This window comes from Myotis myotis, unplaced genomic scaffold (assembly GCF_014108235.1).
Source record: "Myotis myotis isolate mMyoMyo1 unplaced genomic scaffold, mMyoMyo1.p scaffold_m19_p_20, whole genome shotgun sequence".
NCBI classification, from domain to species: Eukaryota; Metazoa; Chordata; class Mammalia; order Chiroptera; family Vespertilionidae; genus Myotis; species Myotis myotis.
This window is the reverse complement of record NW_023416325.1, coordinates 17,112,183-17,180,093: the sequence shown is the minus strand read 5'-3', so window position 1 is coordinate 17,180,093 and position 67,911 is coordinate 17,112,183. Positions and strand designations below refer to the sequence as shown.

At 57.0% G+C, this 67,911-nt stretch overlaps 4 protein-coding genes and 1 pseudogene across 5 annotated transcripts in view; 2 read left to right on the top strand and 3 right to left on the bottom strand.

Moving 5' to 3' along the window:
• LHX5 (LIM homeobox 5) overlaps positions 1-4,828 on the top strand; it is an 8,571-nt gene extending 3,743 nt beyond the window's left edge. Inside the window, exons 4-5 of the mRNA XM_036354227.1 lie at positions 117-282; positions 3,635-4,828. Coding sequence (XP_036210120.1) covers positions 117-282; positions 3,635-4,002 — 534 coding nt within the window. The 3' untranslated portion in view covers positions 4,003-4,828. The remainder of the gene's footprint in view (positions 1-116; positions 283-3,634) is intronic.
• A 9,523-nt stretch (positions 4,829-14,351) lies between these two features.
• SDSL (serine dehydratase like) lies at positions 14,352-26,511 on the bottom strand. Of its 2 annotated transcripts, XM_036354389.1 has the most exons (9): positions 26,259-26,511; positions 21,140-21,244; positions 20,266-20,460; positions 20,104-20,143; positions 19,260-19,399; positions 17,411-17,499; positions 16,891-17,118; positions 15,659-15,783; positions 14,352-14,732 (listed from the first exon to the last, which is right to left on the bottom strand). In XM_036354389.1, the coding sequence occupies exons 2-9, from the start codon at positions 21,209-21,211 to the stop codon at positions 14,539-14,541; spliced, it is 1,083 nt and encodes a 360-aa protein (XP_036210282.1). In that variant the 5' UTR covers positions 21,212-21,244; positions 26,259-26,511; the 3' UTR covers positions 14,352-14,538. The 2 variants fall into 2 exon arrangements, with proteins under 2 accessions (XP_036210282.1, XP_036210283.1); XM_036354390.1 differs by lacking the exon at positions 21,140-21,244 and having other exon boundaries at positions 26,259-26,506.
• Positions 26,512-30,340: 3,829 nt separating this feature from the next.
• Positions 30,341-31,523, bottom strand: LOC118678637 (annotated as a pseudogene).
• A 6,899-nt stretch (positions 31,524-38,422) lies between these two features.
• Positions 38,423-44,460, top strand: SDS (serine dehydratase). The gene is made up of 7 exons (XM_036354051.1): positions 38,423-38,733; positions 39,102-39,141; positions 39,386-39,525; positions 39,624-39,715; positions 40,372-40,599; positions 42,968-43,092; positions 43,744-44,460. The coding sequence occupies exons 1-7, from the start codon at positions 38,581-38,583 to the stop codon at positions 43,932-43,934; spliced, it is 969 nt and encodes a 322-aa protein (XP_036209944.1). The 5' UTR covers positions 38,423-38,580; the 3' UTR covers positions 43,935-44,460.
• A 2,328-nt stretch (positions 44,461-46,788) lies between these two features.
• On the bottom strand, positions 46,789-63,905 carry PLBD2 (phospholipase B domain containing 2). The gene is made up of 12 exons (XM_036354006.1): positions 63,539-63,905; positions 58,169-58,262; positions 57,133-57,291; positions 55,832-55,932; positions 55,403-55,617; positions 53,164-53,261; positions 50,186-50,346; positions 49,447-49,542; positions 49,159-49,230; positions 48,426-48,578; positions 47,784-47,946; positions 46,789-47,565 (listed from the first exon to the last, which is right to left on the bottom strand). Exons 1-12 carry the CDS (start codon positions 63,826-63,828, stop codon positions 47,398-47,400), a joined length of 1,770 nt encoding a protein of 589 aa, XP_036209899.1. The 5' UTR covers positions 63,829-63,905; the 3' UTR covers positions 46,789-47,397.
• Positions 63,906-67,911: the final 4,006 nt, after the last annotated feature.

Here is a 67,911-nt window from a genome sequence, read left to right as displayed (position 1 = left end):
CCCTCCCCCTCGCCTCTGGGTAGTCTTGGAGGCAGGAGGCGCTAGGACCCCGCAGGGGCGTCCGGGCCAGGAGAGGATGCCTGCCACCAAGCTCACTGCCCCCTCCTCTGTCCCAGGTGTGGTTCCAGAACCGGCGGTCCAAAGAACGAAGGATGAAACAGCTAAGCGCACTGGGCGCCCGGAGACACGCCTTCTTTCGGAGTCCGAGGCGCATGCGTCCCCTGGGGGGCCGCTTGGACGAGTCTGAAATGTTGGGGTCCACACCATACACCTACTATGGAGGTAAGAGGCTGAGCTCAGGGCCGATACCCCAGCTCTTGGCTGCACCAGGGACTCCCCGCCCTCACCCCCCCCCCTTCTATCAAACAAGACAATAAGGGACACACTTTAACAGACACACATCAATACATGCACACTCGCCCACAGACACTTCCTGGATGCAAAATCAGGCACATGGTTCACGCACCCGTCCTGCAGCACAGATCGACACACCAGACCAGCTCGCCACACACCCACACAGGACACACTCCCTCGCACACACACTGGAGTTCAGAGACCTCGGGGACGCATGACTGCACACAGGATACTCCACCCCAGATACACGAACTGACAGACACACCTGGAGAGATCCCCTGGCTCACACACTTCCACTATCAGACCAAGTTGGACGCTTACAAATCCACATGCACCCTGCCCCACGGGATGCATAGCCTCCCCCTGCCCTTGCCCAGGCCTGGGGTACTTGGCACCAGCAGGAACCCGGGCACAGGAGGGCAGTGCGCTGGCGGTGGGGATGGAGGGATCAGGATTCATCCCGAAGCCTGCTCTCCAGCTTCCAATGTACTCACTGGGGTTCTGTGGCCGCGGGTCTGTCTGTGCACGCAGCGTCTGGCACTGGTAGCCCAGATGCAGGCAGTTGCTCGGGGCAGGACTCAGGCCCACTCTCCAGCCCCCAGCCACACCTGCGTTTAGTGGCAGCTGGGGGCTCAAGGACTGGGCCAACCCAGGTCTCAGCTCTCAGTTTTGGGGGCCTCAGGGGGGAGTAGCGTGAGTTTGCAAAGAGCAGTCCTGTGGCTGATGTTACCAGGCTCAGTGCTGGGTCAACTTTCCTCTTGGTCACCCCTCCTCCTCCTCCTTCCCTCTTTCTCTCCTCCGTTCCTTGTACTTGCTCCTGGGAGACCCATCCCAGCTCCCTGCCCACGCTTTCGGAGACTCCGGGCATTTCAGCACTTGCTCACCATCCTCCACTTCCCAAACCACCCCTGCTGTTCTGGAGTCTCTGAATTTGGGGAGCCCCCAGGAGCGCCTATGCCTAATGGGTCTGCTCTGAGTGGCCCAGCATCACAGGCCTGCGGGGGTTGGGGGGCTAGTAGCTCAGTTTGGGGAGAGGCAACTTCTCTTAGAAAAGTGGGTTTGGTGGCAATAGAGGGTGAGGGCCGGGAGCCCAGCCACGGGCAGACCCAGGAAGGACACCTTTTTGGCACATCCTCGGGCCTGGAAGGTTAGATCTTCCCATCTGGCCAGCGTCCCCAGAAATTGTGGACAAAATTCGTGGCTGTGCTTTTCGGGGAGAGACTCTGTGATGGCAGGGCCCAGGTTGGGGGAGAGGGGCTGCAGATGCCCAGGACAGCCTGGATGGGAGACCTCTCCCCCGAATTTTGCCTCCTTCCGCACAAAATCTCGGCGCTAGGAGCTGGTGGGGCGGTCCCAGTCCGGAATGTTCCCTGCCTGGTAATTAACCTAGGGTCCCCCAGGACAGTGCACCCCACCCTGCCGCCTCCTTTAACTCCAGTCTGCTGGCTGGAGTGCGGCCTGGACACCCGAGCCCCTCTTCCCCGGAATGGGGGTGCCGGACCCCCGAGCCCCAGCGAGGCAGCCCGCCTAATCCGCGCTGGGAGATCCCGGCGGCGGCGACCGGCAGCGGGCGAGAAAGGAGCCGGGCGGCGGCCGGCGGCTCCCCGTGGGAGCGCGGACAAAGCCCCAGCTGCGGCTTTTGTGCCCTTTTCAGACGGCGTTTGTCCCAATTACCGCCGGCCCGGCCGCCATATGGGCGGAGGCGGCGCGCTCCGCGCGGGGCCGTGGCCCTCGCAGGCCGGCCCGCTCGCAGCGGGGCCCCTGCCGCTCCCCATTCCTGTCCCTTAGGGACCCCAAATTCGCGCTTCCAAGCTTTCGCTTCAGTTTCGGGGAGAATAGAATGGGTGCTTCTTTAAAAAAGTAATTGGCGAGCGGTTTAGCTGTTGCGTAAACCATCGCCGAGCCGAGCCGAGCCCCCAGACACCTCCGTTTGGACTGATTTCGGGGTTTGGAGAGGGAAGGGGTGTCAGGGGGCCTCCGGAACTCGCCCGGGGACTGAGACCCCGAGACTGAGCAGGGGTGTGCAGACTCCGGCCCTGGGCTGGTTTTCCCGCCGCACAAAGCGGGTTATTGTGGCCAGGGCGGGGCTACGGGGCGCTCCTTTCTGGGGTTCCACACCCATTCCCTCAGGGGCTGGCCTGGGGGGCGGGGGCAGGCTCTGGAAGAATCAGGGAGGGGCTCTGAGAGACTTCGTGGGGCTGGGGCAGGCCTGTGACCTGGGTCCCGTGTCTCCTGACTTTGTGGGCAAAACCCACACGCGTGCCTGTTTCTGGAAAGAGAGGGCTCCCCGCTCCCACCTGCTGGCGTCCCGGCCGCCCTCCCGAGTGAGCCTGGGCGCCCACGGAGTCCTCCCCGGCTCCCCGGCTCCCCGGCGCTGGGCTCGCTTTCTGGGCTCCAGGCGGGTGGGCGCAGGGCTGGCCCCCGGAGGCGCAGAGCCGACGGGCAGGGCGCTGAGCCCGCCCTGGCTTCCGCACCCAGGTTTCCGCACCCCCGGCCCGGCCCCTGCCCTCCACCGACGCCCCAGACGCCCAGGTCCGACTCCTCCGGCGCATTGTGCGCTCCGGTCGCTGCATCCCGCCTGCGCCTCCCCGGCGCTCAGCCTCGGTCCCGGGCTTCCCCTCGGACACATCGCACCGCCTCTCGCGGTCTCTGGGCGTCTGTCTCCCGGACCTTCCGCCTCGTTCCCGGTGTCCGCGGGGCCTTTCACGCGCCTCTAGCCGCGGCCTCTCCTTCCTCCTGGACGATCGGTCTCAGCGCCCTCCCTCTCTCTCTCCCTCTCTCGGCGCGGGGCGCCATCCCGGGGTCTCTGCCTTGGGGACTCGCAGGCCCCTCTCCTGTCCCCTTTCACTCCGTCCGTCCGTCCTCTGCTGACCTCTCACGGCCCCAGTCTCTCTCTCTCTCTCTCTCTCTCTCTCTCTCTCTCTCTCTCTCTCTCTCTCTCTCTCTCCAACTCTAAGCCCCTCTCCGCCGCCTCTCCATCTGTCAGGGAACTCGGGACTGGAGTCGCGTCCCGCGCGCTGCCCTTCGCCTCCGAGTCTCTGCGGCGGCCCCTCCGTCTCTCCCCGTCGGTCCTTGTCTCTCCCCGCCTCTCCCCGCAGCCGGGCCCCTGGGTCCGCGTCGCGCCGCTTGGGGCCGCCCTCTCCCTCGGTCTCCGAAGGCCTCCCCCCGGGTCAGTGTCGCGCTGCCCGCCCCCTGTTCATGTCCCCTCCCGGCGCCCCCAAACCCCTACCCCCGACCCCGCCCGCCTCCCATCTCTCACCCGTCTCTCCGACCCCCGCAGACTACCAAGGCGACTACTACGCGCCCGGAGGCAACTACGACTTCTTCGCGCACGGCCCGCCGTCGCAGGCGCAGTCCCCCGCCGACTCCAGCTTCCTGGCCGCCTCGGGGCCCGGCTCGACGCCGCTGGGCGCGCTGGAGCCGCCGCTGGCCGGGCCGCACGCCGCCGACAACCCCCGGTTCACCGACATGATCTCGCACCCGGACACGCCGAGCCCCGAGCCGGGCCTGCCGGGCGCGCTGCACCCCCTGCCCGGCGAGGTGTTCAGCGGGGGGCCCAGCCCGCCCTTCCCCATGAGCGGCGCCGGCGGCTACAGCGGACCCCTGTCGCACCCCAACCCCGAGCTCAACGAGGCCGCCGTGTGGTAAGGCCGCCGGGACGGGCCGCCCCCCGGACGGACGCAGCGTCCCCGAAACCAAAACGCCCCTGTGGGCTCGCTCAGGGGTTCCCTCCGGGTCCGCATTCGACGCGCCGCGGCCGCCGGGCTGGGCGCGCGGTGGGGGAGCGCCCCCGCCGCCACCCGCGGGCTCCCCGGGACCCCCGCCTCCGCCCGCGCTCCCCTGGCAGCCGCGAGCGATTTCTCGGGACCCAAGTCAGCCCTGCAGGGTCAGGAGACCCGGAGCGCGCGCTGGCCCCGGCCCCACCCCCACCCCGTGGACCCCGAGAGGGCGGAGGCCAAGGGGCGGGGGCGTGTCCCTCCCGCTGCCATCCGAGTGGCAGTTTTGTCATCGGATTCCTCACTCTGCTTTCCCCGTCTTTCCAACAAGGAAGGGAGAGAGGTTGGAGGGGGAGAGGGGAAAGGGAGCGAAAGGAAGAAGAGGAGAGATGGACGGAGAGCGCGCCAGCCGGGGAGGGAAGACGGAGAGAAAGCGAGAAACGCGCTGGACTGGGGCGCCGCTGGGAGACACAGCCGCTTGCGCGTTCGCGCCCCCTGGTGGCCAGTCTTAGGGCTCAAGGTCAGCTTTTCCAGGGAGGCGGGGTGGCCGGACCGCCGCCAGCCCTGGGCCAGGCGCCCCCCTTCTTCCTGGACCGTTATGTTGAGCCCCAGGGGCCAGGCCAGACTCGACCACTCGCCCACCCTGCTCTCCCCGCGGGCGCGGCGCCAAGATTTCTGGGCTCTGGCCCACAGACCCCCTCCCTGCCCCGGGGCTGGAGGCTGGGTCGTCAGGATGTACAGTATTATACTTTTTTGGAAGTTGGACGCTTCTAGTTTCCTTATTTTGTATAAAGAAGAAACAAATAAAGTATGTTTTTGTGTTTACTGTTTATTTATTGTACTCTAGTTATCTGGGGCTGGACATTTTTATATTTTTAAGAGGAGGGTGGGCAGAGTGGGGGAGGGGAAGCAGAAAGAGGTTTACCTAAAAAACAATAAAACACAAAAAAAGAACACAAAAAATCAACTTTTCTAAAAAGAAATATTAATAAAAAATTCTTTTTTGCCCTCAGTGCGACGTGTTTTTCTTTTTCTTTCTTTTTTTCTTTATTATTATTATTTCGTCTGTCTTTATAGTCACTCCGAATAAATGGAATTATTCTTTGCTGGCTCTTGTTTCTGACATCACGCAGACTCCGTGGGTCCAAAGACCTCTCCTTGTCTGAATGGGGAGTTTTTACGGTAACTATCGGGTCATAGAAGTGGCTGCCTTTTCTGTTGTATTTTCCAGCCACTTGCACCAGGCACAGTACCTCCCGGTGCTGTATGTAATACCCCAATCTCACACAAACCCGCCGGACACAGAGTGAGCCTTAACTATATTGATGAATGAATGGATGTCTGATTTGTTTGTCCCAGTATGTCAAAAAGACTCTGGCTTCCATCCTAATTATGCCCCCATGCGATTCCAGGTGCCAAAACAAACAAACAAATAAACAAAAAATACCGGACTGGTAAGCCCGCCCTGTTATCTGCAAGGCTGTATTAGGACAGACGTCCCGTCCCCCCCACCCCCAGGCGAGGCTGTGTGCTCTGCCATTCTCACCCCGCAGGGCAGTGCCTGCTGTGTCCCCTATGGGCCTGCGGAAAAGGGGCTGGATGAGGGTGGAAGGCCTGAGGCCACGGCCTTGAGACAAGTCCCTCCTTCTTTGCCTCAGTTCCCCACTTACAAAAGGGATTGGAAAGAGCGCTCCCTACGTTCCCTGCCAACTTCAGACTCTGCAGGCGAAGGAGATAAAAATCAACGGGAGGGTGCCCTGCATGTGGACCCTTTCCGCCCGAGCTTGGGTGGGGGTCTTGCCCACTTAGAGTAGCGGGGGAGGGAAGGGGGTGGGGAGATGGGGAGAAGTGGACCCCGTGGGATGCGTGCGTGCGTGCTCAGAGCCCTACCCCTGCTTTTCTTCTCTGCGGGCTTCCCGAGAATAACGCAAGGCGGCCTGGCTTTCTCCTTCCTTCCTTCCCTCGATGCGCCTTTGTCTCTATCTGACACATGCAACTTGCTTATTGTGGGAAATTTACAAGTTTCAGGTAAACAAAAGGAAGAAAATGGAATCACCCCGGATCTCAAACACTGTGGTATGTAGCAGATGCACCTCCTCCCAGACTTTTTTTCATTTTAAAACAAGAGATTGTACGTGTACACACACACACACACACCAGGCATACACACACACACACCAGGAATACACACACACACATACACACACACACACACACACACACACGTGCGCACGGTCTGCAGGTGCCCGCCGCATGCCCACAGCATCAGTCTGAGAGAAATGGGGGTGGGGGAAGTTTCACTCTCATGTCAAGGGACACTTGAGGGGGGCATCAGGTCTCAGAGGGTGGCCCCAGAAACCAGGTTTCAGAAGGATGCTCACCTCTGGGGTCATGTACGTGGGACTAACTCCCCCTGTGAGCTCATTTCAACTTCTCAGGTGCCTCCTGGGCCCAGGGCTCAGGGAGGAGAAACCCCACCCTACCCCACGGCACCCTGTGGCGGGGCCCTGCACAGTCACAGTCACGGACACAGTCAGGCACTGAGTGTCAGGGAGGCAGCTCCCAAGGAAGGCGGAGTGGAGAAGGGGCAGCCTTGGGAAGGGACCTTTGTCCCTGGACCCACCATCACTTTCTCAAAGTGTGATCAGAGGATGATGCTTGTCCAGCGTACATACCTGGGCCCCAGGACCGCGCCCAGGGCTGGAATCCCTCTCGGGGGCCGTGCCAGGATGCTTCTCATTTGTCAAGCTCCCAGTTAATCCCGATGCCTCCTCCGAACTTGCAGGACCACTGCCCAACAGTCTTGTCCAGAGTCTGGTCCAGTCTCACAGCGCCCCTTCAGGATGAGTGTTGTTACTCCCATTTTACAGATGAGGAAACTGAGGCCCAAGAAGTGAGGTGAGCTGCCTGCGGTCACAGAGCTGGGGAGGAGCAGAGCCAGGTTTTCAATCAAGCACATCTGCTTCCAGAAGCCACGTTTTCCCTGAACCCACGACCCAGCCTGGCACTGGTAAAGCCTCATTCTGCGTCCAGTAACTACATAGATGAGTGAGTGAGTGAGTGAGTGAAATGAATGCTTCAGTCTGAAAGAAATGAGAGGGGGGAGAGACTGTTAGGAAAGGGTCTAAGGCATGTGAAGTCTCCCTGCCAGCACCCTCCCTGGGCTTTGGTCAGCACGCCGTCCTGGGTTAGCACAGCTAGCCAGAGGGCCGAGAGCTCATGGAAACTGCCAAGATCAAAAGACATGAGGACCTGCTCTTCTCTGCTTGCCTTTGTCTCTTTCTCTCCCTCCCCTTCGTCCCTTTCCTCCTCCATTCATGTATCTGTTCATCTCTTTCTATCTCTTCATCACTTGTGTTTATTATCATTTAAAAATGAAAGGTTTCTGAGGGGAGAAAAAATACCTGGGAGCTTGCAGGTAAGGAGGTTAGCCAACGCCTGGCCGCGCCCTCCGCTCTGGGGAAAGGGGACCTCGCCGCCCCCTCCCGGGCCCAGCTCGTAATTATGGGCAACACCGGACAGTGAAACCACGTGTGTTCCCACCCGTCATGCACGCTCTCCCCGGCCCCATTCCTGTCCCCCTGTCCCGAAGTAAACACCCCGCGGAGCACGAGAGCCGACCCTCTGTGCTCAGGACTAATATTTAAAATGCAGAATGGCTGTGGAGGGCCCCTGCTCCCAGCCTCGCCGTGCGGGAAAAAGATATAAACAGAATAAATTACCTCTCCAGCGCGGATTATGAGAGGACCCATCTCCTGACCGGAATTTTAAGTCCTGCCTCCCTCGTAGCGCTGCACGCGGCTGATTTATGGAAGCCCGCACGCTTCTCTGCATATTTCTTCTGTTCAGCCAAGTGGCCCAGTTTACCCTTCCTATGCCATTAGCGTTATTAACACCTGGGCAACCGATCATTGCAAATGGGCCATTTCTGTGATGGACGGGAACCTCTCCCGCCACTTCTCTCGGGCCCAGCCACCTCTGGCCTCCTCTTCCCGCATTTTGTGCCAAGACCTCCCCCCCACACCCCTGCTTCCCCAGCACCTGCCCATAGGCTCCTGGGAGCTTTGGGAGGACACCCTCACCCCAGCAGTTGCCTGTGGCTTTCTGGCTTGCACACAGAGAATGACAACTTTGCTCCTATTTCTAATTCTTTGGAGAATGTTCCAGATGGAAGGCAATGCCCGCATTGACCAGGGAAAGAACTGAGGCTCAGGGAGGGCAGGAGGCTGGCCTAAGGGGCCACAGAGGGTTTACCTCGGAGTTGGGGTCGCAATTCATGTCGTCTAGCCCCTCGATACTCAACGCGTGGTCTGAGGACCAGCAGTAAAAGGAAGCTGGCAGGCATGCAGATGCTCAGGCCCTGCCCAGCACCGGACAGCCAGATGCGCTTGGTCCCCAGGGGATGGGATCCATGGTTGGTTTGGGAGCACTGGTTTAAGAACACACCCAGCCCCAGCCGGTTTGGCTCAGTGGCTAGAGCTTCAGCCTGCAGACTGAAGGGTCCCAGGTTTGATTCCAGTCAAGGGTACATGCTTGGGTTGCAGGCTCAGTCCCCAGTAGGGGGCGTGCAGGAGGCAGCCGATCAATGATCCTCTGTCATCACTGATGTTTCTATCTCTCTCTCTCCCTCTCCCTTCCTCTCTGAAATCAATAAAAATATATTTTAAAAAATAAAAGCACAACCATCCCTTTTTTCACAGGAGGAAAACCTTATGGTGCAAATTCTCTTTGCTCAGCAGCCGCAGGCACCCAAGTCCACGGTCAAACTACATGAAGATGAAGCAGGCGGCCAAGCTGGCGACGCCCGTCCAGGCACCTGCCACACTCTGTCCACTTCTGCCCCCATCATAACATCTCAACCCACGTGGCAGCTTTGTCCCCACCCCCAGACTGTGAGCAACTGGAGACGTGCAACCTCTCTGAGCCTCAGCCTTGCCATCTGCAAAAAGGGCACAGTGATATCTAAGGGGAAGAGTCATTGTAAGGGTTAAATGAGGCCGCATGTGTCATGCTCTAAGCATTGTGCCTGGCATGGAGCAGGTGTTGAGGGATGAAATATAATAACACAGCAACGAGGGCTATATCACTGGCCATGTATTGGATGCCGTCATTACCGTTATCATTATCCTATTTTCTTCTTTGCATCATGTTTTAAACAAGGACTAAAGTCACAGCCTACTTACTACTTTCCAGAACATGCATTTAAAATCGCCATGTTGGCTAACGGAAAATCCTATGGCCTGTGAAGTTAAGAATGGGTCTGGCCTAATCCTATGTAATAAAAGCATAGTATGCAAATTGTCCCCTTGATCGGGAGTTTGTCTGGGAGTTCAACCAGGGGGCGGGGCTGGCGGGGAGAAGGGAGGGAGTACCCGGCCAGCAGCTGGCAGCCCCTAGGGACCCTACCAGTGCATGAATTCTGTGCACTGGGCCTCTAGTGAAGAATAACTTGCTGATCTGTTTAACAAGAAATGCACCGTCCGTGAAGGAGTGAATACACAGATGCAGTGCGTCTGTGCGATAGACTATTACGCAGCCCTGACTATTGCGATGGACTATTACGCAGGAGCAGGGGACTGACACGTGCTAAGATGCAGGTGAACATCAGGTTGCTGAGTGAAAGCAGCCAGTCACGAGGAAACCTCCCATTGTCTGATTCCACGTGTATGAAATGTCCCGAGTAGGTAACTCCATCGAGACAGAAAGCAGATTGGTGTTTGCAAGGGGCCAGGAGCTGGGGGTCAGGGGGAAGGAAGAGTGGACAGTCACCGCGTAAATGGGACGGGGTCCCCTTCTGGGGTGACCGGAATGTTTGGAACTGGATGAAGGAGGTAGTTGCATGAATTCTCAATGCACTCAATGCCTCTGAATGGTTCCCTTTAAAATGATTAATTTTTGTTATGTTTCACCTCACTAAAACACATACGGATTAAAACAGGAAATGCAATGTTATTAGAATCAGGGGCCTCCAAAAACAGATCCCGATGCCCAGGGGGAGCCCGTACTAATGCCGCTGCAGGTGCTCCAGCCCAGGCCCCCCACCCTCCACCCCCCGCCCGCAGGTGCTGCTGGGGGAGCTGGCCTCGCACGCTTCTGTGGGCCCCTCAAATCCGAGGCAGCATCACTGTGTGTGTGACCGAGGCAGAGAGCCCCGGGTGTGGACGGGAGGGACCCCGAGCCGCTGGTGAGCTCACAGGTGCCCATGCCTCTTCGGAGGAAGCCCCTGTTTAGTTCCCTGCTGGCTCCTTGCGGGGGAGGAGAGAGGCGCGAGAAGGTAACTAACGCACCTGCTCAGCGTCCCAGCTGCAAAGAAGCGAGGTGGGTGTGAACTTGGGTATTTAAACAGCCGGCTGGGCCGTTTCCTGCCCACCTAGCTCAGGAGGTAGGGCGCAGGCCGCGGAGCCTCGGGCGGCCTCCGTTTCCCTGTCTGTAACCTGGGACGGATGGCAGCCACCCCTCCCTGGAGTCCCGGGGTCCAGGAAATTCAATCGCCCTGTGCATGCACTCGGCACGCCACAGCTTCTACCCTGAAAGGAAGCAAAAAAGGCCCTTTCCCACCTCTTCTCTCTCTGCTGGTTCTCCCCTAATGGAGAAGCTTGAATGTTTGTTCTTCAAACGTTTATTTCATTCTTTAGGGTTCTTGGAGGGGGGGTTGTTTTGTTTTTATTGGAAAGGGGCGGATAGGTGAAGGTAATCTGTTTTCGGACTGAAGATAAAAAAAAAAAATCGCAGCGAAGGGCCGGCCTGACTCCATAATTAATGGGGCGGCTTGTGATAGGGTCCCCCTGCCGGTGGCGCTCCGGGACACGCCTTTTTACATAAGATATGGCCCGCGCCGGAGCGGCAGCCGTGATTTATGGGGTTCCCTGCTCCAGAAAACCTCTCCCGGGTCGCCCAGCCCTGGAATTTATCAGGGAGTTTGGAAGCGAGGCGAGAAACCTGCCCGTGACATTTTTGGTGGAGTTTAAACAGCACAAACACTGGGGAAGGGAGAGGCCGAGGGGACTGGGAGGGAGGGGGTGCAGGGGGGGCATCTGGGTCGGCTTTCCTGCTAGCAGAGCCTGACACGGGGATTCTTGGCTGGCGATTTCTTCAGGGAGGGCGCAGGGCAGAGGAGGAGGGGAGGGGAAACACAGGGGGCGGGGGTGGGGCTGGGGGTGGCCTCCCAGGCATCTCTGGGCCCAGTGGCTTCCATGGGCTGCACCCACCTGATACAGGGGCCCCAGCCTAGGTGAGGAGACTGCAGGGTGAAGGTTTGGGGGTACAGGTGATAAGAATCCAGGCTGGGGTCAGGGCCGAGGGAGGGGGGTGCCTGATGCTCCCTCCCCCAGGGCTCTGGCTCGGCCTCAGAATAAACAGCCCAGCCCTGGCCACACCTGAGCCCGGGCCCTTCCCCTTCGCACATGCTGTTCCCGCTGCTCTTCCCGCCGCCCGCGTGGCGGCTCCTTCACTCCCTCCGACCTCGGCTTCTCGGGCCGTCCTCCTCCAGGACCATCGACTAAGGCCTCAGAGGCAGCGCCGTCAGGGCCACGTGAATACGCTGGGTCCTGATGCGGACAAACCAGCCCTAACGAGACGCTGTTGAGACCACCTGGGCGGGGTGGACGCGGAGCGGGGGGTAGATTCCCATGAAGGAGCCACGGGGTTGTTGCGGTGCCGTGGGATGGCGTTGTGCGTACAGTAAACATGTGTCTCCTCGCCTGGTAGGGATCCACCCTGACATGCTTGACGGGTAAAACAGTACGGCGCCTGGCTTGCTTTCACAGACCCCCAAGAGGACACAGGTGCGCACACAGCCAAGCTGGGATGTGACACTGGCCTGGGCGAGACGTCCTGTCCCCGCCGTGAGGGGCCCCGGGGGGCTCACACCGCCTCGCCTGGGGCAGCTCTGGGCAAGAACCCCTCCTCTGCCAGCCCAGGGCTGCCTCCAAGCCTCTGCATCCCCCTGGCCTCGGGCTGGAGCGGGGGGGGGGGGGGGGGGACCAGGTGGAGGTGCGGCCTCTGGAGGCAGGAGTTAGAGAGCCTGGCGAGGGGACCCAGGAACACCCCCCCTCCCCCCGGGGAACTAGGACGCACAGGAAACAAAGGCGGTCTGGGCCAGGGACGGGCCCCAGCTGGGGAGGAGAAGCAGGCGGGTCCCCACAGGTACCCACACCCGTGGCCCAGTGTCCAGGGCTCCCCACACAGCCCTGGACCAACACCTAGAAGTCCTGCTCCCGGGGCCCAGCTGGCAGGCTCCCCATCTTCCCACTGAGCGTTCGAGGGGGCAGAGACGGAGGGTAGGTCTCTGTGGTTCACATCTCACCCCATCAATCACAGCCTGTGGCCGCGGCTCCATTGTCCGCGTCCTTCTCTCTCCCTGTGCTGCCCCTGCCCTTGGCGTTCCTCGGGTGTCAACCAGGAAGGGCTGCCCTAAGGTGACTGACGTGTGTTATCTGGACAGAGTCAACAGGCCCCTTGGCTTCTTATCTCCGGCTTGCCGAGACCAGGAGAGGGGCAACCAGCAGCTGCCGAGCCTCCCAGGAGGGCAGCCCAGGGCGGAGGCTGCCTGGGAGACAGAGCACCTGGATGGAGGCGAGCTCTGCCTCTCACCTGGAGGAGCAGGGGGTGGGGGAGACCATCGCTGGCCGAAGCAACCCAGGAAGGCTTCAGGGAGGAGGCTGCCCTGCACTGGGCTTTGAAGCATGTGTAGGATTTAGAAGCAGACGGCGCGTGTCAGGCAGGGGACAGAGCTTAAGCAAAGGCCAGGAGGGGTGAGAGCCGTGCGGGTCAGAGGCATGAGCCTCGGGTGCGTAGATATCAGGGTTGCAGTCCAGCTGCGCGACTTGGAGTAAGGGCTCTGTGCCTCTGCTGCCTCATTTGCAAACATGAAGATAATAGTACCTACCATTCGGGTGATTGTGAGATTAAATGAAATGACTGCTATGGCCCAAAGCACACCGTGGGCGCTCAATGTATCAAGGGATGTTAGTTCCTCCGCACCCTTCCTTGTCGGGGAAAGCGCTCAGGGCACAGTAAGAACTATCAGTTACTGAAAGCCTGCCGAGGCCGGGTCCCCAGGGATAATCCACAAACCACCCGTTTTACAGGTTAGAACACTGAGGCCCTGAACGGAGCTTCGTTTGCTCAAGGGCTCTGGGGGGCCCTCCTCCTGTGGGGAACGCACACAGTATCACCCCAAGGGGACAGGGCTGGTCCTGCTGGCTTCTGAGGGGCAGGTCTGGCCCTATGTCTGGGGTCAAAGAGAGAAGCAGACCCGGCAGCAGGAGGTGGGGGAGGGCACGCCACTCTCAAGCCCTCCACTGGAGGGAAGAGCTAGGCGCCAGGGGACGGCACGGCTCGGGCCACGGAAAGGAGGTGGGAAATGGCGGCTGGGCTTCCTGCCGCCCAGAGGTGCAGCCTGAGGCCCAGCGAGGGGAAAGCATTGCCCAAGGTGGACATGAAGCAGGGGTGCCTCCGTGTGACCAGGAGGTGGGTGCTGCCGGGGGCTGTGGCGCCAGCTGGCCCCACTCCCTGAGCCTTGTTTCCTGTGGGGCTGGAAAGGTTGGGTAGAGCTCCCCATGCAAGACCTGGGGCCCCGCCATCTCTGGGACTCAGCACCTCCAGGGGAGGGAGGGCCCCCTGAGGCAGGGTCTGGGAGTCAGAGGGGCAGGATTCCCATTGGAGGCGCGTTGCTGCCCCCTGGTGGCGCCAAGAGACTAACTTCCCCTCCCGTTTCCTAGGAGATCCTCTGGCCATCCATCCAGTCCCCACCCTCCCTGTGACCCACACGTGGGTCCAGACCCACCTGGAGGTCCCACCGCCACCACCCCCACATGAAGAAGACCGAGGGCCAAGACATGCAGAGTCCTGTTGAAGGTCACAGGGTTTGAACCCGACCGGCCCACATTCCCATGTGCGACCTTGGGTGGGTTAGGTCACCGCCCCCTGCCTCGGTTTCCCCATCTGTAGAGTGGGGTGGTAATAATGGTTTTATTTCATGGTGCCCTTTAGTGTCAGAGAAGATAATGAGTAGTAAGTTCTTAGACGGGTTTCTGGCCCACAGCCGGCACCTGGTAAAGGATGGAGATGTTGTCTTCACCTGCCCAGGCCCGAGAAGGGACAGGGCATCCCCGCCTCGTCCTGTCCCCCAGCTGAGGCGAGCCCTGCTAGGAGCTCAGCGCAGCCGGCTGCCCTGGGAGGCCTGAGCGTGGAACCCCTGGCTTTGCTTCTCAGGCTGTGGCGTGCAGGGAGCTGCTCCATCAGAGCCGGGCTTGAGGAATGAGCTCATGGAGGTGGGAAGAATGGGCCCGCCAGAGTTACAGACTCAACTCAGGAAGAGTTTATTGGTCAGGGCTGTGGGGGTGCTGAAGGGAGCAGTCCCGGAGGGCTTCCTGCAGGAGGCGGCCAGCCCAGAAGCCCAGGGTAGCTTCCAGGGCCATCTGTGAGCACAGAGGCCCCTCGGCAGCTCCAGGAGCATCCAGGAGCCTCAGCTCTGGCCTAGCTGGGCCTTCAGTTCCTGCAGCTCCCGGCTGTCAATGCTGTTGCCTCCACACACAATGACCACCACGGAGGCCAGCGTGGGGCTCAGGCGGCCCGCGGCCTGGAGCTTCCCCAGGAGGCCGGAGTAGATGGCAGCTAAGGCTGCCCCGCAGGCAGGCTCCACCAACATGCGCTCGTCATCTGCCCAGAGCGGGGGATGGGGTGGAGAGGAGAGACGGGGAGACCAGTCAGTGCTCACAGGCTCTGGGTGTTGCAAACCCATGCAGCCAGCCAGCCATCTCACGGCCTGTTTGTGCGATTCCCTCTCCATCCATCTGTCTCTCCACCCATCCACCTTTCCTGTATCTATCCATCCATCTCTTCCTCTATCCATCACTAGACTGTCTGTCTGTCCATCTATTAGTGTGGCCATCAATCAGCTTATCCATTGATCCACCCATCCATCCATCCACTATCTATCTTTTGACTATCTGTCTGTCCATCCATCAATGTGTCTATTAATCAATGTCCATCCATCTATTCGTTTCTACGTCATTCATCAATTCGTTGCCCCATCAATCCCTTTGCCCATCCGTCTGTCCATTACCCACCTTGTCACTCACACATCCCTCCATTCATTCGACACGTCTTTACGGCGCGCCCACTCCCTGCCCAGCCCTGCACTAGGAAGACCCTGGGGACACAACAGTGAACAGACACACCAGCCCCTGCCCTCAACGCGTTCACGACCTAATGATGTAGACGGATTAGAATCAGGCAGTTAGGAGATTAGTGGGATTGGTGCATAGGAAGTGTCCGACCCAGGCCGGGTGGGGGTGAGAGATCAAAGGAGGCTTCCTGGAGGCGGTGTCATGACGGCTGAGTAGTCACATGGAGCTGACAGGGAGCAGGGCTGGGGATGGGCAGCTCCGAGAAGAAGAGCGTGTACGAAAGTCTGGAGGCTATAGCGACAGCACAGCACACCCTTCTGTAGGCCCTCCCCTTCCACCCACTCATGGCACAGTCACTGCCCACCCAGCCGGCGACAGGCACTGGGCACACGCTCTCACTCGGGGACCTGAACCTCGTAGGTGTCTGAGCCCAGGTCGGGGACAGCGCCCACTCACCGAGGAACCGCTGCACGGCAGTCACAGCCTCGCTGTCCTCCACCACCTCAGAGAGGATCCGCAGCTCCTGCGTGCACGCCAGGGCCCGTGCTGCCACCGTCTTGGCACCCAGGCACTTGGCCACGCTGTAGGAGGGGCAGGTGGGGCGGGGGTGCAGGATGCAGGGAGGAGCTGGTGAGCCACACGCAGACCCAGCTCTCCCTGCTCCTGGCCCAGCGCGGCCCTGCCCACACCCTGACTTTGGACTTGCAGCTGCCAGGGCTGTGAAAGAACACGTTTCTCTTGTTTCCAGCCCCCTGATTTGTGGTGATGTCTGTGAAGCCCTGGGTGACACATACAGCGTCCATGATGTTGGATGAAGAGTATGAGGCAGGGGCTCTCTGTTCATTAATTAGTTTATTAGTTTATGAGCTGGTTGGACTCAGTGGATAGAGCGTCGACCCATGGACTGAAGGGTGCCGGGTTCGAGTCCAGTCAAGGGCAAATATCTTGGTTGCAGGTCAATCCCCTGCCCTGGCCAGGGCACGTGCGGGAGGCAACCAATTGATGAGTCTTTCACATCAATATTTCTCTCTCTCTCTGTCTCTCCCCTCTCTTCCACTCTCTCTAAAAATCAATGGGAAAATATCCTCAGGTGAGAATTAACAAAAACAAAAACAAAAAAAATGCAATGGGGGGAAAATTCTCTCATGGTGGTGCCCAAAAAACCCACAAAACTGTGTTCACGTTATACAATATGAACAGAAAAACAGCGGTTACAAAACTGTCCGAAGACTATAGTCTCCGCTTTTAAAAATACGTAACTGATTCCTTTTACTGTGTGCCCAGCACATGCCACTTGTGGGCAATGGTGCATGGACGGGGGCAGGGCGGGGAGGGAGGCAGGCAGAGATGGGGGAAGGTGCAGCCCATGTGAGCAGCGGGCACCGGACGTGAGTGAGGGTGGCGCTCGGTTTTCTGTGGTTGGCGCTTGCCGACGCTTCCAACGGCAACGCACCGCCATTGCCTCGGTGACGACACCGACCAGTGGGAGCTGTTTTACTCGCTGATGAGACGGACATGAAACAGACCCTCCTCCTGCAGCACTGCCTTCAGCTGAGACCCGCAGGCTGCGGCTGGAGTCCCGGGTGAAGGAGCCCTCCTGCCTGTGCCCGCCTGCCCCCCTTGGGGCCAGGAGCCCCGGAAGCTGCATCCTCGCCCTCCAGCCCCACAGACGCCCAGCCCGCGCCGACCTGGTGATGCTGGGCAGCGTGACCAGCCTGCCTGCCTCCACGGCCGCGTTGAAACAGTGGGCCCCTCGGGTCTCCATGGCGACGATGGGCACGTGCTGCCAGCCCACCTCGGCCAGGCCGGCCGACACCCCGGCCAGGAGCCCCCCGCCCCCCACCGCCAGCACCAGGGCCCCCGGGGGGCTCCCCAGGGCCGCCTTCAGCTCCCGCACCAGGCTGACGTGGCCGTCCCTGGAGGAGAGGAGGACAGGGGGAGGGAGGAGCCGGACGAGGGAGACCCTCAGCCCGCCCCTCCCACCCTCAGCCAGGGAGAGGAGGCCCCGTCGCGCCCAGCTCCTCAGCTCGCTCAGCTCCCGCCACTGAACGCAGGGCAGAGGCGGGGTCTGACCCCCAGTGCGCCTGGACTCCATGCCTCTTCTACTCTCTGGGCCTCGGCTTCCCCTTCTGTCCAATGGGAGAACCCCGATTCAATGAGGGCTTCTCAACTCTGAGCTCGGGGGGCGAGGGGGGGCACCAGCCTTACCATATCAGCGGGTGGTCGAACGGGGGCACATTCACCCAGCCGTCCCTCCTGGCCAGCTCCTGTGCCCTCAGGTTGGCCTCGTCCCAGACCTAGAGAGCAAGTGCGGTCAGAGGACCTGGGGGGCAGGCAGCCTCGGGGTCCGTCCTGGGAACCCGAACTAACAGGGCATTTCAGAGGGAGCCCCCAGCCATCTCCTCTCCTGAGGGGACGAGGGGACGCGGGGATGCGGGGGCAGAAACAGCTCTGCCCATCCTCTGGCACCACAGTGCCCGCTTGGCCTGGGCCTGGGCCAGGAGCAGGCGGAACAGACGTATAGTCCTGCCCACGGGGACCCTCGTCCAGGAAGAGCTGGGCCTCCTCCTCTTGAAATATTGAAGCAAAATGAGCCTTGAGACTTGTATGCATGCATATAAGCATAAACAATGGACATAAGACACTGGGGGATAGGGGAGGCTAGGGGACTGTCTAGGGCGGGGTGCGGGGGGAAATGGACACATATGTAATACCCTTTGTATGACTTTAAGCAATAAAAAAAATAAAAAAATAAAAATGAGCCTTGAAGCTGTGCAGCCCTGAGCGCCTCTCGCTGGACGCCCCCCGCAGCCTCCTGTCCCTGCCCCAAGCAGCCGGGGGCCACATCCAACCACGGCCCCCCTCATCGTCCCCCCACGGCTCCCCATGGCCCCCCTCGCTCATCGTCCCCCACGGCTCCCCATGGCCCCCCTCGTCATCCCCCCACGGCTCCCCATGCCCCCCTCGCTCATCGTCCCCCCACAGCTCCCCATGGCCCCCCTCGCTCATCGTCCCCCCACGGCTCCCCATGGCCCCGTCATCGTCCCCCACGGCTCCCCATGGCCCCCCTCACCGTCCCCCCACGGCTCCCCATGGCCCCCCTCGCTCATTGTCCCCCCACGGCTCCCCATGGCCCCCCTCACCGTCCCCCCACGGCTCCCCATGGCCCCCCTCGCTCATCGTCCCCCCACGGCTCCCCATGGCCCCCCTCACCGTCCCCCCATGGCTCCCCATGGCCCCCCTTGCTCATCGTCCCCCACGGCTCCCCATGGCCCCCCTCACCGTCCCCCCACGGCTCCCCATGGCCCCCCTCACCGTCCCCCCACGGCTCCCCATGGCCCCCCTCACCGTCCCCCCACGGCTCCCCATGGCCCTGGGCTAGGACGCCTGTCAGCCGCGCTGTATTTTTGGTGACCAGGAGACCCAGGCGCCCTCAGCCGCGCCCTCTTCACACTGGGGTGGTCTGGGAATGGAGAGTGACGCCATCGCCTTCTCGTACCTTGTGTCTCATCAAATGGCAAACAGCTGTAAAGCGGCTAGCACCAGGCCCAGCCGGCGGTGAGCGTGGGCCCATGAGCCAGGAGGTCAGGGTTCGATTCCCGGTCAGGGCACATGCCTGGGTTGCAGACTCGATCCCCAGTGTGGGGTGTGCAGGAGGCAGCCGATCAATGGTTCTCTCTCATCATTGATGTTCCTCTCTCTCTCCCTCCCCCTTCCTCTCTGAAATCAATAACAAAATATATTTTTAAAGTGGCCCATGAGGCTGGGGAGACAGGCGCACTCCTGCCCATCCCCAGCTCCTGCCCCCACCCCCCCCACCCCCCCACCCCCCCACCCCCCCCACCCCCCCACCCCCCCCACCCCCCCACCCCGGCTCCTGCAGGGGAGTCTTCTCAGGCAGGCTCAGGCAGGGCCAGAGGTCCCAGCCCTCCACACACACCACACCTCACTCCCACCCGTCAGCTCGGCCAACCCAAGGGCAGACCGGGTCCCAGGCAGAGTTCAGCGAGAGGAAAAGGGGGGAGGTGGGGTGGCTTCCCCTTCCTGGGGTCCTTACCATTCCAACCAGCTGCACCTCGGCCCCCTCCCCCTGCAGCCTCTTCACCACGGGCTGGGAGGCGCCCTCGGGGAGCACGATGGTGGCGGGAATGCCCAGCTTCCGAGCGCAGTAGGCAGCCGCGAGGCCCGCGTTGCCCCCTGTGGAGGCAGCAGAAGGCGGAGCAGTGGGCAGCGTTGCCTTAGCCTGTTGACAGACCTTTGCCCCACCTCCTCCATTTCCCCGTAGGAGTCACCCCTCCCCCACACCTAGACGCCCCACGAGTGAGCCCTCTCCCTGGCCTCAGAGGTGGACACGCGATCTAGATGGAACCCATCAGAGAGCACAGTCGCCTGACCCATGACGGGTTCAGGGATGAGCACATGACCCAAGCTGGGCCCAGAAGACCGAGTCATGGGTTGAGGGGAGCCCCGGGGAAGGGGTGCTCCCTTTTCGCTGGGGTTCGTAGGATGGCAAGAAGCAAGCCTCACCCTCCCGACGGCCATCGTGCTGCCACGAGGCCTGAGTGAGAAGGAAGCTAATAGAGAGGAAAGAAAAGCCAGGAGTAGGGAGGGCTACGGATGAGAGCTCCTGGATCCAGCTGTGCCTGAAAGCCGTTTCTCCTGAGACTTTTCAGTTCTTAGAACCCGGAGCTTACACCTGTATGAACTGGGTTTTGGTCACTTCTACTAACGATGGGAACAGGGCTGGGAGAGCACATACAAATGGCCATCGGACCATGACCTTGAGAGGCTGGACCCTTAAGAGGAGGCCGAGCCCTGGATGTCTGCTGCTGCTCCAGCGAGCTCCTCCTCCCCCACACCCAGCCCTGGGGACCCTCAAGAGCAGAAAGGTGTGGGGTCACCTGAGGAGCACACCAGGTGCCTGCATCCCTTCTTGGCCGCCTGGGAAGAGAAGGAATGGGGTTGAGGGCAGGGGTCACGGAGCCCCCTCCCATTCCAACACCCCGACCCTCCCCTCCCTCCGGTACAACCTCACTTCTCCCCTCCTACCCGCACACCCTCACCTCCTGGCAGAAATGCCCGATGCCCCGGATCTTGAAGGAGCCGGCCGGCTGCACATTCTCACACTTGAGGAAGACGGTGGTGCCCGCCACCTGGGACAGCGCCCAGCTCTCCAGCAGGGGCGTGACCACGTGGAAGTGCCCGCCCTTAGCGCACTCCGCCAGAGGGCTCTCCATCCCAGCAACCACCTGGCGGGCCTGGGGAGGACACGGGGCCTCAGCCCAGGCAGCTCCAGTCAGGGTTCCCCCTAACCAGGCCGGGAGAGGAGGGGAGATGGGAGAGTGGAGACGCCCTCGGCTTGGTTCTCTTAGCCCCGTCTAGCTGCCAACCTGTGAGACTTCAGGCAAGAACCTGCTCCTCTCTGGGCCTCAGTTTCCCCATCTGGGCAAAAACCTTTGGACTAGGGGCCTTTCATTCTGTAACCGAGGCTGCCCACAGCGCTGGGGACATAAAACCTGGCCAATAAGAAGTGATGAGTGGCCCTAACTGGTTTGGCTCAATGGATAGAGTGTCGGCCTTGGGACTCAAGGGTCCCAGGTTCGATTCCGGTCAAGAGCACGTACCTTGGCTGCAGGCACATCCCCAATAGGGAGTGTGCAGGAGGCAGCTGATTGATGTTTCTAACTCTCTATCCCTCTCCCTTCCTCTCTGTAAGAAATCAATAAAATATATTTTTTAAAAAAAGAAGTGATGAGTGAATGAAAATGGGAGAGTTCATTCATTCATTCATTCAAAAAAACATTTATTAAGCACCCACTATGTGCCAGGTGGGTCCATGTTGTGGGACCTGGGCCCAGACAAGTCAGAGGGAGCCCTGCTTTGCCAGAGCTCACATTCTAGGAGGGGAAACAGTTACAGAATTTCTAACAGCCTCACCCGGCGTCCACTCCCGGCCGCCTGTTCCAGCCACACCTGCACCACTCCCCTCCTTCTCTCCTCCGTCATCATTGTCGTTATGTTTTTTTCTCTGGATTATTTCATCTATAGACATTTCAACATGTACCTCTATAAGTGAAGGGCTCCTTTTATTCTGGCAAGATTTATTTTATTTTATTTTACATTTTTTGTTGAGATATCATCGCCCTGGCCAGGTAGCTCAGTTGGTTAAAGTGTCATCCCCATATGCCAAGGTTATGGGTTCGATCCCCCGTCAGGGCACATCCACGAGTCAACCAATGAATACATAAGAAGTGGAACAATAAGTTGATGTTACTCTCTCTCTCTCTCTCTCTCTCTCTCTCTCTCTCTCTCTCAACTCAGTTTAAAGTTTTTAATTTAAAAAAATAAAAAAGAGATATAATTGAATGTAACGTATTAGTTTCAGGCATACAACATAATGATTCGACATTTGTATATATGGCAAAATAATCATCACAATTCATCTAGTTAACATCTGGCACCTAACATAGTTAGTTACAGATTGTATTTGTGTGATGAGAACTTTTAAAATCTACTCTCTTAAAAAAAATAAAAAATAAAATAAAATCTACTCTCTTAATAGCATTCAAATATGCAATACAGTATTGTTAACTGTAGTCAGTGCTGTTACACCCAAGGACTTATTTATCGTATGTCTTTCGCCACACAGAAGAACTCTCTTTTTTAAAACAAAGGCACGCGATTTTTCACAACAGTGCATATTTTTCCAAACTCATTAAATTTTAACTGAAAGTGGGCTCACTTTTTTTTAATGTAAATTATACCTCAAAAATGTTTTTAAGAGAGAGAACCAAGATGGCGGCATAGGTTAACGCCGGAGTTTGCTGCTTTGAACAACTACTTCAAAAGTGAAACCAAAAAACGGAAGGGACATCACCCAGAACCACAGGAACGCTGGCTGAGTGGAAGTCCTACAACTAGGAGGAAAGAGAAACGCACACGGACACTCAGAGGAGGCGCAGTGCTGAAGTCAGATTCTGAGGTGCGGAGTGCGCGGAGCGGGCTGGCGGCGGAGGGCGAAGTTGGCGTTTTCAATCGGGAGGGAGTCGCAGACTCTGAGCTCCAGATACGGGCGAGTCTTTAGCGACCCAGACTCAAACGGGAGAAGCGGGACTGTCTGGCTTCGGTCAGAGCGAGTGCAGCTTTCTCTCCGAGCTTTGCAGCGGGTGCTGGGACTCAGAGAGGCAGAGCCCCTGGGGACAGGACTGAGAGCCGCCATAACTGCTCTCTCAGGCCCACCCTGTTGATCCTGTGCGACCCGCCCCGCCCAAGCCCTGCACACAGGCATTTGCCGGATAGCCTCAGGCAAACGCCAGATTAGCACCTCCCTAGAGGACAGAAGTTCTCTCACTGCAGACACAGCTGATTCTCATAGCCACTTGGCCTGGAGGTCAAACCCTCCCTGGTATTAGCTACAACAATCAAGATTTAACTATAAGACTGCGAACAAAGACCACTAGGGGGTGCACCAAGGAAGCATAACAAAATGCAGAGACAAAGAAACAGGACAAAATTGTCAATGGAAGATATAGAGTTCAGAACCACACTTTTAAGGTCTCTCAAGATCTGTTTAGAAGCCGCCAATAAACTTAATGAGATCTACAAGAAAACTAATAAGACTCTCGATCTTATATTGGGGAACCAACTAGAAATTAAGCATACACGGACTGAAATAACGAATATTATACAGACTCCCGACAGCAGACCAGAGGAGCGCAAGAATCAAGTCAATGATTTGAAATGCGAGGAAGCAAAAAACACCCAACCGGAAAAGCAAAATGAAAAAAGAATCCAAAAATGCGAGGATAGTGTAAGGAGCCTCTGGGACAGCTTCAACATCAGAATTATAGGGGTGCCAGAAGATGAGAGAGAGCAAGATATTGAAAACCTATTTGAAGAAATAATGACAGAAAACTTCCCCCACCTGGTGAAAGAAATGGACTTACAGGTCCAAGAAGCGCGGAGAACCCCAAACAAAAGGAATCCAAAGAGGACCACACCAAGACACATCATAATTAAAATGCCAAGAGCAAAAGATAAAGAGAGAATCTTAAAAACAGCAAGAGAAAGAAACTCAGTTACCTACAAGGGAATACCCATACGACTGTCAGCTGATTTCTCAACAGAAACTTTGCAGGCCAGAAGGGAGTGGCAAGAAATATTCAAAGTGATGAATACCAAGAACCTACAACCAAGATTACTTTATCCAGCAAAGCTATCATTCAGAATTGAAGGTCAGATAAAGAGCTTCACAGATAAGGAAAAGCTAAAGGAGTTCATCACCACCAAACCAGGATTATATGAAATGCTGAAAGGTATCCTTTAAGAAGAGGAAGAGGAAGAAAAAGGTAAAGATACAAATTATGAACAACAAACATGCATCTATCAACAAGTGAATCTAAGAATCAAGTAAATAAATAATCTGATGAACAGAATGAACTGTTGATTATAATAGAATCAGGGACATAGAAAGGGAATGGACTGACTATTCCTGGGGGGGAAAGGGGTGTGGGAGATGCGGGAAGAGACTGGACAAAAATCGTGCACCTATGGATGAGGACAGTGGGTGGGGAGTGAGGGCGGAGGGTGGGGCGGGAACTGGGAGGAGGGGAGTTATGGGGGGGGAAAAAGAGGAACAAATGTAATAATCTGAACAATAAAGATTTAATTAAAAAAATAAAAATAAAAATGTTTTTAAAAATCACACTTAAAATAATTTCTTAATATCAAATATCTGTTAAGTGTTCACATTTCTAGTTATCTCGTTAAATGTGCTACCTGGTCATTTTGCAGTTGGTTGGTAGTGGTTTGGATTTTTGTTGTTGTTTACTATATTTTTATTGATTTTTATAGAGAGGAAAGGAGAGAGATAGTTAGAAACATCCATCAGCTGCCTCCTGCACGCCTTCTACTGGGGATCCAGCCTGCCACCAAGGTGCATGCCCTTGACCAGAATCCAAACCCCAGACCCTTCAGTCCGCAGGCCGCGGCTCTATCCACTGAGCCAAACCGGTTAGGTCTGGTTTGGGGTGTCTAACAGCTTGAATCAGATGCGTCATAGGACCTGAGCATTTTGGCTGGTTGTGAGGTCTTTTAATTCATTTTTTACCTGAAAATTCTCAAAGGGGGAATTCTGAGATAAATGGCAATAAGAAAGCCAAAGGAAGGCATTCCTGCAGCAGGAACAGCAGATAGAACCACCAAATCTAGAAATGAGCCTGAGGAGACTGGGCGGGAGCAGGAGCAGGCGGTGGGCAAGGCCATGGGGAGGGCGTTCTAGCCCAAAGCGGGGGATTGGGACGTTATTCTAATTCTACTTGCAGTGGGAAGCAATGAATGAACACGTGGGTCAGGGCGAGATTGAAGAGAGGGAGGAAATGAAAGGAAGAACAAATAGAAGAACTTGTATAGGAGCAAATTCTCTGCTGTGCCCTGCAATTCCACTATTTGCCACTAGGAGGAGCACTGCAACCTCCCCCACCCACCACAAGCCGAAGCCTCTTGTTCACCCTTACTTAGTCAGGGAGGGGGCCCCGGGGAAGAGTCCCAGGTCTACCCGCCCTGGGGTTGACCCTCTGGCCGTTGTTGGGATGGCCCTGGGATTCCCCAGGCCGGGCGCAGCCCGAGCCACCTCCAGCCGGGGCACTTCGCGAGCTGAGCATGGCAGTGGCGAAGAGCAGCATACCTTGACCTAGACCTCACCTCAGCCCCAGAGCCCGAGTGTGGACTTTAGGGCCAATCAGAGACCAGCTATGACTTTCCGACTGTGCAACCCAGACCAGTGTCTCAACCTCTCTGCGCCTGTTTCCCTTTCTGTAAGCTATGAATAACAGGCTCACAGGCTATGGTGCCTATTGCTGTAATGATAGCTACCCTTTGCTGAGTCCCTATGATGCGTCAGACATCGGCTGAGTCCTCCAGGCTCTCTGCTTTGTTACCTCGCTGGGGCCCCGACGATGCTGGCGGGCTCCCCCTTACTCTACATGTTTACACGGCATCACAAGGTGCGTCTTAGAAACTGGAATAACATGGGAAAACAAGACAGATGTCTACTCTTGCAGCTGCCGTATAGTCTGATGGAGAGACCAGCATTCGACAAATAACTGTATAGACAGACAAACTAGGTCATCAGAAACGGCGAAAACCGCTATGAGGGGAACGCGCGTGTCGGGAGTCCGGAAGAGAAGAGAAAGGGGACCTACTTTGGGTCGGGGGTCAGGAATGACCTCTGGGGGGCGGTGACCATTAAAACTGAGGCTGAGCCCTGGCTGGTGTGGCTCAGTTGTTTGGAGCATCTGCCCATCTACCGAAAGGCTGCAGGTTCGACTCCGGGTCAGGGCATGTGCCCCCGTTTCAGGCTCAGTCCCTGGTGGGGGCGTGCAGGAGGCAGCTGATCGATGTTTCTCTCGCATCAATGTGTTTTTCTCTCTCTCCCTCTCCTTTCCTCTCTCCCTAAAAACCAATGGAAAATCTTTTAAAAAGAGAAACTGAGGCCCAGAGAGGTTGAGTAATTTGCCTAAGGTCACACAGCTAGAAATGGCCCAGCCAGGATTCAAACGCGGGCAGTGTGCTTTGGCATCTGTGCTCATAACCACATGCAGCGTGAAGCCCAGGGCTTGGGTTCAGGTCCCGGCAAGCATGGCCGTGGCCAGGCCATCTTTCTTCCTGGGCCCCACCTGGTGCATCCATGAGTTGGGTAAAGACCAACCACCTTTTCCACCTCCCTGTCCCTCGGGCTTTTCCCCAGAGGCCACTGGTGACACTCCACAGCCAAGTCCCTGGCGCCAGGGCTGGGAGGCCTGGACCGGCCTGGCTGGCAGCGTGTTCACCCCTGCCCCTCTGGCAAGCAAAGCCTCTCTCCTGCAAGGCAGGATGGTCCCGGGCACCCTGAGTGGAATCGATATTCCTGGGAGGGCTTAGGCCACTGTCACCCTCTCTCCCTTTCCATCCACTCAGCGGGGACTTTGCCCCAGAGCCTTTCAGACTCCCCTACATGCATCTCCTCATGTGCACGCAGAGCCCCAGGGGCCCCCGTTTGGGCCCCAGGCCGCCTTACCTTTCTGCTCAAGAGTCCCGGATCCAACTTGGCTGCAGCCTGCTGCCCACAGCCTAACTGGAACCAGCTCTGCCCGGCTTCTGCCAGCCTCCCGTGGCCTTGACCCCTCCTCCCGTGTTAAAGGGACAGCTCCCCGCTGGAGAGCGAAAGAGGGTGAGATCCACCTCACCGCCTCCCTGTGTGCCATCCGCGGCGCAGGCATTCCCTGGTCCCATTTGACAGATTAAGAAACTGAGGCTCCAAGGGGGAAATACACTTGGCTGAGGCCACCCCGCCAGTGAGAAACACCCTTTGTCTCTCACCCTGGCCTGCCTCTCCCACCACACAGACATCTTTGTGTAAATGCTGGTCCCAAGAAAACAAAGAAACAGTTGTCACGTGAGAAAGGCGTCTTTTCCGGCAGCACTGCCTCATCTCTGACACCTCACGCCCCACACGGGAGCCGAACGATTATTTATTTTTCAAATGAATGACTCTGGCAATTGGTTCATTCGTTCAAAAAATATTTACTAGACACCTACCATGTGTCACATCCCAGGACCTTTAGCCTCAAACAAAATAGCATGTTCCCTGCCCTCCTGGAGCCTCAAGGGGTCACTGAAGAGTAGTTACAATCAGTGCCGTCAGGCACAGGGCTGCCAGTGCCCGCAGCAAGTACGTCACTTGGCCCTGAGGACTGGAAGGCTTCCCGGAGGAGGAGGAGAAGGAGGGGGGGGGAGGAGGAGGAGAGGAGGCTGAGCTCAGCCAGCAATCAGGAACATGGAGTGCAAAGGTCTGGAATGGAAAAACATGGTGGGACTGGAACCAAGAAGGCAGGGGCGAGGCAGCAGGAGGGTTCGGGGCTGGAGAGGTGGGCAGGGATCAGAGTCCACAGGGACAGCTATGCCAACCCAGAGCCGGGACCTGACCCAGGGGCACTTGGGAGCCATGGAAGGCTGTGGGCAGGAGGGGGATATAACCAGATTCCCCGCTTGTCTCCCTCACCGTCCCACTGGGAGAACCTGTGCTAACCACATCCATCTGGTTTCCCTGTGGCAGATGGGAGGTGGGGTCCAGGTGTACCCTTCTTGGACTTGGGGCGACCTCCTCGGGGTTGATGATTAACTCCCGGCCACCTGGGGTGAAGTCGAGCTGCTTGGCCCTGATCCCTGATGAGAACGCTGACAGTTTCATTCCCATCCGCACGTTAAACACGCACCCATCCCCCCGTGTTCTGTCCTGAACGGGGCGCTGGGAACAGAGGTGGTAAACCCCGGTTCCTGTCCTGAGGTGGCCCCCAGCCTGGACGGGAAAGACGCCCAATTCAATGACATTTCCCACACCCCCCAGGGACGACAGAGAGCAGAAAGTCCCCACAGGACAGCTGAGGGTGGGGTGGGATCGGGGAGGGCTCCCTGGAGGAGCAGGGCCTTCACACACCTCGGGCTTGGACAAGAAGCACCGCTTGCTGCACTCGTTGCCTGCCTACTGTGTGCCGGCCCTTCGTGTTGGCCAGTATATCCTAAAGGGCTTTAATGGCTGGGTTTTTATTCGTGTGCAATAGGAGATGCCAAACCACAATGTCATGGATATCCTTGCTTCGGAAGAAGTTGGGCGGGTGTTAACACTTCATAATAGAGTCTGTTCTTTGGTTTTATTTTTTAATCTTAAGTAATAGGAGTAGTCTGGCATGGAGAGGCAGTGGGCCTAATAGTTAGAACACAGACCCTGGAGCCTGGCTCTGGTACAAGTAAATACCAACCTCCACTCACTGGCTGTGTGACGTTGGGTAAATTCATTAACCTCTCTGCTTTGTTTCCTCAACTGTAAGATGGGGATAAAATGCTTCCCTAGCCCTAACCGATTTGGCTCAGTGAATAGAGCATCGGCCTGCGGACTCAAAGGTCCCAGGTTCGATTCCGGTCAGGGGCATGTACCTGGGTTGTGGGCACATCCCCAGAGGGGAGTGTGCAGGAGGCAGCTGATTGGTGTTTCTCTCTCATCGATGTTTCTAACTCTCTATCCCTCTCCCTTCCACTCTGTAAAAAAATCAATAAAATATATTTTTTTAAAAAAATGCTTTCCTAGTGGAACTGATGGGAAGGTCGAGTGAGTTAATATACGTACAACACTTAGAGCAGCGATGAGGACTCTGCGTTGACTGCTGCTGTTGTGACTGTTGTTATTGTCACTGTTATAACAGACAGCGATGTGACCAAAATGGCAGCGTCCGAGGTTTGGGAGCATGACATCATGACGTCACGGAATGTTGACAGCACCCTGGGGCGGCGAGGATTGTAATGAACTCTACGTCGTGGAATCCGACTTAGCTCAGAAAGGTCAAGTCACTTTCCCACGGTCGCACAGCAGCGGCAGAACCAGGGCTCACACCCAGAGGGGCCGGGCTCCAAGAGCTGCCGGCTTGAAAGAGGTTGGGCTGAGGAGAGCCAGGGTGGCCGCATCTGATGAGGCGAGAGGGATGGGCCCGGGCACTGACCTGTCCCCTCCGAGGGCCACCTTCGTCAGCCAGCTGCTGTCCCGCTGCCGCAGGCCGCCACACCCCCACCTGGCCGGCCCCTGGGGTTATTCATTAAGCTCCATTTCATCATCATCACCCCCCGCTGGCTGTCTTGTTTGCCAGGCCAGGGAACTGCATGGAGAGCAGCGATGGCACCTTGGCCACTGGCGATGGGCCCTCCAGACCTGCAGGCTGGACTCTGGACTCGGGCCATGTCTTTTCTGAGCCACGAGACTCAGTTCTGTTAACCGGGTGAGAGAACGGGGTTCAGGTAGTCGTGCCACCAGCCCAGCTAGTGGGTCACCCGGCTGGGACTTGGACCCAGGTCTCCTAACGCCCAGCACATCTTAGGCGACTTCTCAGGCCGTCGCCAAGACACTAAACCATTCAGAGCAGAGGGGGTCTCAACCTGCGGCCGCGTTTCTGTGGCTGGAGCTCATTCACTCTGTCCTCTAGTGCAGTGGTCGGCAAACCGCGGCTCGCGAGCCACATGCGGCTCTTTGGCCCCTTGAGTGTGGCTCTTCCACAAAATACCACGTGCGGGCACGCACGTGCAGTGCGATTGAAACTTCGTGGCCCGTGCGCAGAAGTCGGTTTTCGGCCTGGGCGAGTCTACTTTGAAGAAGTGGCGTTAGAAGAAGTGGGGGGTGTCGGTCGGTCGGTCGGGCGGGCGACAGGAGACGCAGGGCAGGCAGACCGCGAGATACGCAGCGCGGGGAGGGGGGGGGGGGACACGATTCATGCACGAGTTGAGGATGGGAGAGTTGGAAGGGGTCCACCTCAGCGAACGTACCTCAATCAGATTGAGGATGTTTTTAGCAAAGGCCAGCTTAGGAGTACCCTAATTAAGTTAATAACAATGTACCTACCTATATAGTTTAAGTTTAAAAAATTTGGCTCTCAGAAGAAATTTCAATCGTCGTACTGTTGATATTTGGCTGTTGACTACTGAGTTTGCCGACCACTGCGCTAGGGGCATGGCTCTCCACGTGCCCCTGGCCCCACCTCTTCCTACTGCCTGGCCCTGCAGACATTTGAGTTCGAGACCCTTGAACAGAGGAACTTTCCCCTGTCCTCTTGCCCCTGAAAGGAGTCCGTTATCAAGGGAGAAGCAGAGGCACAGAGAGGTTAAGTAACCTGCCCCAGGTTGCCCAGCAAATAGGCCCTGGGGCCAACCTTCGAGGGACCCCACATCCAACCTGGATGCTCTTGTCCTAAGAGACATAAATCTACTAGCAGCCCAGCGCACGAAATTCGGGGACAGGTACAGTCCCTAGGCCTGGCCTGCGATCAGGGCCACCTTCCCCGGATGCCCACAGCCGGCCCCGCCACCCACCCCAACTCACCCCCGGCTCCCCGTCTGCCATCGGGTGATCGGTGCCTGACACCAGGGGAAGGGACCAAGAGGTGGTCAGTGCACCTCCTAGTGACTGGTCCAGCGGTCATTAGGGTTAATTTGCATATTACCCTTTCATTATATAGGACAGTCACAGTATCTAAGCTGAAAGAACCAGCAAGAGCCGGATAATGCTCCCCTTTTGCGGGTGGGGAAACTGAGGCCCATAAGGAAAAGGGGGGGGGCAGTTTGGCATCTGTCCTCAAGGCCAAGGAGAAATGTATTCATGGATTTCGTTATTTACTTATTTAAGTGCATGAAGGTGCTAATAAATGGTGAACCTTCCGGTGAACAAAGAACTCAGGAAAGATGCGCAGACATCCCGAAGGAAGCTCCGGCGGGCGGGCTCTCCTGCACACGTGGCTGCAGGAGCTGAGCTGAGCTGAGCTGAGGGCCTGGCCCGGTTCTCAGGGTCGGGAGATAGTGGACGGAGGGGACAGGGGTCCGAGGACACAGTGGCTTCCACTCACTCAGCCTCATTTCCTCTTCTTGGCTGAGACTCAGCCCTGACTCGGGGTGAGGTAAGGTGAGGTGGGTGTGGGGAGCTTTTCTGAGGGTGCGATGAGTCAGCTTGTGCCAAAAGGGGCTATTGCCTCTGCGGATGTGGCCCAGAAAGTGGGCATCCCGGTGCAGCAGCCTCAGGAAGGGTGGGGGTTGGCATTCCTGGTGGGAGCAGGCCCCGGGGAGGACTTCCTTGGCCTCAACTCAGGGGGGACCATCCCCACCCCGGGCTGTAACAATGCGGCTGAAAATCAAGGTCCATCTGTGTGAGCCAAAGTAGAAGGGTATTTGGTCAAAGGCTGTGTAACCTTAATGCGGCATTTCCTGAGCTGTTTTCCTTTCTCCAGTTGATAAGGCTCGCTGTCAGCTGATTTCTTCGGCTTTGGGCTTTTCTCGGAATGGAGTTGGGATTCACTTTCTGTTCTTGGCTGAATGGGCGGGAATGCGCCCCGGCTGAGGGCCATGCATGGGGCTGCACCTCGACCAGCTGCCCCACAGCTTGTGGGTGCAGCTCCATGAGCCGCCCCAGCCACGAGCCCGGGGGTGCACAGGGGGGCTGTCGGGGGAAGCATGGAAGTTCCAGAGTATTCCAAAGTTCTTATATTCGGTCTCGGTATACGTTTGTCTGGGCTGCTTCTTATTTTCAGTTGCTCTGTTGACATTTAAGTTAAAAACAGGCTGGGAGCCTTTGTAACTCAGGGGCACTTGTCTCTTAGTGAGTCCGTCAGGGTGGTTCAAGGCCATATGGGAAAGAGTGTTCATGTGTAGCTGCTGGTATGAAATCTTTCCTCTTCTTGGTCTTTGTTTATTAAAATTCATCACTGATTGCCCTCGCCGGTTTGGCTCAGTGGACAGAGCGTCAGCCTGCGGACTGAAGGGTCCCAGGTTCGATTCCCAGTCAGGACACATGCCAGGGTTGAGGGCTCAATCCCCAGTAGGGGGCGTGCAGGAGGCAGCCGATCAGTGATTCTCTCTCATCATTGATGTTTCCATCTCTCTCTCCTTCTCCCTTCCTCCCTGAAATCAATAAAGATATATTTAAAAACAAAACCAACACCCATCACTGAGTGATATCCAGGAGCATTTGTGTGTAATAACGCCTTGTCCAAAGTCTGCTTCGGTGGAGCAAATCTATTGGAGGCTCCGTGGGGCCCCGGCCCCCAGGTGCCCCTGAGTGTGTACGTCGTTGCTGGGGGCACTGTGACCTCAGCTGTCTTGGGCCTATGGGAGCACCAACAGGCTTGTTCTGAGTTGGTTGCCAGAGTCTGGGAGTGTCTTTCGGTTCCCTGGACTGAACACCAGCTCTTCCGTCACCAAAGACCTCATGCTTGTGCTTCGGCTGTGGGCGAGCCTGTGCCCGCTGCTCCTGGAAGGCTGCTGGCCGCTGGGGGCGTCAGGTCGACCTCCGGGTTCCGGACTTGATGTTGCACTTTCACATTGAGCCCGCGTTTTGGTTCTGTGCGACTTTCCTCCCTTTCTTTACTGTGCTGTTGAAGATAAGAGTCCGCAACCCCTGAGTCAGCTTGTTTTCTTCCACCAGCTATTGTTTAGACTTCCTTCGGGGAGGGCCCCGTGTTCTTGGCCAGAAAGCCTCCCTGTGGGAACTTGAACTCTGCACGTCCTGAGAGAGGTTGCTGGGTTCTCTGCCAGGTCCCTGTCTGCTCGGCCCTGAGGTTGGGTTGCTGTGAGGGACGCTGTGCTCAGAGTTGGGGCTTCAAAACTCACTCCCAAGAAGGGAGGCCTGGCTGTGTGGGCTCCTGTCCCGCAGGCCGCCCCCCGCTGAGTCCCGTGGAAGTGTCCTCCGTGGGGAAGAGCAGACCGGGAGCCAGCTCACGGGCAGAACCGCCCGGGGCCGGCCACAGCCCGCACCTGCCCTGCCCCTCGCTCACGCCGCCGGTTTGGGGCCTGTCGGAGATCCGAGTGTCTGCGTGGACTGCCGGCTGACGGCGATGCTCTGCTGGGGGGCAGGGGCCGCTGACGTCACTCAGGCCCTGGGCGCGCTCTCGCAGCCCCAATAACACGGATCGTCTCCCAGGACCACGGCTCGCCTTCGTCTGGGACAAACGGGTTTTCACAATATGCCTGCTTGCTCTTCTGAAGGCCGCGTTTCCAAAAAGTATGTGAACCGTGATCTTCCGAACGTTGTGGCCAGAAGTACAATCGCATCTGCCATCATCCGTGAAGACCTCCGGAGAAGCCCGGCGTTCTCTGAACTCTTCCGCCGCCTCGAGGCCCGGGACCCTGCCCTCATTGATTTTAGAGAGAGGGAGACAGGGAGAAAGAAACATCGATCAGGTGCCTCCTGTATGAACCCTGACCGGGGATCAAATCCAAAACCTGGGCATGTGCCCTGACCAGGAATCAAACCGGCGATCTTTGGGTGCACAAGGCAATGCTCAACCCACTGAGCCACATCGGCCAGGGCCAGGGTCCTGATTCCTAGCATTTGCTGATGTTCATGACATCAGCACCCCCTGGCGGGCAGCGTCAAGCTCCGGAAGGCTTAGGAGCTGGCTCCCCAGCTTTCTTGGAACATAGCGTCCGAGGAGCGGCTGCAGCGCTCCATTGCCCGGGACCTGGGAGGCTCCTGAGGCAGGGAATGTCCTCCGCCTCAGGGAACGGAGGGGACAGCAGAATAAGAGGAAGAATTTATGGCAATGGCCCAAGCTCTGGAATGGCAGCCATGGCCCAGACTGCAGGACAAGAGCCTGTGTGGCTGGGAATGAGGAAGGCCTCCTGGGCAAGCTGGGGGGTGGGGGAGCAAATAACTGAGGACCAGAGAGCACCCCCACCCTGCCCGCGGTGACTTGGCCCCTGAATGTCCCTGCCACCCTTGAAGAGGAGAGAGGAGAAGAGAGAAGAGCCCAGCCCTCATTGCCTTAACTCAGCCTGATAAAAAATCACAAAGAAAAATATTGAAGTCCTGCCCTAGCTGGTTTGGCTCAATGGATAGAGCGTCGGCCTGTGGACTGAAGGGTCCCAGGTTCAATTCCGGCCAAGGGCACATGCCCGGGTTGTGGGCTCGATCCCCAGTTGTGGGGTGTGCAGGAGGCAGCTGATCAGTGATTCTCTCTCATCATTGATGTTTCTATCTCTCTCTCTCCCTTCCTCTCTGAAATCAATAAAATATATTTAAAAGAAAAATATCAAAGTCTTCATCTGTTGCACACTGGGTCAGTGGTCTGAGATTTAATCCTGCTGCAAATATCTTGATTTTTCGTTGAACTCTGGACTAAGTCCCTGATGAGCTGTTTGGACCTCGCCAGTTCCACACATCACGTGTTGATTGGTGGGTGGTGACAACCCCCAGGACAGGCCCAGTGTGCCCTGGGGTCCTGCCCGGAAAGGCCCACCAAGAGGCTGTTGGTCATATCTGGGGAAGACGCAAAGCCGGGAGGCATCCCTGCAGACGGCAACCTCAAATGACCCCAGGGGCTCCCACGAGGTCTCTGCCAGATGCAGGGATGGGCTGCAGCCAGTGACTATGAGTAAGGAAGGCTCGCTGCCAAGTTCAGGAGCGAGGGCCACAGAAGTTAAATGCATTAAGTCCGTGACAATGGAGGCCTGACTCGCTTGTATTAATTTCACCAAGAAAAGTCTTTCACTTCTCCCGGGGTGGAGCGAATAGCGGTGGGACACAGAGTGGCAGATTTACACAGAATACCTTTCACCCACATCGGATTAAGTCCTGGCCGACCTCAGCTCTACTGACATTTGGGGCCAGATATTCCTTTGTTGCGAGGGACTGTCCTGTGCGTGGGTGGAGGAGCGAGTGGGGGACCCAGTGGGGACACGTCGGTGCAGACCTGCCCTCAGGCTGCTCCTGGCCCCCTGGGGAGGGACGCCAGGGACTGCCCTGCTGCAGGGCCCCAGAGGCTTGAACCAGACTTGCCAGGAGGAGACATGAGTGAGAATCTGGGACTGGAGGGAGGACTCGGGAAAATGAGACCAAAAGACTGGAAAGGTCCTGGATAATAATCTTCTGTAATAATAAAAGCATACTATGCTAATTAGACCGGATGTCCTTCCGGACGACCTTCCAGTTGAAGCCCGGGCTGCGAGGGAAGCCCGGGTCCCGGGTGCCAGAGGGAAGCCGGTGCCGGCAGCCGGGGGAAGGAAGGCCTACTATTGCACGAATTTCGCGCATCGGGCCTCTGGTAATAATAAGACCAAAGATCATCATAATAGCACCTACTATTCTCTGAGCCCTACTCCGTGCCTGGCACTGGTCTGCCATCGTCTCTAAGTCTCCAAATACCCGGTAGCTACCCCGTCCCCATCTCTCGGGGCAGGGAACTGACGCTAAGGGAAGTTACACGGCTGGGTTTCCGCTTCAGCCGAGCTGTGAGGGACTCAGGAGCCGGTACCTTAACTAACCAGGAGTTCAGGGCTGGCTTCACCCGCCGGCCGGCAGGGCAAACAGAGGTGAGAGCTGAGGTGAGAGCTGTCCGTTCCTCCTAAGTGTGAAAACAACCGTCAGAATCCCCACCTCCCGCAGCCAAGGACACTGTGATCCGGCCGCCCTCAGGGCCACCTGCCGGGAGGTGTGATGTAACAGCCCTATCTGGATCGGACACGCCTGGGAGCCAGAGCCACAGGCACGAGCCGACCTCCCTGACCGCGACAGCGGCCACCTTCCCCAACGCTCCAGCCGCTGACTGGCCAGTGTCCTGCCACACCGAGATCTGCCTGGTTCTGCTCCACCTCCTCCCCAGGGTGACCGTGGGTGGGGCCCGGGTCCTGCTAGGCTCTCGGGGTCTTATCCATGTGATGGGACAGAACCACACATGTATGCACACATGTACATACGTTTTATATATTTAAACGTGAAGGTCTGCCCGGACGGCAGATATTCACCGATGAATGAATAGATAAATGAAATGCGGTCTACCCTGGCCCGTGTGGCTCAGTTGGTTAAACATCGATTGAGAGGTGCGATTCCCAGCCAGGGCACATGCCCAGGGGTCCCGCTCGATCCCCCGTGTGGGGCGTGCAGGAGGCAGCCGATCAATGATTCTCTCTCATCACTGATGTTTCTGTCTCTCTCTTCCTCTCCCCTCCTCGCTCTGAAATCAATAAAAACCTACTTAAATAAATATGGTCTATCCAGATATGGAATAGTATAACAGCCGTGGTCGGCAAACTGCGGCTCGCGAGCCACATGCGGCTCTTTGGCCCCTTGAGTGTGGCTCTTCCTAAGCCATAGGAGTACCCTAATTAAGTTCATAACAATGTACCTACCTATATAGTTTAAGTTTTAAAAATTTGGCTCTCCAAAGACATTTCAATCGTCGTACTGTTGATATTTGGCTCTGTGGACTAATGGGTTTGCCGACCTCTGGTCTACAGCCATAAAACGGAATGGAGCGCCGACACATGTTTCAACGTGGATAAACCTTGAAACGTGATGTGGCGTGAGAAAAGCCAGACACAAAAATCACCTAGTGTCCGGTTCCATTGATACGAAATGTCCAGAATAGGCAAATCGATAGAGACGGAAAGCAGACTGGTGACACAGGGGCTGGGAGGGGAGGAGTGACCGCTAATGGGTATAGGGTTTCTTCTTGGGGCGATGAAAATGTCCTAAAATTGATACTCTGTAAACGAGTGAGTTGTAGGCGAGGTGAACTATATCTCAATAAAGTTATTATTTAGGACAAGGATATGCCCGAACAGGCTGTCACAACGGTGACATATGTTTCGTCTTTTTCCCCTCTTTTTGTTTCTTTTATGATTGATTTTCTATGTATTTATTATTGACTTTAGGGAGGGAGGAAGGGGGAGAGAGAAACATCAATGTGAGAGAGGCACCTTGATAGGTTGCCTCCCATACGTTCCCCAACCGGGGACCAAACCCACCACCTGGGCATGTGACCTGACCAGGAACCGAACCCGTCACCTTCTGGCTCACGGAACGACGCTCCAGCCACTGCTCCCATCAGCCCCAGCGGCCAGGGCTGACTTATTTTTTTTTCTTAATTTTGTTTTTTTCAAATCACAACAGGGACACATTTTTGTGGAAACACGTGGAACACTCTAGAGAGGCCTAAAGAAGGAACCCATCTTCGCATTTCCCGCCCGTGCAGCCCCGCCTTCCATCACGCGAGATGGCGGTGCAGCGGAGAGAACCCCACATTGTAAGACAGTGGGGCCTCCATTCCCACCTCCCTGACGGTGTGGATCCCGCATGTCACAGGCCTCCCTCTGACACCCCTAAGGTGACCCCTAATGGCCCGCCCGACCCACCTCAACCCTGCCCCCTGGTGACAATGTTACTCCACCCCTGAGCCTGACTCTCCCTGGGACATGGGGCTCAAAACGCCCACGCACCTCACGCTTGAAGATTGAGTGACACCCCACATGGGAAACCCTGCGCGGGAGATCAGACGTGGGGCATCGTGAGCGCCAGCTGTATACGCTCCGTGCGCACAGGCCTGCACGTGAGCTTCAGGGCGCCCACGCCACTGCGGCTCCGCACCCTGTGTGCCCAGCACATGCCTGGGGGCGTCCCACTGGGGAGGGGCTCCGTGTGCCTGTGGAAGGTCCGGGGGGCAGCAGGAGGGGACAGCTTGTCCCTCCGAGAGGGGCGGCTATGCGGCTGTTTGCCCCCTCCTGCCCTCGGTCTCATCAATATTCCTGTCCGGGCCGAGCAGACAAGAGAGCTTTGTTGAGGGGCCAGGAAGAGAGCCGGCCATGGCTGGGGGGGCGGGGGGCAGTGTACATGCACCACCCTGTGTACACACAGACCCCCTGCTCACACCTGCTCACAGACAGACAGACAGGAAGCCGGGCCTGGGCAGGGAGTGAGTTCCGGTGGAAGGCCCTGCCGCTCTGGGACGATGAGGACAGTGACGATGGTGACGATGGTGACACTGCTGAAGGCTGTGTTCTGGGTCCTTCCATGCGTGCGCTGTCCTGTCCTCTATTCCCGGGGTAGCGGAGGGGCAGAGGGAGGCTCCAGGAGGCACAGGGACGGCTGAGGCCTTGGAGCTAGTGAACGGCAGTCAGCATTTGAACCCTGGTCGGCCTGGGTGTTACCCATGATGCCATCGGCCCCTGGATAACACAGGAGTCCTGAAAGGATGACCGTGGGAGGTGATCAAGAACTCCGTCCATCCCGGCCACTGTGGCTCAGTGGTTGAGCATCAACCCATGAACCAAGAGGACACCTGTTCGATCATAGTCAGGGCACCTGCCCGGATTGCGGGCTTGATCCCTAGCGTGGGGCGTGCAGGAGGCCACCAAGCGATGTTTCTCTCTCATCGCTGTTTCTATCTCTCTCTCCCTCTCCCTGGCCCTCTCTCTCAAATCAATAAAAAGATATTAAAAATTAAAAAATAAAGAGCTGTGTCCCGACTGCACGTTTGGGGGTCAGACTGCTGGTTCCAGTGCCAGAGCACCCCTCTTCCCATCCGCGCCTCAGCTTCCCTTCCTGTGAGATGGGAGCATGGTGGCAGCCGCTTCCTCCTTGGTTTGTTTCTCGGGTCCCATGATGTGCCAGCACTTGCTGGCGGCCTTAGTGCAGGGCGTCTGGGGGCCTCCTGGCTGGCTGCCCCACCTTCCTTGGGGCAGAGGAATTGTTTGCAAAGAAAGAAGCTGAGGCTGTGGAAGGGCAGAGATAGGAAAGGGAGAGGGAGAGGCCAGGAAGCAGCCAGGGAGGAACGGCCAGCTTCCCTTTCCCCTCCGGGCAGCCCCAGGACTCGGGCCAGGGGGAGTGGCCGGCCCGGGGGATGTGGCCAGCCCTGCTCACAGGATAAAACCTGGCAGCCCTGGGACAATTCAGAAGACAGCCTACCTGTCCATCGACCCTCCCTCCATCCGCGCGTGGGCTGTCCACCCAGCCCGTCCACCGAGACCACCGCCGGCCTCCCCCTCGCTCTCCTGGTCCAGCCACCGGCTCCGCCGCCTCCACCCTCCCTTCCCCCGCGATGGCCTCCCGGGAGCCCTTGCACGTGAAGACCCCGATCCGAGACAGCATGGCCCTGTCCAAGGTGGCCGGCACCAGCGTCTACATCAAGATAGACAGTGCCCAGCCCTCGGGCTCCTTCAAGATCAGGGGCATCGGCCACCTCTGCCAGAAGGTACAGGACGGCTTCGGGGAGGGTGACAGGTCCTCTTTCCTCGATGGGCAGGGCCGGTGCCATGGGAGACCCTAGGAGCTCCAGGCAAGGCTGCCCGCGAGGCCCACGCACCCACCACTAGCGCTTCCTCTGGGGAAGGGGTGCCCGTCACCAGGGTCCCCTAGGGCTGATCCCAGAGCTCTCAGCTGCCCGCCTCTCCCTCCCTCCCTGAGCCAGGCTCCTGGGGAGGGGAGGGAAGATGTCGCTTGAGAGGCTGGGGCAATAAAGTTCCGAAACCACTCAGTTAGAACCCAGGGGCTGGGCGGGTAGGACTCCAGGTGAGAGGGGAGAGCCCAGGGGCAGCCTGACCCCTCCCCTTGTCTCCGCAGAAGGCCGAGCAAGGCTGCAAACACTTCGTCTGCTGCTCAGGTAAGCGGCCTGCACGCCTCCTCCTGCCCTCTGCTGTGTGTCCCGGGGCAGGAGCTCCACCTCTCTGGGCCCTGGTATCCCCAGCCGGGAGCCGGGAGCTGGGAGCTGCTGCAAATGTTTGCAGAAGGCCCAATTTGGAATTTCAGCGGGGAGGCCTGAGGCCACCCAGGGGGGTTCAGAGGCCGGGGGTTGGGCCCCCAGGCCGTCCCGAACTGACACACTCTCTACCCACCACCCCTGGCAGCGGGCAACGCAGGCATGGCGGCCGCCTACGCGGCCAGGAGGCTGGGCATCCCCGCCACCATCGTCGTGCCCAAGACCACACCTGCCCTCACCATCGAGCGGCTCAGAAGTGAGGGCGCCACGGTCAAGGTGGTGGGTGAGGTGAGTGCTGACCTAGAGCGGGGACCACGGAGGGCAGCTGGTGGCAGAGGAGGGCGCCCCGGGCGCTCACCTCCTCCGCGTCCCCTGTGGTCTTGCAGACGTTGGAGGAGGCCCATGAGCTGGCCACAGCCCTGGTGAAGAACAACTCAGACTGGGTCTTCATCTCTCCCTTCGACGACCCCCTTATCTGGTACATGGAGCCCAGGGTGGCAACTACCCCCTGACCACTGGGTGGGCGCCTGCCACAAGGCACGTGGGCACATTCTTATGCACAGCAGTTGCACATGTGTGTGCACACACCGTCACCCAGCAGCACACACGTGTGCTCCGACGCCCATCCTCCGCGGCCATGAGCAATTGTGAGCTCAGATGCCCAGTGCCTGCGGCTGGGTGCCCGGGAGCAGGTCCCAAGACCAGGATTTCAGGGAAAGCCATTGACTTGGGAGGTGATTCCTGAGCGGAGGGGGACGGGAGATGAGGCAGGAAAGACGCCTCGAACGGGCTCTCCTGGGCAGGGCACTGCTGTGGCAGCTGGAGCTTGATTTCCTGGGGGCCCCTGGGAGCCAGTGGAACATGCACCAGTTACCCAGCGGCGGGAAAGGGTGCTGGGTGCTTATTCACTCACACAGGCCCTGCGTAGGGGTGTCCTCAGGGCTGTCACCTGTCCACACAGCCAGGGGTCACACAGAGGCAGTGCCAGGGGCCAACGGGAGCCTCCAGGTAGAGGTGCAGATGCTGGCAGCTGGAAGTCAGGAAGGAGACCAGCCCCAAGGACAAGTAGCAGAGAACACCTGCCCAGTGTCCCCAGGGCCCCAGCCCTGACCCGGTCCCTCCCCCACCCTCCAGGGACGGCCACACTTCCATCGTGAAGGAGCTGAAGGAGACGCTGAGCGCAAAGCCGGGGGTCATCGCGCTGTCGGTGGGGGGCGGCGGCCTCTTGTGCGGAGTGGTCCAGGGGCTGCAGGAGGTGGGCTGGGGGGACGTGCCCATCATCGCCATGGAGACCAAGGGAGCCCACAGCTTCCACGTTGCCACCTCTGTGGGCAAGCTCGTCCCTCTGGACCAGGTTACCAGGTGAGCTGCCTTCATCAGGGGTTCAGCACCCACTTGGTGCTGGCTGCAGGTAGGTCCTGGCGCCCCCTTTTATAGGTAAGGAAACTGAGGCTCTATTCACCTGCCCAGAGCCCACAGACAGTGAGCGGTCGGTCCCGCGGAACTGAGCCCATGTCTGCATGGCCCTGAACCATGAACGTCACACTTCCTCATGCAAAAACGGCAAATATTCATCCTGTATTGAGTTCCTCTGTGGCAGGGTTTTGCACTCTTCCTTGAATTTTTTAATATGTATTTTTTTAAATATACATTTTACTGATTTTTTACAGAGAGGAAAGGAGAGGGATAGTTAGAAACATTGATGAGAGAGAAGCATCAATCAGCTGCCTCCTGCACACCCCCTACTGGGGATGTGCCCGCAACCAAGGTACATGCCCTTGACTGGAATTGAACCCGGGACCCTTCAGTCCGCAGGCCGACGCTCTATCCACTGAGCCAAACTGATCAGGGCTTAATATGTATTTTTTATTGATTTCAGAGAGGAGGGGAGAATGAGAGATAGAAACATCAATGATGAGAGAGGATCATCGAACGGCTGCCTCCTGCACGCCCCCATAACTGAGCCCACAATCCGGGCATGTGCCCTGACCGGGAATCAAACCGTGACCTCCTGATTCATAGGTGGATGACCAACCACTGAGCCATGCCAGCCGGGCTGCACTCTTCATTCGTTTGCCAGCCATTTACCGAGCCCCTAACATGTGCAAGACCCCGGCTGATGTGGGGAGAGAGGTGGATCAACACGGCTCCTGCTCCCACGGAGTTCATATCCCAGCCCAAACCTTTGGCACATGGTGTTTACTTAGGGTTAGGTTTGGCTGCTTTATATAGGAATCCAGACAGTGATTTAAACGAGATTGAATTTTATTTCCTCTCCTATTAAACAAAGAAAAGTCTAGAGGGAGGCAATCCAGGGGCAGCTCTATGAAGCCAGGTGCCCAGGCCCCTTGTTTGTTCTCCGTCGTCCTTATTATGTGGCCTCATGGGCCAACATAGCTGCCTCAGTGCCAACCCTCACCCCCACACTCCATCTGGCAGAAGCAGGGCAGAAGCTAAGCCCCTCCCTTTAAAGATAGACACAGTATTCCACTTTCCTCTCATTGCCAGAACTCAGTCACATGGCCACACCTGCTGCAAGGGAGGCTGGGAAATGTCTTCCTACCAGCTGTCGCCGTGTGCAGCTAGAATAGCCAGTGGTCGGCAAACTGCGGCTCGCGAGCCACATGCGGCTCTTTGGCCCCTTGAGTGTGGCTCTTCCACAAAATACCACGTGCGGGCGCGCACGTACAGCGCGATTGAAACTTCGTGGCCCGTGCGCACAAGTCGGTATTTTGTGGAAGAGCCACACTCAAGGGGCCAAAGAGCCGCATGTGGCTCGCGAGCTGCGGTTTGCCGACCACCGGGACAGCTCTCTGCCACAGACGGGCAGACTGAGCCGAGGGAAGAACTCCTGATTCCTGAGCCCAGCACCGGAGCTGTCGTGCGGGCCGGCTCCTACAGTGCTGGGAGGACGGAGCCGTCGTTGAGCACCTCCGATGGGCCATGTGCTGGCCTAAGGGCTGAGCCGGCCCAGGCCAGGAGGTGCCGTGGGCGAAGGGGGAGTGAGCTGGGAGCAGAACCAGGGCCGTCCCTGGGGAGCCTGGTTGCCGGGCAGGGCCTGGAGGTATACGGGTCCCGTTTGCAGTCCCGGCACCACGGCTCCCTGGCCAAGTGACGGCTCATGCTCTGCCTCAGTCTTCCCTTCTGTGAAATTGAACCAATGAACTGTAAGAATTGTTGTGGGAATGAATGGCACCGAACGCTTCCTCGAGAAGTGGGGGGTGTGTGGGTGTGTGTGTGTGTGTGTGTGTGTGTGTGAGAGAGAGAGATATGGGGAGGATCATTTGAGAATTCCACCTGGGGCCATGGGACTGAGTGCACCCCCTGGAGGACTCCTTGGAGGAGGCAGCCTTAATCCTGAGCCTTGAAGGACAGGATGGGACTTGGGCAGGTGAAGGTGACAACCTGGAGCTGAGGCTGGGAGTCCTGTCAGGGAAGCACAAGGGGCCTTGCAGGTGTTTGCTCATGAGTCAAGTTGAACAGAAATGATGCCGTTTGCCCCCATTCCAGCAGTCTCATTAGAAGCCCCCACTCTGTTTGGGAGGCCCCTGGGACTGTAGCTACAGAGGGCACCCCGCCCCCACACCCATGGACCCCAGTCCCTCCTCCCTCTCACATCCAACCTTGTTTCTTTCTCCCGCTCTATTCTGATCTCCACGTCCCTCCTCTCTCCTACCTGTTTCCCCCATTCCTATTCTCCATGCACCCTCCCCCCCCCCCCCCCCCGCAGTGTGGCCAAGGCTCTGTGTGTGAGGACCGTGGGGGCTCAAGCCCTGAAGCTGTTTCAGGAATACCCCATTTTCTCGGAAGTTATCTCCGACCAGGAGGCTGTGGCCGCCATTGAGAAGTTTGTGGGTATGTGCCAAGTCCTTTCGAGACCCAACCTGCTGGTTCAGGAACCAAGTGGCTGTCCTGGCTACTTGGTATGCCAGGGGATTCCATCGCTGCAGGTTTATCCACAGATCTGTCTCCCATCCCCTTCCTAGGACTCCCCATTGAATACGATGCAGTAGTAAAAATAGAAAGGCCAAAGGCACAAATGAAGAAGCCTGATAACCGGAAAGCAGGGAATCATAACTATTTTTAAATGTTCGTTCTGAGCTTCCTGGCAGCCAGGGTAAAAAGGGAAAGTCTAGGCCTCAGTGATGGATTCAGAATGGGGTCTGTAACTAGGTTGGACTCTCTGGGTTCAGCCCAGGATAAGGAGGGTTACACACACACACACACACACGGTAGCACTTAGGCTGCCACTTCATCTCCTGTCCCAGCAGTCAGTCTGGCTAATGACCATGGCACTCTCGCTCAGATGATGCCTCAGAGCCCTTCTCACCACACTGCGCAGGCGATGACAGCCCTTCCATCCGTGTCAGCGCTAATGATGGGACCTCGCTCGGGGCTTGGGCGGTCAGGAAAGTGATGGAAGGACCTGAGTGTGGCCAGGGCTGAGCGGACTGGCTCCTCACCCCCGGGCTTTACCAATCGCCCTCCCGCCCTGTCCCCTGGCAGATGACGAGAAGATCCTGGTGGAGCCAGCCTGCGGGGCAGCCCTGGCCGCTGTCTACAGCAACGTGGTTCAGAAGCTGCAAGGAGAAGGGAAGCTTCGCACCCCGCTGTCCTCAATCATAATCATCGTCTGTGGGGGCAGCAACATCAGTCTGACCCAGCTGCAGGACCTCAAGAAGCAGCTGGGCATGTAGAATGCGCCGCCCAAGTGAAGGTCTCCCGGCCCCGGGAGACCCCTGCCAGGCTGGAGTGTGACCCAGCACCTCATTGTACATATTATGCTTGTGTCTGGTCGCGAGCCTGCGGCCAGGCCAGTCGGTGCTTGCTTGTACCCACGAGCCCATGGGGCGGAGGGGAACATGCTTCGCAGTCGAGGCAGGGGGAGGGGTGGGTGTCAGCGGCCAGCGAGGCTGACTGACCCCCTGCTGCCTGTGTGACTGCCCTGTGACCGTCCCTGGCCACCCCTGCCGGGGCGACTCTGCCCTCATGTAACATACCCGGTCCCCAGAGCAGGGTGGGCGCGAGGGACCGAGGTCACACCGGAGGCTCCCCCCGGGAGCAGCGTGTGCCCACCAGGCTCTCCACCTGGGGAGGTGGACAGGCCCGCAGCCCAGGCTGAGGAACCGTCTTTATTTTACTCCCAGGAAGCCCACCCCCACCCTTACCCATTTTTCTAATGTGCACACATTTTCATTGAAAAATAAGTATTTATGACGCAAAGAGCCTTTGAGTTTCTCCATCATCACTGTCTTCCTCCCTTCCTTCCTCCCACCCCATCACGCCTGCTCCCAGCCCTGCTATCAGCAGTGAGCACCCCCAACTGCCACCTCCAGCCCCAGGAACCCTGGGGCCCCACATGAAACTCAAGACACCACCACCACCACCACCACCCCCCCCCCCCCCCCCGCCACCAGCTGGGCTTGCATGCCAGAGGGCAGGAAGCCGGTGAGGGAGGTGGCGCTGAACAAGAGGGGCTTGGGTGGGGCCAGGGAAGAGTGGTTTAATCCCAGAACTACGGGGAGCAGGTAGTGAGCCCCCATCCCTGGGGGTGTGTACCCCGACACTGGACAATCATCTCAGGGACAGGGAAGGAGTAGAGGCAAAGTCAGTGTCAGGCAAACCCTCTGAAACATGAAGCCCTCTCTCAAGGAGGCAGGAGCCTCAAGGGCTGGGAGGGGCCCCATCGCCCCTCAGGAATGTCCCCGAACCCCCGATAGCAGCTGCTGGCCACCTAACTGGATCCCCAAGTTCAAAGCGAAGTTGGAGACCACTCTAATCTCTCTGGACACCAGGCAATGAGCCCAGGCTGGCAGGGTCCCCCACCCACCCCAACAACGAGCTGAGGCTGAGATTTGGGAAGGAGTGGAAAACCCGCCCTCAGCCCACACCAGCCTCAGGCCTTCCGGTCTCCATGCGTGTTTTAAACACCTCAGCCCCACGGCCCCAGAATAGCCCCTGGGGATAGAGTGGGACTACATGGGGCCCAGCCCGGGAAACCTGCTCCTTCCCGGTGGGACAGCTTCCAGCTCCCACGGTCCCGCCTGGAGGGGCGCGGAACCCCCACGAGGCAAGGCAGCCCCCTCTGCCCACTAGAGGAGGATCCTAGGCACAAGGGGCTATGGCCAACCAGCTGCCAGACACCTGTCCATCAGGGAAGGGCAGAGGCCACGCGGAGCAGCAGCTGCCACTGTGGAGCTGAGGATTGTGGGAAACTCCAGGGCGCAGGTGCCGAGAGCAGCGGCCTCTCCGGCAGCCTCTGCAGTGGTGGGTCCTGTCTTGGCCGGGTCAGTGGAAGCCCCAGTGGGCCACCAGGCATGACGCCCCAACCTCTGTTCAGAAACATCTCAGCTACATGGCTGTCCGCCTCCCAGGAAGCGGAGGGGCCAGAATCATGCCGGGGGGAAGCCTGGAGTCGCCCTCCCGACAGAACGGCCCTGGAGGACCCCCATCACTGAGCCTCCCAGCCTGGACTTCCTCCAGACCATGTCTCAGCATCGTGCAGACCCGTGTTATTTACTCCTCTGACTCCCTCGCCGACGTCACCCTCCCTAGAGCAGGGACTTTTTTGTGCCTTTAGTTATAAGGCAGCCACAGGGTCGTACACAGGCCCTGGCATGTGCTAAGTGGTGGGTAAGGCTTGCTGGTGAGTGAATGCTGAGGGGGTCTCAGCCACCATGGCGGCGAATCTTTACACACCACCCCCCAAAGTGCTGGTCACATCCTCACCCCATTTCTCAGAGGAGGAACCCAGGCCCAGAGAGGTCAGGCCCCACTGCGAGTAGGAGAGGGAGACAGGATTTGAACTCAGGTCTCCGGCTCCAGGGCGGGTGCTTTCCTCTCTCCAGGCACACAGCACTGGGCAAGTCTCATCTCCAGTGTGGGTTTGTGGGTATGAACAGACAGGGCGGGACCCTGCTTGGTGTTGCTCTGTACCCCACAGTAGGACTTGGGGAGCTCTTATGGTTAACAGATCCCAGAAAAGGACCCAGAACAAAGTAGGTGCTCAATAAACATCAGATGGATATGGGTGGGTGGATGGGTATATGGGTGGGTGGATGGATGGATGGATGGATGGATGGATGAATGAATGAATGGTTATATGGGTGGGTGGGTGGGTGGATGGATGGATGGATGGATGGATGGATGGAAGGGTATATGGATGGATGGATATATGGGTGGATGGATGAATGGATGGATGGATGACTGGATGAATGGGTGGATAGATGGATTGATGGATATATGGGTGGATGGATGAATGGATGAATGGGTATATGGATGGATGGATGGATGGATGGATGGATGGATGACTGGAAAACAGATGGATAGAGAGATGGGTGGATGGGTGATATGTGGGTGGATGGGTGGGTATGGATGGATAGATGGGTGGATAAATATGTAGATGGACAATGGGTGGGTGGGTTGGCAAATAAATGGATAGATGGACAGACAAAAGGATGGACAGGAAGACGCTTGGAGGACAGTGCAGATCCCAGTCTTGAGAAAAGGCACGGACCCAGCCTTCCCCACTGCCCAAAAGCACAGCACAGGGCACAGCCTCTCTCGTTTAATCATCACAGCCTGCGAGTTGGTACCTGCAGCAGGGGAGCCGTGGGCACTGCCTGAGGCCAGGGGCACGCCCACATTGGGGCGGGCATGAGGCTGGAGCAGGCGTGACACTCCTGCCTGGTCCTGGAGAGAGGACCCTCGGGCCTCAGCCACAGTCGCCAGGAACTTTGGTTTGTTTGTGTTTGCGTTCGTTTCCGTCCTGGAGGGAGCTGTCCAGTGGGGACACGGCTGTTTCCCGAGGGGGCGGGGAGCTGGGGCAGGGATCGGCGCCAGCCACAGGAACACCCAGGCCTTGGGCTCAAACCCACGGGGCCCCCCAGACCTGGTCCCTCCGCACGGGCAGCACTAGGGGGTCGGGGGAGAAGCAGAGAGAACAGAGAGAGAACAGGGAAAAGAAGGAGACAGAGGCAGAGGCGGAGGAGACAGAATGGCACTCACCCACTCCTGAGAGGGAGTCAGTCCCGCGCCCCACCCAGGAGGAGGTGCCCAGATGAGCATGAACCTGGCAGGCCCGGGTCCCGCTCTGGGCACAACAGGGGGCAAAGGCCACGATGGGACGGGCCGGAGGTCACGGCGGCTGCAGAGGCGGCCTCAGTCCCAGGAGACCTTGACAGGCGCGAACTTCCAGAGGTCGGGCTGGCCCATGTGCAGCAGGCCGCTGAAGGGCGAGGTGCTCCACTGGAAAGGGGGCACCTGGTCCCACGTGGGGCCACTGACTGCCACCAGGCGCAAGGCCTTGGCCAGGGCCATGCTGGTCACCTGGGGGCGGGGCAGAGCAGATGGCTGAGTGTCGGCCCAGGCTGGGCTCCAAGCCAACCCAACCCAGGGGCCCCGGCACCCACCCGAGCCTGGACCACCCCCAGCCTGATTCTGACCCTGACTCCGCCCTGCCATCTGCGTTGGCCCAGCCTGCACCCCACCCCCTCCCCAGCCATCACGGTGACCGGGCCCACCCACAGCCCCGGGCCCTGGCAGACCTTGGCATCGATGCCCCCGTGGGAGCGCTGCTGCAGCGCCTGGAACGGGTAGGAGCCGTTGGCCGGGTTGAGGTCGGAGCGCGCCGAGATGGCGTTCTCCCCGTTGGGCTGCGGCCTGCAGGCCTTGCACAGTGACAGGGGGTCGTGCAGGAAGTCATTGTACCTGGATGTGGGAAGGGAGGGACCGGTCGTGCTGGGAAGGGGGTGGGGGGGTGAGGACCAAACTCCTCCTGGCAGCAGCCCCAGAACACAGTCCCTGATTTCAGCGAACCAGCCCTCCCGCTGCTGGGGTCCCTCCCCCTCCACCTCATCACCCCGCCCTCCGTCCTCCGAGGAGAGACCCTCTGTCCCACTAGAGCATTTCTGGGGCCCGACAGTCCTGTTACGCATCGCTCGGTGTGCTCGGTGCATCCCCACACACGGACAGGGTGGCCCTGAGGACAGTGGGGGACCTGCGTCTCCAGTACCAAGCCCAGCGCCCAGCACAGGGCGCTCACGCAGCGGCAGGTCAGTGTCCCGGCCGGCGGGACGCACGCTGAGTGGGGCCACACCCCTGCCGGCCCAGGTGTGCTGTGAGGTCTGAGTGACAGTGAACAGCACAGGGCGTGCCACGTGCCTCTGGGCTCGCTGTCCCCCACGCACCTGATCAGCTGGATCATGGAGTCCACGTCGTGCACCAGCGACTGGTCCCGCCGGAAGATCTGGGCCCGAGGGTTCCTGTCGTAGGAGAACCAGTCCCCGTACTGGGCCACCAGGCCCGGCAGCCCACTGGCGTTGAACACGGACTCAAAGGACCTGCGGGGATGAGAGCGGTCACTCACGGCCCCCACTCACCTCGCCTGGCGGCGGCCGGGAGGCAGAGGGGCGGGCAGGACAGCAACAATGACCTGTTTGTGCTGGGGGGTGGCCTGGCGGGGTGGCCAGCTCAGGCTCAGGGGGCCCAAGAGACCTGCTCCCAACCCTCGCTTCATCACCACCCAGCTAGGGAGCCTTGGGAAAAGGCACTCTCTCGGGGCCTCAGTGTTGCCCTCTGTGAAATGGGGACAGGAGCTGTGGCTAGCACAGTCTAAGGACCAAACGACATCACCCAGGTGAAGCCCAGTGAGGTCCCGAGGGGATGGAGGAGCAGCCAGTTAAAGGGGACCCAGCGGGGGGAGCCATGGTGGGGTCAGCGCCCACAACGGCTCACCCCCATCACCCTGCAGACGGGAAGTCATACGGATGCTGACTTAAGCACCACGCTGTACCCCACACCGCCAAGGCTTCCCGGGCCAGAGAAGGGGTGGGGTGGGTTTTGGCTCTGCAGGGCCCCTGACAGCGGGGAGAGCTGGGCAAGGGGGCGGGGCAGACACAGGAGGTGAGGAGGGACGCCTACGGTATGTTGTAGCTGGCCCAGTAGGTCTTCTCGTAGAGCTCCGCGGTCTTGTCGGCCACCACCACCATGCCCCTGGGCGAGAGAGGGCAGGGCGGTGAGGAGGGCTCCTGTGGGCTCTGCCGGCTCCAGGGCCCCGGGGCTCGCACCGCCTGCAGGCAGTTTACGCCCTGAATCTTGAGCCCCATCAGGGCTGCCTTCCCTGCCAACCACGCCTTCCTTGGGTTTTCTCTCCCACACACTGCAGCCTCCGGGTCTCTGCCTGGAGCCCGGCCCTCCCCGGGCACTCACGGGATCTGCTCCAGGACGGTGAGCACCCCGCTCCCAGCGCTGGGCCCCCCCGGCACGAAGGCCTTGTAGTCCACAATCATCCACTGGTTGTTGTACCTGCCGGGCGCAGAGGGAGGACTGAACGGAGCCTGGAGCCGCTGCCCCAGCCCCCCCCCCATAGTCACAGCCCTCGCCCACCCATGCCCACATCCTCAACGGCCCTCCCCACTGTCCCCAAGCTCTCAAGTTCCAAAGTCTCTTCCTGTCCTTCCCCTGGGGCCTTTCCCGGGTGGAGAAGCCGCAGGAGAGGGCAAATGCTTCCCTCCCCGGCCTCAGTTTCCCCCGTGTGTAAAACAAGGGAGGGTGCCCGGGCTGGTGCTGCTCAGTGGCTAGAGCGGCAGTTCTCAACCTGAAGGGTCTCAGGTTCAATTCCCAGTTAAGGGCACGTGCTTGGGCTGCAGGTTCGATCCCTGGCCCTGGTCGGGGCGCGTGTGAAAGGCAATCAATCGATGAGCCTCTCTCACACCGATGTTCTCTCTGCCCCCTCCCTTCCAGTCTCTCTAGAAAGCCATGGAAAGGTGTCCTTGGGTGCGGATTAAACAACAAAGCAAAACAAGGGAGGGGACCCTCGAGAGGATCCGTGGAAGGGCTCTGCAGAGGGCGAGGGGCACAGAGGGTCTGAGTGTCAGGGGGCGGTTGGTCCCTCTCTCGGGGGGTGGGGGTGTGGGGGGGGGGAGGCCACGGCCGGAAGCCCACTCACGTGCCGCTGTTGAACCTCTTGAAGATCTCTGCCCAGGTGGCCCCGTCCGAGGCCAAGCGGTTGGCCACGATGTTGCGCACCCACTCCATCACGCCATCCTGGGGCTGCACGAACTTCCACAGGGACGGGTTCCTGTTGCCGATGGTGGTCTCCAGTGTCACCTGCGGGGGAGCCGAGGGGGCGGCGTGAAGAGCCACCTGGCTACAGCGGCGCACGCGGCTTCGTCGGGCTCACGGTGACTCCGTTTCCCAACCTCACGTTCCTCCCTGGGGCTGGATGGGCGCTGCGGGGGCTGGATGGGCTCCCTGGGGCTGGATGGGCTCCTCTGCGTGTTGCCCTGGCGATCGCAGGGCTCCCTGCCCCGGGGAGGGTGCCAGGCTCCGATTTCTAAATGTGTTGGACCCCCTCCAGGAAAAGCCGGTAAAAACAACACCTCGTAAACATTTATTCAGAAAACCTGGCCAGGTTAGAGGGGTTTTGTGACCACGCATCAGCTTTGCCCGGGACAAGCCCGAAGAGCCCAGGGGGCTGTGTCTAGGGACCCCCCCAGGGGGTCGACTCTTCCCCAGAGGGTGGCAGCCGTTTCCACCCTGCCCTGCAGTTTCCCAGGGGTTGGGGGGCTTGAGCTGCTAGCCCCCAGACGGCCTTCGTCTCCGCGCTCACAGGCCTCCCGGGAAAAGGAGAGCACGGCTACTGATGGCCCTGCGGGCTGCAAGGTAAACTGAGGCCCGAGGAGGCTAGAGACTTGCCCAGGGTCCTGCTGGAAAGCGGGTGGACCAAGATGCGACCCCCCAACTTCTAGCTCCCCAATCAGGGCTTGTTCCCCACAGCAGGACACGCGCATGCTCCTCCCCTTTTCATACAAAACAGAAACAGCTAAGAGAGCAGCAGGCGTAAATGTGACCGTAAAAGAGGAATCTGCCGGCCGGTGTGGCTCAGTGGTTGGGCGTTGACCAAGGAACTAAGAGGTCATTGGTTCAATTCCCAGTCAGGGCACAGGCCCGGGTTGTGGGCTCGACCCCCAGTAGGGGGCGTGCAGGAGGCAGACAACTCATGATGTTTCTCTCATTGCTGTTTCTATCCTTCTCCCTTCCTCTCTCTTTAAAAGTCAATAAAAACATATTTTTAAAAAAAGAATAAAAGCCGAAACCGGTTTGGCTCAGTGGATAGAGCGTCGGCCTGCGGACTGAAAGGTCCCAGGTTCGATTCCGGTCAGGGGCATGTACCTGGGTTGCGGGCACATCCCCAGTGGGAGATGTGCAGGAGGCAGCTGATCGATGTTTCTCTCTCATCGATGTTTCTAACTCTCTATCTCTCTCCCTTCCTCTCTGTAAAAAAATCAATAAAATACATTTAAAAAAAAGAAAAATAAAAGAGGAATCTGCACGGCAGGCCTGAGTCGCAATGCCCAGGCAGGGACAGCTTCTTCTCTCCCTCCACCCTCTTGCTCTTGGCAGCCACAGCCATCGCCAGGGCTGAGACCAGCTCGGTCCCAAAGCCCCGCCCCCCGGGAAGCGAGGGGCAGTGCGGAGTCACTGTCCTCTCTCTCCAGCAGGGGGCTCTTAACCTGGGGCAGTTCTCATTTTATTTCCAAGAACATCAAACTGAATTCCCATCTCCTCCACTGTTACCACAGGCGACACCCCACGGAGGTACGAGGGTACCTGAGCTGCCCCACCAGGTGGCAATATCGTCTACGTCCGCGTCACTTCTAAGTGACTCAGGCGGCGCCGGCGCCTGCGCCTCCTTCTGTCCCAGCACAAACATTTCAGGCTGCCTTAGATAACATTCTGATAAACACATTTCAACAGAGCGGTGTCCTTTCTAATCCCGCACGTTTTGGTTTACGCACTTAAAAACACTGCTTTGGGGTGGGGGCCACAGCTCCCAGACAGCCGAGGGGTCTGTGCACAAAGCCACGTAAGGACCCGGATGGGAGGTAAATTTCCACCTGGACACTTTCCGGGTAACTGATTCCACCATTTCATGTTCCCCACCTGGGACTGAGCAAGGGGCTGCCCTCACCCACGGCTTGGCCCTCTCACACCTGTTTCAACTTAAGGGGCTAAATCCCACGCTCCCCTCAAACGCTAACAGAATAGAGCCCGCCCCCCTCCCACCCCCAGGAAACTGGCATCTTTAAAGCCATGTTTTTCTCCTCTGCGTGTTGCCCTGGCGATCGCAGGGCTCCCTGCCCCGGGGAGGGTGCCAGGCTCCGATTTCTAAATGTGTTGGACCCCCTCCAGGAAAAGCCGGTAAAAACAACACCTCGTAAACATTTATTCAGAAAACCTGGCCAGGTTAGAGGGGTTTTGTGGAAAGCAAGAGAGAAGGCGGCGTTTCAGCGAGGTCGCGCGGGAGAGGACGGCTCTCCTCGCTGAGGTCAAGGCCGTTTCCGAAGGCCCCAGACCAGCGATGTCTGAGGAGCTGTGTTACCCTGCAGAGGCGCAGGCCGGCGGCGGGTTCAGGACGCCCAGCTGGGCCCTGCGGATCTGCATGTAAGAAGCCCCACTCTGTCCGGCCGGCGTGGCTCAGCGGTTGAGCGTTGACCCATGACCCAGGAGGTCACAGTTCGATTCCAGGTAGGGCACATGCCTGGGTTGTGGGCTCGATCCCCAGTGTGGGGCGTGCAGGAGGCAGCCCATCAATGATTCTCTCTCATCACTGATGTTTCTCTCTCTCTCTCTCTCTCCCTCTCCCTTCCTCTCTAAAAATCAATTTTTAAAAAATATATGAAGGGAAAAAAAAGCCCCACCTACCCCCCTATGGACAGGAACTAGCTTTATCAGGTGGTCACTTCATAAGCTGTATAAATGTCTCATCACTACACGGCACACCTGAAACTAGCATAATGTTGTAGATCAACTGCCATTGAATCATTTTTTAAAGGAAGCCCCGACCAGTAGTCCAAGTGCCTGCCCGCCCACCGCTGCTGTGAGGAGCACCCGGGGAGGACGGGGTCAGGGGGGGAGGCTCACCAGCCCGCTGCTCAGGGCGTAGAAGTCATCACAGGAGAAGATGGTGCCGGGGTAGGACGAGAAGACCAGCTTGTTGCCAGGAGCCAGGGGAGAATCCTCTGTGGGGGGACAGGGCCGGAGTGGGGGTGCTGGTCAGACAAGCCCACGTGGGGGGCCCGCACCCCCACCCATCCAGACTTGGGAGTGTCCCGGGGGGAGCAGCAGGCCTCAGGGGAAGCCTTTTCTTTTTTAATTTAAATTCTTTATTGTTCAAAGTATTACATAAGTCTCCCTTTCCCCCATTGACCTCTCCCCGGCCCCGCCCCCACCCCCCCACACACACCTTTCTTTCTGCTATTTAGCAAGCCAGGTGTGTGGGTGTGTGTGAATGCTAGTAACAAAATACATACATAAATATATATATATATATACACTGACTGTTTACTAGTACCGTTTTTAGCTTTCTTTTTTTTATGTTTTTTATTGATTTTAGAGAGAGAAGAAGGGAAAGAGAGAGAGACAGACAGACAGACAGAAACATTGATGAGAGAGAACCATCTCTTGGCTGCCTCCTGCAGGCCCCCTACTGGGGATGGAGCCTGCAACCCGGGCATGTGCCCTGACCCGGAATTGAACCCGTAACTTCTTGGTTCATGGGTCAATGCTCAACCGCCTGCGCCCCACTGGCTAGGCTGGCTTCCCTTTTGTTTTTCATTACCAAGACCTCCTGCAAAAAACGTAATCCAGAGGGCAATACCCAGGAATCTGAGAGCATGGGCTTTGTTGGGGGGGATTCTTTTCCCTGGCGTTATTGAGATATAATTAACACATACAGATGGTCAATATTTAAGGTACACAATGGGATGAGTTAATGCGCTGTGAAATGATGACCATAATCCAGCTAATTGGCACGTCCACCACCTCACACAGTCCCCTGTTAGTGTGTGTGGTGCGAACACCTAAGTTCTACTCTCTTAGCAGAGTCCAAGTATACAACAGCATTGCTAAAGAGAGTCACCACCCTACGTTAGGGCCCCAGAGCTTCCTCATCTTCTATCCCAGGGGTCCTCAAACTACGGCCCGCGGGCCACGTGCAAATACAAATATTGCATTTGTTCCCGTTTTGTTTTTTTACTTCAAAATAAGATATGTGCATGCGCATAGGAATTTGTTCATAGTTTTTTTTTTAAACTACAGTCCGGCCCTCCAACGGTCCGAGGGACAGTGAACTGGCCCCCTGTTTAAAAAGTTTGAGGACCCCTGTTCTAACCGGAAGCTTGTACTCCCTCTTCCCCCACCCCTAGCCTCTGGCAACCACCAATCTACTCTCTGCTTCTATGACTTTGACTTTTTTATATTCTCTACATAAGGGGTATCATGCAGTATTTGTCTTTTTGTGTCTGGCTTATTTCACTTAGCATAATGCCCTCACGGTCCATCCATGTTGTTGTAAGTAACAGGCTTGCTTTCTTTTTTTACGGCTGAATAATATTCCAGTGTGTGTGTGTGTGTGTGTGTGTGTGTGTGTGTGTGTGTGTGTTTGTACACCATATTTGCTTAATCCATTCACCCATCGATGGCCACATGGGCACTTAGGTGGTTCCCATATTTCAGTGGCTACCTACCTCTAGGGTTGACCCTGGGGCTAGTCATTGCAATGGGCTCTGCAGCTCCTCACATCGAATGGTGGGGGCTAGTTCCCACCTCTGGAACCTGAGCTGGTCACCTGACTTGCTTCGAGCATCCGAATGCTCTGCCAGTTGTTTAACCAGCTCTCACGAGGCCTTCCACACTTCCCTGCCCACATGTCAGGTGAACAAGCCCGAGCTGGCCATGAAGTCCAGCTGCCCCGTCACGCCAGCTGACAGCCAACCGCACACCCCGGAATGAGGCCATGCTACGTCAGCCCGCTGGCCCCGGCTGACCCTGAAGCATCAGTGAGCCAGCCAAGATCAGCCAGGTCTGCCCAGGACAACAAAACCACCCAGCTGACCATAGACACGTGACCCCCCGAAAATGGTGGTTTTAAGCTTTTGTTGTTTTAAATGCGGAGGCAATTTGTTATGCAGCACCAGCTAATGAATACAGCTTGTGAAATAAACATTTCCTAAGAGGAAATTAACATGCTAAACATACGATGAGCTCTTTGAATGGCCCTACAGTGACCGCAGTGTGCCTAAGGCCAAGGCCCACATCTCCCAGCACCCTTCCCCCAACCCTGCCCGTGTGCCCACACACAGACACACCCACAGCCACCCACCTTGGGGGCCTTCTTGGAACTGGAACCAGTACTTCTTGATGATGCGCAGCATGTTCTGGTAGGAGTTCCAGGTATTGTGGGCGACCAGGAGGTCACTGTGGCCGGGCAGCAGCTTGATGAGGGCGGAGCAGGAGCCAGAGCCCAAAGTGTGCTTGGTCTTGGTCTTATTCAGGGCCAGCTCTAGGTCCTCCAGGTCCCCAGAGATCTGCAACAGGCTGAGGAGGCCGGGCGCCACCGGGTTACGTGCCTGCTCTGAGTCTACCACAGACCCACGTCACAGAGGAGGAAACAGCCTCTGGGGGCTGGGGGCAGGTGATCGGCCCGAGACCATGGAGCCAGGAAGTGGCACAGCCAGTACGGGGCCCAGGCTGTCTGACTATGAGGTGTGTGCCCTCTCCCCTGCCCTGTCCACTCTGGGGTGGCACTTACAGGAAGCCCAAGGGTTTGATGGTGAACTTGCCAGTTGGGAAGGCCACACTGCCTTCATAGCTGTCCTCTAGGCCCTTCAGCTGCAGGAGGGTCAGCCGCACCTGAGGAGGGGGCAGAGGGGGTGAGGCCTCCTCCTGGCTCACACCTTCTCCTGCCTGGGGTCCAGACAGAGCAGGAGAGGCCTATGCACCCGCCAGGCTCCAGCCAGCCCTGACCCCCCACTATCCCTCCATGCCAAGCACCCTCCTGCCTTCAATTAATTAACTATGTCCCTGCCCTGTGCCAACTTCCAAATCACGCCCACTTAAGAGCCCAGCTTAAAGCCACCTCCTCCAGGAAGCCTCCCAGGCTGTTCTGAGTTTAGCTACTGGCTGTGCTGCTGCCTCAGGACACCTGTCTCATGTGGCTGACTTCTCCCCATCGTCACTGTCATTGTTCTGTAACCACGGAGTATCATCACTGTGTCCCCGCAGGGCCTTGAACTGGGCTGGGCACATGCCAGGTACTTCGTAAGCATCTGCCAGATGGATGATGTGTTGGTGGGTAGACAGATGAATGGATAGATGGGTGAATGGGTGGGTGGACAGATAGGTGGATGGGTGAATGGGAGGGAGGAAGAGCCTGTTCTAGTGAAGGTAGGAGCAGGTGGGCGGGTGGACAGTAAGAAATTCTACTGAGGGACAGGTGCACACCTGGCCCAGGTGAGGTGGAGGTGCTCACTGACACTGGCAGGCACTTCCAGAGACCGCCGTGGTGTGCGCTTCACAGTTAAACTCGAGGGGTGCCAGGGGGTCCATACATGAATGACTTCGTTAATGACCTGGCCAGCGGCCCCCAAGCACTGTGCCCTACCTGGGTGTCTGAGCTAATCAGCAGCTCACCTGGCTAAGGAAACCACAGTCACTGCGCCCCAACTTCCTGGGTTTTCTAGTTTCCCCTTCCCCTTCCTCTTCTATGAAGACTTTTCTAGTGCAGTCAACCCAGCGCCTCCCTTGCATGCAAGTAAAACAGCGCGCTGACAATGCACTACAGGGGCTCTGATGGCGGGAGGGCAGAATGGGCTGGGGAGAGACAGGGAGGCCAGGAGGGACAGCTGGAGCTCCATCACGTGGATGGATGGATGGATGGATGGATGGAAGGAAGGACGGTGGAGAATGGACAGATGGATGAATGGCAGGTCTATTTGGAGGGAGGGAGACAACGATGGCCACATCGAAGGGCTGGCCAGGAAGGGCGGGACACAGGTCCCCACAGCAGTCCCAACCTGCGCCCCATCCCACTGAGCACGCGGCCCCGCCCACCTGGTGCCAGTAGGCAGAGTCCTTGTTCAGCTCCACCTGCCTCTGCATCCACTCCAGGTTGGCTTCCAGGAAGCCCTTGAGCCTCTCGCAGTAACCGACCTCGTACTCGAAGGGGCCGCAGTAGTTCACCACCGTGTTCATCCAGTGCATATAGATGAGCTGCGGGGGGCGAGGCGGGCGAGGTGGGCGAGGGCAGGGCGGCGGGCTGCACTCTCCCCTGCGGACCCCACCGGCTCCCCACTTGGGTTAAGAGTCCTCACCCAGAGCCCCGGGCGCCTCTGCTCACACTGGCTCCTCTCCCTGACGGCCCTCCTCACCCGGCCAGCGCTTACCCCAAGCAGGGCCCGACGCCGGACATCTCCCTCCGCTGAACCCGTTAGCCTTCGAAGTCTGTCCTAGATTACACCCCCTCTTTAACCAGGGCCCCCACTCTATGTATGTGTTTGGCACGCGTGCCAGGGGTTGCCCACCCCTGGGCTGGGGTGTGGGGAGAAAAAGGAAGGTGACTGCTGATGCATATGGGGTTTCTTTCTGGGGTGATAAGAATGTTCTGGAATTAGATAGTGGTGATGGCTGCACAACCTTATGAAGATACTAAAAAACCCCACTGAATCAGACATTTTAAAATAGAGAGTTTTCCGGCCTATGAACTGTATCTCAATATAAATGAATGATGACTGAATGAACGGGAATGGCAGGCACCACATTTAGGGTGGGGTACCTCAAGGGGAAGGGAAAACAGGGGGAATGGGTTGGGGGGGGCTGCAATATGTCAGGAACACTGCAGGTTTTAGTTTGGGTGCTCACGTGATCACTGTGCTTCATAACCTGGAATACGTTATGTGTTTTTTATCTGCATTGAGCGGAGCCTTGTGGAAACGTTTAAGGAATGCACGTGAGCCGTTCTCCCCAGCCAGACGGAGGGCTGGGGCGGGAAGCCCCTCTGCACGGACCTTGGCGCCGTCCCAAGCTCCCTGGGGACACGTTGGTGGGGAGTGGGGGAGGCAGGAGCCCCGGCGTCCCCATCTGGCCTTACCTCCTCGGTCACGGCGGCCTCCACCACGCCCGCCGCGTAGGCCTGCAGGCTGTCATTATACTGGCCATTGGTGTGCAGCTCCAGGAAGGCCCACCTGAGAGGGAGGGGAGGGGACACGTGGTCAGCCAGGGACAGGTGCAGAGCGTCCCTCGGCTCGGCACAGTGTCCCCAGTGTTAAACCATCCCAACACCAGCGACGAACCGCCTTCACGTGAGCATCTGTCTGTCTGGCCCTGTGCACTTGTCAGGCTAAACCCCTAAAAGAGAAAAGGCTGGGTCGCAGAGAACATGTATTTTTAATTTGAATGAATACTGACATGCTGCCTCCCCCAAGAACTGAAATAACCTTCATTCCAGCCCCCACACTAATTTCAGGTCTTCCTCTGTGCCAGGCACTGTTCTAGTCACTCGCATGTCTATTAACTCTTTTTTTAAATATGTTTTTTATTGCTTTTAGAGAGAGAGAGAGGAAGGGAGAGGAAGAGAAAAACATTGATGTGAGAGAGAAACATGGACCGGCCGCCTCCTGCATGCTCCCCACTGGGATTGAGCCTGCCACCCGGGCATGTACCATGACCCGGGACTCAGTGCACCCAGTCGACACTCAACCAACGGAGCCACACCGCCCAGGGCTATTTCCTTAATTTCACTGGTCATTTATAATCCTTTGGTTCCTGTCCTTCACTCATTTTTCTCCGTTGTGGGTTTTTGGTTTTGTGTGTGTGTGTGTGTGTGTGTGTGTGCGTGTGTGTTAAAATCTTTTCTTATGGCTGGGTGAAGTTCTCTGCATATGTATTAGCCCTTGGCTTGTCACTAATATTGGAAATATGTTTGTGTTTTCATTGATCTTTGCTTTTGCACATAGAGGTTTCGTTTTCGTGCAGCCAAATCTACCAGCCTTCTCCTTGGTGGGTCTGGATTTTATCCTTGCTCCAAAGACCCAAAACCAGTCACCCAGGTGACTCCTGGAACTAGGAGGAAAACATCTAAGACAATTTCTATTAAGGCAAGGAGGGCAACGGGAAGACACTTATGTGACCTTGAAGAGGCCCCAGGAGGAGGCGGAGCCAGGCTCGCCAGGACTGCCTCATGGGAAGGCAGCTGAAATGCCACCAGGAGCTCTAGGACAGGAATAGCTCTGCCTGGAGGAGAGTGTGGAAAGGAAAGACTAGCAAACCACCACCCTAGCAGGCCAGCCTGAGTGCCCACTGGGCACCAGACACGCAGGGTGGACAAGGATGAATGACACCCAGCCCCAGCCTTCGGAGAGCTAATGGGGGTAGTGTACACAGATAATGACCTAACAGGGTGTGGATGCAAAGGGGCCACAGGCTAAGGGGAGGCCTGCATGGCAACCTTGCCAACTCAGAGACCTAAAGCAACCACGAAGATGGCCTGAAATGAAGACTTTCCAACTAAAAGCAGTTTGTGGTGGGTAGTCATGTCCTAGGCAGGTCTTTTCCCTGACAAAGGTCAACCTTCCCTGAGCCTGTCTCTTTTTGCAACTAAGATAACCTACCTAATAACATGCCTTTGGAATATCAGAGTAATTCCTCACCCCCCCCCCTAAAACACAGACCCCCCTCATTCTTATCATCAGGCTAATTGTTAACTGTTAACTACCCCTTACCCGCCTGTGTCAGAGAAGTATGTGCCCGTGCCTTCTACCTTTTATCCAATCCCTCAGGTTTCCCCGCTTGGCTTTCTCCCGCCTCCCAAATCTACCACCAATGGATTTCATGGAACCCGCTGAGGTCTTCCCCTTGGACTCTGGTGTATAAAATAAATGGTAGGACTGCCACCTTCCAGAGCATTTGCTCAATCCCTGGGGATTCTGCTGCCTGGCAATTGTCGTCAGTTTGGCTCGAATAAACTGACAACAATTCTTACAGGTTTGGACGTTTCCTACGTTGACAGGGCTCACAGCGGTTCTCCACCGAAAGGAAAAAACCTCCTCCATCCCACCCCACCTTTCTGAACGGCTGGGATTTCTACCATGAAAAGTTCATTGCTTTTATAATAATCACCAACATTTTAAAAAGCGCAGCATGGCTTCTTTCAAGCTGGGCAGGAAGAAGGCTGCGTGGAGAGTGGCATTTCCCCTCCCCCGCCCCTGCCAGGCCGCAGTACCCCAAATATGGCGTGAGTCACTGCCTTATGCGACGGAGTGCCACCTTATCCCAGGGCCAGTGGGGTGATTCCGTTCAGATGGCTCTTACTCATTTCGCCTGAGTCTTCAGAAAACCCGGGTGGACAGGTACCCACCTACCTTCCCAGAAGGCCTGGGGTGAGGGAGGTTTTGCTCCCAGCTCCCAGCTCCTGTGCTGGAGATGCCCCGGCTGAGCTCTGCAGATCCTTCGATTGCCTCAGGCCCTAAGCCCTAATCAGATTCCTTCTGATCTGGGGAGGTTGTCCCAGGCTCAGCACTGAGATAAGGCTGCTGTCCCACGCCACCTACAGCAAATGTCCTAGATCTCTGATTGCAAACCTGAAATGCTGCCTCATTCAGCAACCCCCTGCCCGCCCAGCCTCAGCTCCTCGTCTGTAAAATGGGAAGGCTTGGGCATCAGTCAGCAACTGTGCCGGTGGATAACTTTGAGAAACTCTGCCTCAATCCCTGGGCAAAACAAAAACACCCACAAGAGGGTGTTTCTAAGTTAAATGAGCCCAGCAAAGGCTGCTTTTTTTTCTGGGATCATGTCCTTGCTGCTTGCTTGGTTCTTAAAATAGCTGATCCCTTATGAGAGACAATGAACAGAGGTAGGTAAGGATTGTTCTGTTTTGTTTTTAATGTGCTTGCCCGACAAAAATTAAAAGTTGGCAGCATGGGATCTGTGAAGCCAATCTTTTTCCACACTGATTTTTTAAAAATATATTTTTATTGATTTCAGAGAGGAAGGGAGAGGGAGAGAGAAACATCAAAGATGAGAGAGAATCATTGATCGGCTGCCTCCTACAGGCCCCACACTGGAGATCGGGCCCACAACCCAGGCGTGTGCCCTGACTGGGAAATGAACCATGACTTCCTGGTTCATAGGTTGATGCTCAACCACTGAGCCACGCCGACTGGGCGACACTGACTTTATGTCAGGGGTGGCTAGTGCCTCTGAGAAGCCAGTTGGGCAAATTCAGACCTTTTGTGTGAGATGGGCAAGGGGTCACCTGGCTGCAGTGTACAGCATTCCTGGGGTGCCCTCACCAGGTAGGGTGCCCACCTTATCTGTGGCTGTCACCCCTTTCTCATTCTTGAATGCGTATGTTTATCTTCCATCCCTTTTTTAAAAATATATTTTATTTATTTTTTACAGAGAGGAAGGGAGAGGGATAGAGAGTTAGAAACATCGATGAGAGGGAAACATCGATCAGCTGCCTCCTGCACACCCCCCACTGGGGATGTGCCCGCAACCAAGGCACATGCCCTTGACTGGAGTCGAACCTGGGACCCTTCAGTCTGCAGGCCGATGCTCTCTATCCACTGAGCCAAACCAGGAAGGGCTGCATCACTTTTTTGAGATTAGCTGGGTTGTGTTTATCCATTGGCTGGGCTGGGTTACTGTGCGTTGGCTGGTGGACTGGGGTTGCCTGCTGGCTTCCCAATAGGCTAATTCCCTCATATGGATCTTCACTTCCTCTCCTAACTGGATGGTGATTTATGCAAAGAGCTGGTGGGGGAACAGATCAGGGAAGGAGGAAAAGGTAAAGCTGGAGGGTTCGGCTTCCGCAGGACCAAGGCCATAGCTGGGCTGGTGCAGGCTCCAACTCTGGGGGCATCTCTGACCCCCAAACACCAAATCCTAAATGGTTCCATGCTATGTAGGGAATATCGGTCCAATGTCAGATACAGCGCAACTGAAAGAGAGCTTATGAGGGAAGAGGATGTGGAGTGTATCCCAGGATCCCCAGTGGTGAAAATCTGGGGTCTAGAGAAAAGGAGGGATCCCCTAACCCTCCCCCTCCCCATGCTGGCCTCACCTCTGTGCCTCCTCCTCTAGCTGGCATCCAGGCAGGATTTTCAGGCCCTCTTGGCTCTGCTAAGCCGGGCCAGAAACATGTGTGAGTCAGCAGTGACCACAGTCACAGAGCCACAGAGCTCTGGTTCCTCCATAGTTGCCAGCCAGCCCTGAGGCCTCCTCTTCCCAGGAGCCTCCCCAGATTAGCTCTGCCCAGCTCCTGTGTCTATAGCAAACCCCGCTCCCAATTTTTTCTCCTGTCTGATACCCTCCCAAGTGCCACAAAGCACCGAAATGAGGGTGTCCTGTGTCTCCCCAACATCTGCAGGAATTAACGCACGCCAGCAAAATGGATGCGGGCAGCAGTGGCCATGCCTGCTGGAGACGGCAATGTGGTTTACGCACTGGGATGAGCCCAGGATGGGGTGGGGAGCGGAGTTCCCCAAGATCCCCCGAAAAGCCTGGATCCAGGGCCAGGGCCCGCTGACTAGGTTTGAGGCAGACTTTCCCCAATCCCACCGACTCGGGCTCCCCTTTTGGCACCATCTCCCCCACTGAGTGGGGACCCAGCCCTCACCTGCTCAGCTCCCTATTCTCAAGGCCCAGCACACCAGGTGAGTGAGTGAGTGACTGAGTGAGTGAGTGACTGAGTGACTGAGTGAGTGAGTGAATGAATGGGCCCAAGCCCTGGTATAAGGCCGGAGAGGGGCCCCACCCAACCTCCCAGCCGAGTACATCCTCAAAACTCTGGGCCAAGAAGGGGAAATGGGAGGCAGACAGGCAGAGGGATTGGGTGAGAGTCGCACAACAGACGGACAGTCCCAGCGAGAAGGACAGTGATCACCATTGCCGGGGACGGAGCACTTGGCCCCGTGAGTTTCCCCTGGATCGGGAGAGAAGACAGGGAGGAGCCGAGCCCAGCCATGGCATCATCGGGGTCTGTGCGAGTTTCTGTTTTCTGACCGGCTAAGCCAGGCTCTATCCCGCGGCCTTGGTTCCGGAACAGCAGCGAGGGGCTGGCACCCATCGGGCCAGGTACCACCGAGAAAGTGAAAATTGGTTTCCTGGCGAGCTCAGCAGGCCCAGGAGGTGGGGCAGTGGAGTGTGGACAAGGGGAAGTTGTTACCACCAGCAACGGACCCTTCCAGGTGCAGGCACTGTGTCCCCGCCCCAGGGCCCGGTCTCTGGGGGGCAGAGGTCAGGCACCCCAGGCCAAGGTTGGGGGATGCTGCCTCAGCTCCCACCCAGCCAGGGCCCTGGTCCAGAGGGCGGCGCTGTGTAATCAGAAACGGGACGCTGACCCCCAGGGAGACAAGGGCACTGTCGCCGGCCAGAGGCTGGTCCTGGGGACCGGCCAGGCCCTGCGCCCAGCCTCCCCCGCTCCCCCCGCCGGTTCCGGCGGAGTCGGGTCTCCCCTTACCCTGTCTCGTGAATGGCGTTGGTGAGATTGGCCCAGGCCACGGCGTCGGGCTGGCGGCCATCCACCAGCTGCAGCTGGCCCGTCCTGGCGTCCAGGACCACCGAGCGGCTGCGGGAGGCGGGGGGCACCGGCCCGTTGGGCCCCCAGGGGTCCCTCGGGGTCGGGATGGCGCCCGTCCAGCCGCTCAGAAACAGCGCGGCCAACAGGGCCAGCCCCGGGGCCAGCGCCGGCGCCCGCGACAGCGCCGGGGTCAGGCGGCCGCCGGGGGAGCGGGACGGCGGGGCCACCATCGCCACGCGGAGCCGCACGCAGCCCGCTCACGTGACAGCTCCCCGTCACCGCGGGCGCAGGGACAGCAGGTCGCGGAGAGGAGAGGGGTGGGGCTTGGGCCCAGCTCTTCCGGGATGGGCGGGGCCCGAAGTGGGGCGGAGGGGCGGGGCCTATCTTAAAGAGCCCAGCACCCCTGTCCACCTACGAAAACCCTGCCTAGCACACGTCCCCCCAACTTTTTATTTTTTATTTATTTTTTATTTTTTTTAATATATTTTATTGATTTTTCACAGAGAGGAAGGGAGAGAGATAGAGAGAGTTAGAAACATCGATGAGAGAGAAACATCGATCAGCTGCCTCCTGCACATCTCCCACCGGGGATGTGCCCACAACCCAGGTACATGCCCTTGACCGGAATCGAACCCGGGACCTCTCAGTCCGCAGGCCGACGCTCTATCCACCGAGCCAAACCGGTTTCGGCCCAACTTTTTATTTTTCAAAATTTCAAACCTCGAGCAAAGTTGCAAGGAGGAGAGTAAATACCCATATGCCTACCATCGATTGCTCATATCCGCTTACATTTAATCAATTTCTCTTGATATATATAGAGAGAGAGGGTGTCCCCAAAAAATGTATACACACTTGAACTCACTTAATTTTGAAAACGTATGTTAATAAACACTGACTTCATAATCATTCAAAATGTGTATACATTTTGGGGGGACACCCTGTTTTATATGTTTTGAGCTCCCAGAGTGTTTTATATATGTTTTGGTCAACCATTTCAGAGTTAGTTGAAGGCATCATCACATGTCAGTCCTACATGCAGGAGATGCATAGTTTCTCATAAGAAAAAAGACCTCGTCCTAGTAACCACCACCTACCATTGTGATGGTCAGGAGACTTACCCTCATCTAATACTAGTATCTAGTGCAGGGTGTTATTCACATTTTTCCAATTGTCCCCAAAATGCTCTCTTTTTCTTTTCTTTTGGTTCGGGATCCATTCCTCACACCATACACAAGAATAAACCTCTAAATGATGAGAATCTAAATATAACAATGAAACTGCAGAAGTAGAAGGAAATATGGGTGAATTCCTCCATAACATGTGTGGGGAAAGGCTTTCCAGGTGCAATTAACAATGAAGACATTTAACTACATAAAACCCCCTTTAGCCCTAACCGGTTTGGCTCAGTGGATAGAGCGTCGGCCTGCGGACTCCAGGGTCCCAGGTTCGATTCCGGTCAAGGGCATGTGCCTTGGCTGTGGGCACATCCCCAGTAGGGGGCGTGCAGGAGGCAGCTGATGGATGCTTCTAGCTCATTGATGTTTCTAACTCTCTATCCCTCTCCCTTCCTCTCTGTAAAAAATCAATAAAATATATTTTTTTAAAAATAAAATCCCCTTTAACTTTTTCATGTCCAAGACCTCATAAGCAACGTGACAAGACAGCTGACAAACGGGTTAGGGGTTCTGGGAGTCGCAGAGGCAGACAGGCTGTCCTCTGAGGGCCCTTGAGGCAAATCCAAGTACAACCAGCTGGTGGCAGTGGCCAGCCAGGCAGTCCCAGCATCCCGGATGCAACACCCTCTCCAGAAATGGGAATGGAAATCCTGAGCTACCCCCTCACTCCTGTTAGGATTGCCATTACCAAGAAAACAAAGATAAGTGCTGGCCGGATGTGGAGAAGAGGCAACCCTGTGCACTGCTGGTGGGAGAGTAAGTTGGTGTGGCCACAATGGAAAACAGTACGGAGGGGCCTCAGAAAATTCAGAGTAGAACTGCCATAGGCTCCAGCAATGCCACTTCTAGGTCTACATCCAAAGGAAATGAAAACAGGATCTCGACGGATATCTGCCCTCCCATTACAGCATGACCCACAGTAGCCAAGATACAGAAAAACCTAAGTACCCATTGAAGGATGGATGGATAAAGAAAATGAGGTACATATACACAATGAGATAGTATTCAGCCTTTTCCTTCTTTAAAGAGAAGGAAATCCTGCCATTTGCGACAACATGGATGAACCTGGAGGACACTGTGCTGAGCTCAGCCAGACGCAGAGGAACAAGTACTGCCTGATCGCACTTATATGCGGAATCTAAATCGCCAAACTCAGAGAAGCAGAGAGTAGAGTGGTGGCTTCCAGGGGCGGAGGGAGGAGAAGGGAGGGGAGGGGAGGGGAAATGGGGAGGTGTTGGTCAAAAGGTCCAAAGTTTCAGTTTTGCAAAATGAATGCCTTCTGGAGATGTAATGTACAACACGATGCCCACAGTTAATGGCACTGTGTCCTTAACATTTGCTGAGAGTTGATCTGAAGTATTCTCACCACACACCAAAAAATGACTATGTGAGGTGATGATATGTAAAGTAACTTGCTTGTGGTCATCTTTTCACCGTGTATATGTATATTGAAACAGGTACTACCATATCACAGTCAGTTTTTTTTTTTTTCTGTTCATCAGATTATTTATTCACTTGATTCTTAGATTCACTTGTTGATAGATGCATATTTGTTGTTCATAATTTGTATCTTTACCTTTTTCTTCCTCTTCCTCTTCTTAAAGGATACCTTTCAGCATTTCATATAATCCTGGTTTGGTGGTGATGAACTCCTTTAGCTTTTCCTTGTCTGTGAAGCTCTTTATCTGACCTTCAATTCTGAATGATAGCTTTGCTGGATAAAGTAATCTTGGTTGTAGGTTCTTGGTATTCATCACTTTGAATATTTCTTGCCACTCCCTTCTGGCCTGCAAAGTTTCTGTTGAGAAATCAGCTGACAGTCGTATGGGTATTCCCTTGTAGGTAACTGAGTTTCTTTCTCTTGCTGTTTTTAAGATTCTCTCTTTATCTTTTGCTCTTGGCATTTTAATTATGATGTGTCTTGGTGTGGTCCTCTTTGGATTCCTTTTGTTTGGGGTTCTCCGCGCTTCTTGGACCTGTAAGTCCATTTCTTTCACCAGGTGGGGGAAGTTTTCTGTCATTATTTCTTCAAATAGGTTTTCAATATCTTGCTCTCTCTCATCTTCTGGCACCCCTATAATTCTGATGTTGGTACGCTTGAAGCTGTCCCAGAGGCTCCTTACACTATCCTCGCATTTTTGGATTCTTTTTTCATTTTGCTTTTCCGGTTGGGTGTTTTTTGCTTCCTCGCATTTCAAATCATTGACTTGATTCTTGCGCTCCTCTGGTCTGCTGTCGGGAGTCTGTATAATATTTGTTATTTCATTCCGTGTATGCTTAATTTCTAGTTGGTTCCCCAATATAACATCGAGGGTCTCATTAGTTTTCTTGTAGATCTCATTAAGTTTATCGGCGGCTTCTAAACAGTTCTTGAGAGACCTTAAAAGTGTGGTTCTGAACTCTATATCTTCCATTGACAATTTTGTCCTGTTTCTTTGTCTCCGCATTTTGTTATGCTTCCTTGGTGCACCCCCTAGTGGTCTTTGTGCGAAGTCTTATAGTTAAACCTTGATTGTTGTAGCTAATACCAGGGAGGGTTTGACCTCCAGGCCAAGTGGCTATGAGAATCAGCTGTCACAGTCAGTTTTTTTATATCTATATCTATGCTAATAAAAGGGTAATATGCTAATTAGGGCAGACATCCATCCGGACAAAGCCACAGCGGCTGCAAAGCCCGGGGCTCAGGCCTCGCAGCAGCGGGGTGATGGGGGCAGCGCCTTCCCCTGATCAGCCTGGTCGGCTCCCGCAGAGAGAGGCCAGACTGTGGTTTCGGCCTGCTCTCTGTGGGGAGCAGGCCTAAGCCATCAGTAGGACATCCCCTGAGGGCTCCCAGACTGTGAGAGGGGGCAGGCCAGGCTGAGGGACACCCCCCCCCCCCCAGTGCATGAATTTTCATGCACTGGGCCTCTAAGATAGATAGATAGATAGATAGATAGATAGATAGATAGATAGATAGATAGATTGATTGATTTCAGAGAGGAAGGGAGAGGGAGAGAGAGACAGAAACATTCATGATAAGAGAGAACCATTGATAGGCTGCCTCTCGAATGCTCTTCATTGGGGATCGAGCCCGCAACCAGGGCATGTGCCCCTGACCGGAATCGAACCCGGGACCCTTCAGTCCACAGGCCGATGCTC

Bases quoted from the DNA above. Each gene is read 5' to 3' on its own strand.
- SDS (XM_036354051.1), top strand. From the start codon at position 38,581: ATGGCCTCCCGGGAGCCCTTGCACGTGAAGACCCCGATCCGAGACAGC. The intron at 39,526-39,623 runs GTGAGTGCTGAC...GTGGTCTTGCAG, and splicing joins CGGTCAAGGTGGTGGGTGAG to ACGTTGGAGGAGGCCCATGA. The intron at 39,716-40,371 runs GTACATGGAGCC...CCCACCCTCCAG, and splicing joins TTCGACGACCCCCTTATCTG to GGACGGCCACACTTCCATCG.
- PLBD2 (XM_036354006.1), bottom strand. From the start codon at position 63,828: ATGGTGGCCCCGCCGTCCCGCTCCCCCGGCGGCCGCCTGACCCCGGCG. The intron at 58,263-63,538 runs GTAAGGGGAGAC...CCTCCCTCTCAG, and splicing joins AACGCCATTCACGAGACAGG to GTGGGCCTTCCTGGAGCTGC. The intron at 49,231-49,446 runs GTGAGTGCCCGG...TCTCTCGCCCAG, and splicing joins ACCGTCCTGGAGCAGATCCC to GGGCATGGTGGTGGTGGCCG.
- SDSL (XM_036354389.1), bottom strand. From the start codon at position 21,211: ATGATGACGGAGGAGAGAAGGAGGGGAGTGGTGCAGGTGTGGCTGGAA. The intron at 20,144-20,265 runs GTGAGGGTGTGC...TTCTCTTCCCAG, and splicing joins TCGGGCATTTCTGCCAGGAG to GCGGCCAAGAAGGGATGCAG. The intron at 14,733-15,658 runs GTGAGTGGGCGC...CGCTCTGGGCAG, and splicing joins TGCCGTGCAGCGGTTCCTCG to ATGACGAGCGCATGTTGGTG.